The sequence below is a fragment of the Pristiophorus japonicus genome, unplaced genomic scaffold, assembly GCF_044704955.1.
Source record: "Pristiophorus japonicus isolate sPriJap1 unplaced genomic scaffold, sPriJap1.hap1 HAP1_SCAFFOLD_60, whole genome shotgun sequence".
In the NCBI taxonomy this organism is placed as follows: domain Eukaryota; kingdom Metazoa; phylum Chordata; class Chondrichthyes; family Pristiophoridae; genus Pristiophorus; species Pristiophorus japonicus.
In genome coordinates this window covers 816,474-888,562 of record NW_027254509.1, presented here as the reverse complement: position 1 = coordinate 888,562, position 72,089 = coordinate 816,474, and the positions used below count along the sequence as shown (strand labels likewise).

Genomic DNA, 72,089 nt, shown 5'->3' with positions numbered 1-72,089 from the left:
ACTTGTGTCGTGTTTATCACGTTTGCTTTACACGCAAAAGGTCCCTGGTTAAATCCCGGGCAGAAACTTTATGTTTAAACTTTCTGTGGATGAACAATCGGAGGCGAGTTTAGTCTCCCGGAAAATGCTGCCTGACCTGCTGAGATTTCCAGTATTTGCTGTTTTTATTTGCTATTTATTCTCCTGGCAAAAGGGGTCCCTTATTCATTAATTGCTCTTTATTTCACTTCAATAAATGGATAACGTTGACTGAGAGAAAACGGATCCACCGGGGACCTTTTGCGTGTGAGGCCAACGTGATATCCGCTACACTGCAGCCCATCAAAGGGCGAGAAACCACTGGATTTCAAGGATGAGCTGACAAATACCAGTGCAGTCTGGTCAACGTCACACCCTCCTTTCTTATTCAGCAGAGGCATGAACGGGAGTCAGACGCCACAAAGTTTCATTGAAGACACAAATACAAGTAACACTTGCAAATCTTTTCAGTGTAAAATTCTTTCACTTTATTTGAAATCCTATTGCGTTGAATCTGCAAATACGCACGGTGGGATATTATCTTCACTACTGATTGTATTTTGTGTGCACGATAGGAATAACCGGTGCTGTTAAATTTGATAATAAATTTGCCCCAGATCCCTGAAGACTTTGAACCAGAAAGCTAAAATACAGTGAGTAAAATGGGATATGGTTTTCGAGTTAAGATGCAAAGCACAGGACAAATGATTGAAGTATGGACTGTTCCTGCGTTAGCATTTGTTTGATTGTGCAACAGAAGGTGAGGGGTTAATTATTGATGGTTTCCCGTGAAAGCAAGAGAAAAGTTTAAGAAGAAATCATACGGTGCCTGTCAGCTGAGCGCTGCCTGTGATACCTGGTGGGAATGGGAGGGGATTTTAAAGCCCCTTGTATGTAGATCCTTCATATAGTAAAACATCTCCAGCTTACTGCGTAGGTCTCATGGTGCAACGGTAGTGTGTCTGAATACAAATCGGAAGGTTGTGTGTTCACATCACTTCGGGGTTACTGTTCTCTTGGATATTTTTCTTCCAGAATTATTATTTCCTTGGCTGTTTGGCAATAACCAGACCCTTGCTCCAAGGTCTGTCTAACTGTTTCCCCGGTGTCAGGCAGAGATACGATTTCTGCCCTCATTTATTTCATGTGATAGGACACAAAATTTCAAAATCAACCTGCAGGTGGCCATAGGCAGCACTGAATATTCAGGATGGCCGAGCGGTGTAAGGTGCTGTGTTCAGGTCACTGTTTCCTCTGGAAATGTCGGTTTATGTCCCACTTCTGACATTTCTTATATTTAATCATGAAGCGGAATCCATTTGTTTTGTCACCACCAACTTCTTAAAAGTACAATTCAGCAGTCCACCTGCTCGCTTAACATTTCCGTCTGACCTGGTACTGAAGTTTGTTCATTCTTTTGTAGACCGGTAATCATATGTTTTGCCCTGAGCATGTGAGGAACTTTTATCCCGATCTCATTGGGTTTAATTTTGGTAATCTGGTGCTAAAAGTGTAGATGTTGCTGCAGTGTAATGGTTAACACGTTCGCCTCACAAACGAAAGCACCTCGGGTGGAAATATTTTCTGAAGCTTTCTCATGCATGTTCAGAGGAGAGTTTGTTCTCCTGTGAAAGGTCAAGAGATCATACGAACGTAAGCGTTAGGAACAGGAGTCAGCCAATCGTCTCATTTTCAAGTTTTCAAGATCTTTCCGCCCGGTTTCGGACCGGGGACCTTTCGTGTGTGAGGCGAATGTGATATCTACTACACTACGGAAAAACTGTGATAGAATCTATCTGAGGATAAAACCACAGCTCTAACCTACACAGCTAGCCGAGAATTCAGGAACTTGTTTTAAGAGAATAGAATGACGGTGCTATATTTAGGAAGGCTTTAAGTGTGGCCTTCGACAGCGTGGACAATTTTCCACGCCGCGGGAACCTACTATCAGCAAGGGCAGACATCGATGACGATGTCCAACACCGCCTCCAGTGTGACAGCACAGCCTTCGATCATCTGAGGAGGAGAGTGTTTGAAGACCAGGACGTCAAATCTGGCACCAGGCTTATGGTGTGCAGGACGGTGGTGATACCTGCCCCGCAGTATGGCTCCGAGACATGGATTATATACAGCAAACATCTCAAATCACTGGAGAAATACCACCAGTGCTGTCTCCGCAAGATCCTGCAAATCCCCTGGGAGGACAGACGCACCAACATCAGTGTTCTCGCTCAGGCCAACATCCCCAGCACTGAAGCACTGACCACACACGACCAGCTCCGCTGGGCGGGCCACATTGTCCACATGCCCGACACGAGACTCCCTAAGCAAGCGCTCTACTCAAAATTCCGACACGGTAAGCGAGCCCCAGGTGAGCAGTATCATTTATTTCACACTACTGTATATAACTGTAGCTTACCATTCTATACATAACTGTAACTAGATATGACCTGTAACCACAAGCATACTTTACCACCAGGGATGCACTTGCAGGAGACACTGCATACCTGTTCCACACAGGTATATAAAGGCAGGTCTCAGGCAAGTTTGGCACTCAAGAGCTGTGAAATAAAGGTGCAGGTCAAGAGTGACCTTGAATTCAGCATGTGCCCCGTCTAAGTCTGTACTGCAGGGTCAGGACTTTAAAGTGGCGACGAGTTACGGGATCACAGAATCCACAGAATGGCTACCAACGGCTCAGATGAGAAATATAATGCTGGAGACAATTGGGAGGACTTTATAGAAAGGCTCCAGCAAAGCTTTTTAACCAAAGACTGGTTAGGCGACGATAAGGCAGACAAGAGAAGAGCCCATCTCTTGACCAGCTGTGGCTCGAAAACATACACCTTAATGAAGGACCTGCTGGCACCCGAGAAACCAGCAAGCAAGTCGTTTGAGGAGTTGCGCACACTGGTGAGAGACCACCTGAAGCAAGCGAGCAGCCTACATATGGCCAGGCACAGGTTCTACAACTACAGACGCTGTGTGGGCCAGAGCATTCCCGACTTTGTGGCGGAACCTCGGACGTTGGCTAGTTTATGTGTGTTCTCCAATGAACTAAGGAGAGAAGTACTGAGAGACTTTTTTTATTGAAGGAATAGGCCACGCAGGCATATTCCGAAAGCTTATAGAGACCAAGAACTTGACCCTAGAGGCAGCAGCACTGATTGCACAGACATTCTTGGCTGTAGAAGAAGAAACAAGGTTGATCTACACTGCGGGTACGACAACTAACGAAACATCGCAACAAGGGGTTCACAGCTTGAAACAAGCCGCTAGCCCCACGCACAGATAAAGGCAGGAGAGCAGGGTTTCACAGCAGGCAGTGGCGCCAGAAGCCGATAAAGGGCCAAATGAACGGCCATTCACACCTCATCAACCCACAATGCGAGCAATCAACTTCAGAATGAGAGAAGCTCAAGAGAGATCAGCCAGACGCAGCTCATCCTTCGGAAACAAAGGAAGCGGTCTGTGCTAGAGATGTGGGGGAAGGCACTCAACAAGGGGGTGTCGATTTCAGCATGCTGTTTGCAGAAACTGCAACTTTCCAGGACATCTGCCTCACGTGCAAAAAAACAGCAGCTCGGCTGGTATACGAATCAGAAGGGTCGGAAAGCGGAATAGAATAAGGTGGGGACAGTGCCCGGGACACCGAGGTACAGCGGGTCAACACGATCAATGTCCACTGTTCTTACAACAAGACGCCACCAATAATGATGAGGATCCTACTCAACGGGATACCCGTCAACATGGAACTGGACACGGGAGCTAGTCAATCTCTCATGAGCGTTCAACAATTTGAACATCTGTGGCCGCACAAAAGCAACAGACCAAAACTCACAAGGATCGACACCAAACTAAGGACCTATACCAAATAAATCATCCAGTCCTTGGCAGCGCCATGCTCTCTGTCACACACAAACGGACAGTGAACCGATTTTCATGTGGATTGTCCCCCGAGATCTCCCAACATTGTTGGGAAGAAGCTGTCAGGCAAAACTAAATTGGAAATGGGATGATGCTCACACCGTGTCGTCAGAGGAACGGACCTCCTGCTCAACAGTTCAAAGTCGTTTTGAACATCTCTTTCAGCCTTCAAAGGGGCGAAAGTAAAAATCTACGTCACACAGGATGCCAGACCGGTCCATCACAAGGCGAGAGCTGTGCCTTATGTGAATGGGAAAAGATTGAACACGAACTGGACAGGCTTCTGCGGGAAGGCATTATCTCACCCGTGGAATTAAGCGACTGGGCAAGTCCCATCGTCCCCGTCATAGAAACATAGAAACATAGAAACATAGAAAATAGGTGCACGAGCAGGCCATTCAGCCCTTCTAGCCTGCACCGCCATTCAATGAGTTCATGGCTGAACATGAAACTTCAGTACCCCCTTCCTGCTTTCTCGCCATAACCCTTGATCCCCCGAGTAGTAAGGACTTCATCTAACTCCCTTTTGAATATATTTAGTGAATTGGCCTCAATTACTTGCTGTGGTAGAGAATTCCACAGGTTCACCACTCTCTGGGTGAAGAAGTTTCTCCTCATCTCGGTCCTAAATGGCTTACCCCTTATCCTCAGACTGTGACCTCTGGTTCTGGACTTCCCCAACATTGGGAACATTCTTTCTGCATCTAACCTGTCTAAACCCGTCAGAATTTTAAACGTTTCTATGAGGTCCCCTCTCATTCTTCTGAACTCCAGTGAATACAAGCCCAGTTGATCCAATCTTTCTTGATAGGTCAGTCCCGCCATCCCGGGATTCAGTCTGGTGAACCTTCGCTGCACTCCCTCAATAGCAAGAATGTCCTTCCTCAAGTTAGGAGACCAAAACTGTACACAATACTCCAGGTGTGGCATCACCAAGGCCCTGTACAACTGTAGCAACACCTCCCTGCCCCTGTATTCAAATCCCCTCGCTATGAAGGCCAACATGCCATTTGCTTTCTTAACCGCCTGCTGTACCTGCATGCTAACCTTCAATGACTGATGTACCATGACACCCAGGTCTCGTTGCACCTTTCCTTTTCCTAATCTGTCACCATTCAGATAATAGTCTGTCTCTCTGTTTTTACCACCAAAGTGGATAACCTCACATTTATCCACATTCTACTTCATCTGCCATGCATTTGCCCACTCACCTAACCTATCCAAGTCACTCTGCAGCCTAATAGCATCCTCCTCGCAGCTCACCCTGCCACCCAACTTAGTATCATCCGCAAATTTGGAGATACTGCATTTAATCCCCTCGTCTAAATCATTAATGTACAATGTAAACAGCTGGGGCCCCAGCACAGAACCTTGCGGCACTCCACTAGTCACTGCCTGCCATTCTGAAAAGTACCCGTTTACTCCTACTCTTTGCTTCCTGTCTGATAACCAGTTCTCAATCCACATCAGCACACTACCCCCAATCCCATGTGCTTTAACTTTGCACATTAATCTCTTGTGTGGGACCTTGTCATGAAGCCTGATGGATCCGTAAAAATCTGTGGGGATTATAAGTCTACCATAAACAGAGTCTCCCTACAGGACCAGTACCCGCTGACCAGAGCGGAGGATCAATTTGCCACATTGGCTGGAGGAAAACTTTTCTCGAAACTAGATCTCACATCTGCGTATATGATGCAAGAACTGATCAAAGAGACTAAGCTACTCACCACCATCAACACACATCGAGGCCTTTTCATGTACAATCGATGCCCATTCGGCATCAAGTCGGCAGCTGCTATATTCCAGCCCAAAATGGAGAGTCTGCTCAAGTCCATCCCGGGGACGGTTGTATTTCAAGACAACATACTTATCACGGGCAGGGACACCGACTTCCATCTCTGCAATTTGGAGCAAGTACTAAGTCGATGGGATCGGGTAGGCCTAAGAGTTAAGAAATCCAAGTGTCTGTTTCTCGCGCCCGAGGTTGAATTTTTGGGCAGAAGGATTGCCGCTGATGGAATCTGCCCAACAGAATCCAAAACAGAAGCAATTCGCCTGGCACCCAGGCCCCGGAATGTCTCAGAACTGCGCGCCTTTCTCGGGCTACTCAATTACTTTGGGAACATTATGCAGACATAAAGCACGCTGCTAGAGCCTCTCCATGTGCTACTCAGGAAGGGGTGCGATTGGTTTTGGGGGGAGACCCAGTAACGCGCCTTCAATAAGGCATGCAACCTTCTATGTTCGAACAGTGTTTTGGTTTTCTTTGATCCAGGTAAAAAGCTAGTTCTCACATCTGATGGGTCAGCGTATGGGGTCGGGTGCATTTTACAACATGTCAATGATGCGGGTAAATTACAACCCATAGCTTCCGCCTCCAGGTCACTTTCGGGGGCGGAGCTCGGGTACTGTATGGTTGAGAAGGTGGCGCTCGTGTGCGTGTACGGTGTCAAAAAGATGCACCAATACCTTTTCGGGGCCAAGTTCGCGTGAGAAACTGACCACAAACCCCTCACGTCCCTGCTATCCGAGTGCAAGGCAATAAACGCCAACGCCTCGGTGCGCATTCAGCGGTTGGCACTCATGCTAGCGTCTTACGACTGTACAATAAGGCACAGACTTGGCACAGACACCTGTGCCGACGCGCTTAGTAGGCTATCCCTGGCGACCACGGAAGGGTCCGACGAACAGGACTGTGAGATGGTCATGGCAATCAATGCCTTTGAATCCACAGGTTCATCCATGACGGCTCGCCAAATCAGAGCTTGGACGACCAGCGACCCCACGTTATCCTTCGTCAAAAGATGTGTTTTAACTCGTGACTGGGCAGAGACTCGTGATGCCTGCTCCGAGGAGATCAAACCTTTCCATAGGCGCATGCATGAACTATCACTACAGGCAGACTGCCTGACGTGGGGCAGCCGAGTAGTTATGCCCTTGCGAGGTAGAGAGCGTTTGTCCCGGAGCTCCACTGCGAGCAGCCAGGGATCATCCTGATGAAGGCCATAGCCAGATCCCACGTCTGCTGGCCTGGCATTGACGCGGACTTGGAGCTCTGCGTCCGTCGATGCACCATTTGTGCCCAACGCAGTAATACCCCCTATGAGGCCCCTCTAAGCCCCTGGCCCTCGCACACCAAACCGTGGTCGCCGGTGCATGTAGACTATGCGGGCGCATTCATGGGCAAAATGTTCCTCGTAGTCGTTGATGCATTTTCAAAGTGGATCGAATGCACCATTTTAAACTCGAGCACCACCTCCACCATTGTGGAGAGCCTGAGAACCATGTTTGCTACGCCCGGAATCCCTGACATATTGCTCAGTGATAATGGTCCGTGCTTCAACAGCGCAGAATTTCAAGATTTCATAGTTGACCACGGCATAAATCACGTTCAGACGGCACCATTCAAGCCGGCATCCAATGGCCAGGTGGAGCGAGCAGTGCAAATCGTGAAACAAGAATGCTAAAAATCCAAGGTCCCACGCTGCAGAGCCGCGACTGCTGATGACAAACAGACCTCGTCCGCATTCGTTGACTGGGTTTCCCCCCGCGCAACTATTGATGAAACGAACCTTAAAGACGAGACTCCCTTTAATCCTCCCAGATATGCATGAAATTGTTGAGGCAAAGCGCCGGAAGCTAACTGAGTACGATGACCGAAATTCGAGGGGGAGGTGGAATGTGATAGAGGACAAAGTGTTTGTGCTCAACTATGGCCGGGGTCCCAAATGGTTTGCAGGGACAGTAACAGATAAGGAAGTAAACAGGCTACTGTGGTACAAATGTACAATGGCCAAACCTGCCGGAGGCATGTAGGCCAAGTAAAAAGTAGATTCACTGATAACACTGCAGAACCAGAGGCAGACTACAAATTGGAACTCACACCACACCTGGTGGACAGACAGAGGGAACAACCTGAGAAAGGGCAGTCTCAAACGACAGCCCAGGCGAGATACCAGCAATCACACCGAAAGAAAAACAGGCACCAAGGCAAACAACTGAACCACAACTAAGACGCTCCACGCGAGAGCGGAGACCACCTGAGAGACTGAACCTATAAAGACAATAATACCTTGGGGGAGGGTTATGTCATGTATCTCACACTACAATATATAACTGTACCTTACCATGCTATACATGACTGTAACTAGATATGACCTCTAACCAAAGCGTACTTTACCACCAGGGTGCACTTGCAGGAGACACTGCATATCTGTTCCACACAGGTATATAAAGGCAGGTCTCAGGCAAGACTGGCACTTGAGATCTGTGAAATAAAGGTGCAGGTCCAGAGTGACCTTGACTTCAGCATGTGCCTCGTGCATGTCTGTACTGCAAGGGTCAGGATTTTACAGGCAGAGGAAACGTTTCGGGCACACACTCAAAACCTCCCTGATAAAATGCAACATCCCCAGCGGCACCTGGGCGTCCTTGTTCCTCGGGTTGAGTTGCCTGTGCTGCGTGATCCATGCCGGATCGATCATCCTCTGCCACGTGGTTTGTCACAGCACGTTTGCACATTCACTGGAGGTGCCCCATCTTTGTGCAGCCTTTGCACACGTAGTGCTTGAATCGACATTAATGAGCACGATGATTACCCCCGCAGCACCAACACGGTGCTCATAGATTCACATTCACCCCCGATGGCGCACTCTGAGTCATCACAGGTCTTGCAGCCACAGACGTATAGGCCCTGCCATATGCAGTTCGGCCTGCTAGCGACATCATTTTATGCACAGTACTTGCCGGTGAGCTTCGATGTTGAGAAGGTATCTGTTTCGTGTTATCGTCCGTGGCCATGTAAGCCTGGGCGATCGCGATGGCCCTGCTCAGGTCTAGGGTTTCAGCAGCCAGCAGCTTTCGAAGAATGACCTCGTGACTGATGCCCAGCACGGAAAAGTCCCACAGCATTTGCCCCAACGCAGCTGCAAAATCGCAAGTTCCCGTGAGGTGTCTCAGGTCGGTGACATAATCCGCCAGGTCCTGGTCCCTGGAGCGATGGTGCGTGTTAAAACGATATCTGACCATGAGGATACTCTCCTTCGGCTTGAGGTAGTCGCAAACCAGTGTGCACAAATTTGAATATTCCTTCTCCGTTGGTTTTGTCGGTGTGAGCAAATTCTTGATGAGGCTGTATATTTTAGGCCCACAGACGGTGAGGAGAACCGCCCTGTGCTTCGCCATGTTAGTGTCTCCTTCCAGCTCGTTGACCACAAAGTACTGGTCGAGCTGCTCGACGAAGGCTTCCCAATCATCACCCTCTACGGATCTCTCTAATGTTCCAACAACCGCCATGGTTGCGTGAAGATTCGTATTCTGTTACTCGTCGCCAATTGTTGTGTATAGAAGAACTCCCCGAGGCTGAGTACTGTGACCTAAACTTAGTGTGACCTTAATCTTCTTTATTACAACTCCAGAGTGTCTGAACAACATGGCAGCCTACCTTTTATATTGGCCCTATGTGGGCAGGTGACCATTAGGACTCCAACAGTCGCGCCCTCTGGTGGCAAGTATTACAGAGTTACATACATCACATAATTGTTATCGTGAAGAAGTTATAACTCCAATGAATGCATATATCGTGCGAAAGGAGCCTGTTTGTAGGACAAGGCTACATATCAGGAAGGAGTGTAGTTAGATGACAAGGGAAGTGATACTCTGATTATAAGTTTGATGAATTAAAGAGTAAATGCTGGAATCAATGAGCATGCCAGGCAGCATCTGTGGAGAGAGAAACAGAGTTAACGTTTCAGGTTAATGACCTTCCATCAGAAGTTGGGCAGTTATGTTCGGTAATGCTATTAAAAGTTTCAATTGTCACGTAGCAGGGGTAAGGAAAAGATATAAAATGTGGCATTTGGAACAGATAGTTTAGAATCCGATTATTGTTTGATCAATTTGTACACCGACCTGGGAAAGGTAACATGTTTGAGTTCTTCGGCTAACATTCGCAAGGTTTGGGTGTAAGTACTGTTGTTAAGTGTATGTTTAATTATTGTCTGCTTAATAACTCTGACATTTAATGTTGCGGACCCTATTACTGCACTGCGTGTGTTCCAGCTCTGTTTGGAGCACCGACCACTTCAATCCGTTGCTTACAGGGACAGTTGGATTAACCGTTTCTTTGTTTGGTGAAATTTCAAAGATTGAAAGCGGCGCACCTCAATCTGGTCACCGACTCACGAACCACTACACGCTGCTCCCGTGAGATGGAAGCCAGATACTGTTTCCAGCTTGAACGCAGGTACAAGCAGAACTCATTCATAGAAACTCCAAGTCCCTGAGGCACCTGATTATTTGCACCGAACTCCTTCGCAAAGAGTTCCAGTTCGTGTGGGGTGATTTGGGCACATCTTTCCCCACACGACAACACTTCAAACATATCTCAACGTCTGTGAAGCGCTTTGGGGCGTCATGAGTTCCTGAAAGGTGTTGTAGAAATGCAAGTCCTTCTTTGCAAAAGTTCGATGCAATTTCAAAATTCTTGGCGAAACTGAGGGCTCGTCCAGGATTTGAACCCGGGACCTCTCGCAAAATTTAAGTAACAACCTCAAAGCAAGAATCATATCCCGAGACCAAAGAGCCAACTGTTTACCGAATGTGTAGATAAGATGTAACCATTATTGAAGCATTTTTGGTGTGTTGCTGTTCTTGATCGGAGGAGCACATGAGACGGAATCAGTGACTTTGCTTTTTCGACCTGTCTTCTGAAGCACCGCACGGTCCCACTCCAACAGTCAATGAGCTGTTGGGACATCAGTGTATCCAGGCTGCAAGTGGTCACCCCGAGCGCAGCAGAGGGGGTCCTGCATTAGTTCTGGGTGGGGACTGTATATTTCCCCTTCTCTCTTCCTCTTGTCAATATCCCTGTGCTTTGGTTTCTCTATTTATTCCACTGTCTCAGTTTCTAGTGTTTAAAAGGGAACAAAAGGTGAAATGGTTGTCATTGTGGAACAATTTATCTCTCTCAAAGTTAGACACACTACCGTTGCACCATGAGGTCTCGGTAGGTAGCCGTTGATAATCAGGTTCATATATAAATATATATAAATATATCAACATGTATCGTAACTGTTCCCTGGTGGTCGAGGGGTTAAGATCTGGCGCACTAACCTGCTTTCAATCCTCGATCAATTCATCGCATAAAAATAATTGAGGTCTGTGAGACGATTAATAATTGCTGTAATCACCATGAATACCAGTACTGTCATGTATCTCACACTACTGTACATAACTGTACCTTACCATGCCATACATGATTGTAACCAGAGATGACCTGTAACCACAAGCTTACCTTACCACCAGGGGTGCATTTGCAGGAGACACTGGAGACCGTTCCCAGACAGGTATATAAGGACAGGTCTTAGGCAAGTGTGGCATTCGAGAGCTGTGTAATAAAGGTGCAGGTCCTGAGTGACCTTGACTTCAGTATGTGCATCGTGTGAGTCTGTACTACAGGGTCAGGACTTTTCAGTGGCGACGAGTTACGGGATTACAGAATCCACAGAATGGCGTCCAACGGCTCAGATGTAAAATACAATGCTGGAGATAATTGGGAGGACTTTATAGAAAGGCTCCAGCAAAGCTTTGTAACCAAAGACTGGTTCGCAACAATAAGGCAGACAAGAGAAGAGCCCATCTCTTGACCAGCTGTGGCTCGAAAACATACGCTTCAATGAAGGATCTGCTGGCACCCGAGAAACCAGCAAGCAAGTCGTTTCAAGAATTGAGCACACTGGTAAGAGACCACCTGATGCCAGCAAGCAGCCCACACATGTAAGCTACCTCGGACCCGTGCCAATAGTCCCCGGACGCCGAGCACAGGCTCAGGAAAACCCCGGGGGTGAGGGTATCCCGTTCACTGGGCCTGCCAACAACACTGAACAAGTGCCCGGTCTGAAACTTTCCAGTGTCATAACTTGCAAATGGAACATCCAACAGTCAGGTTGACCGAGCGGTCGAAGGCGCTGCGTTCAGGTCGCAGTCTGCTCTGGAGGCGTGTGTTCAAATCCCACTCCTGACATCCAGTGTTTTTAATTACAAACTCATTTGTTTGGACACCACTCTCAAGTGCTTTGGGACATCCATCGAACTTAATAAAACGACCCCACTTCAATTGCAAACAGTGATATCAAAGTTACTTCCCAAACCGGGAATCGATTACGGGTGGCTGCAACGAAAGTAATGGTTTTGTGAAGCATTGAAAGGTGCCCGCGAAATGTCTCGCGCTGCTCATTTCAAAACACGGTTATAATTTGTTTCAGTGCAAAAGAAGGCAGGCTCAAATGGCCGACTCCTGCTCCTGGTTCTTGTGTTCTTATACAGAGCACAGAACAAATGATTAAATGATCAACTCTCCCTCAGTCGCATTTCTTTCATTGTGCAAAATAATTTATGGGTTAATTAATGATGTTTTCCTGTGAAAGCAACATAAAAATTTAAGGAAAATAAATCTGCCAACGTGGGGCTTGAAGTGACAACCCTGAGATTAAGAGTCTCATACACGACGAACTGAGCTAACCCGGACTGCTTAAGTTGCGTCGTCCTGTCGCTGATGGCTGCCAGGGGCCTGTTGGCTCCGCACCATGGGTTTATCTCGAACTTCAAACCTCGAAACTGGTTCTCCTGATTTCCAAGCCACTTGCATTGCGGAACCTTCATTTCGACGAACATCTCCAGCTTAATGCGTAGGCCTCGTGGCGGAACGGTAGTGTGTCTTACTTTAAATCCGAAATTTGTTTGTTCAAATCAGGTCGGGGTCACTGTTCTGTCAGACATTTTTTTTCCAGGATTAATATTTTTTTTTCTGTTTGGCAATAACCAGACCCTTGCTCCAAGGTCTCTCTCACTATTTCCCCGGTGTCAGGCAGAGATACGCCTGCTGTCCTCATTTATTTCATGTGACAGGAGACAAAAGTTCAAAATCAACCTGCAGGTGGCCACACACAGCACTGAGTAGTCAGGATGGCCTGACTATTATCCCTACCACAGTGGATAACCTCATATTTCATACATTATACGCCATCTGACAAATTACTGCCCAGCCACTGAGCCTATCGATATCGCTTTGCAGATTGTTTGTGTCCTCCTCACAACTTGCTTTCCCACCGATCTTTGTACACCTTGGCTACATTACCAACATGCAGAGCACAGAACCAATTATTGACCGACTGACTTTCAGTCAGTTAGCATTTCTTTCATTGTGCAAAAGCAGATTATCGATTCATTAACGATGTTATCCCATGAAAGCAAAATAAAAGTTAAACGAAAATAATTTGCACACTTGAAAGGAATATTTTTGGTTGGTGCAATTCCGGTCAGAGAAATGTTGTGAAAGGAACTTTTTGTAGAGAGAGGGATTGAGTATTCCAGCTTATTGCTGAACACTTCTCTCTGGGCATAGAACTAGGCACCAGTTTCTTCTCGTGTAGCAGTTATCACATTCGCCTCACACGCGAAAGTTCCCCGGTTCAAGCCTGGGCGGAAACATTATTTCTGAAACAAAAACTGGTTTTAAATGTTCATTGTTCATGTGACAATGGGCTCCTTCCGTGCTGCAAACTTCTCTGATTCCATGATGAGCAAGGAACATTTAAAACCAGTCTCCTAAAATACAGAGTGTGTAAAATCAGAAAGGGAATAAAACTTCTCAATGATTCAAGTTTAACAAATTATTAAAATTAAGTTGCTGAAGTTTCGACTGTCCCTCAGTGATCATGTTAGCATTTCTTACAATCTGCTAAACAATGCTATCGGTTAATATCAGCAGATACAAGCCGCATTTCAAACCCGGAATCAACTTATTCATTATTCACCCTTCCCAGTTCAACTGCACAGATGGTTATTTTTCTCCATCCCAGAAACTCAAATCCAACTTCTGACATTCCTTATTTCGAATTACCAACTCATTTGTTTTGACACCACTCTGAAGTGCTTTGGGTCATCTGTGTAATTGAATTAAATTACTTCACTTTAATTAAAAACGGTGGTAGCAAAATTACTTCTCCAACTGTGAATCGAACCCCGGTAGCTGTCGTGATCAGAATGTTTTTGTGAAGCATTTAAATATGCTCTCTAAAAATCTTGCATTCCTAATTTACAAATAGGGTTACCATTTGTTTCAGTGTGAAAGAAGGAGATTGAAAATGACAACAAAAACACCAGGCAGCGACTACATTAAGAAAAATTCAAACTTTTCACAAAGTTGGTTTTACGAAGTAACGGCTGAGCTAAAGTTGGCACTAACCAGTCCCATCAGAATTTTAAATGTTTCTATGAGATCCCCGCTCATCCTTCTAAATTCCAATGTATAAAGGCCCAGTTGATCCAGTCTCTCCTCATATGTCAGTCCGGCTTGCCCCTTATCCTTACACTGTGTCCCCTGGTTCTGGACTTCCCCAACATCGGGAACATTCTTCCTGCATCTAACCTGTCCCGTCCCGTCCAAATTTTAAATGTTTCTATGAAATCCCCTCTCATCCTTCTGAACTCCAGTGAATACAGGCCCAGTTGATCCAGTCTCTCCTCATATGTCTGTCCTGCCATCCCGGGAATCAGTCTGATGAACCTTCGTTGCACTCCCTCAATAGCAAGAAGGTCCTTCCTCAGATTAGGAGACCAAAACTGAACAGAATATTCCAGGTGGTGCCTCACCAAGGCCCTGTACAACTGCAGTAAAACCTCCCTGCTCATATACTCAAATCCCCTCGCTATGAAGGCCAACATACCATTTGCCTTCTTCATCGCCTGCTGTACCTGCATGCCAACTTTTAATGACTGATGAACCATGACACCCAGGTCTCGTTGCACCGCCCCTTTTCCAAATCTGCCGCCATTCAGATAATATTCTGCCCCAGTGTTTTTGCCCCCAAAGTGGATAACCTCACATTTATCCACAGTATACTGCATCTGCCATGCATTTGCCCACTCGCCTAACCTGTCCAAGTCACCCTGAAGCCTCCGAGCGTCCCCCTCAAAGCTCACACCGCCACACAGTTTAGTGTCATCTGCAAACTTGGAGATATTACACTGTTACATGTTCATTACATGTTACAATAAACATTCCTAATTAGACACATCAAGTAAAGTGCGTGCAAGGGGGAATGATTCAACAATTAACATAAGTACGCAAGTAGCAGGAGCCGGCCATTCGGCCCCTCGAGCCAGCTCCACCATCCAATAATATCGTGGTTGTTCTGATCCTGCACCCCTGCTCTTTTTATACTCCTCTCGAGTTTCTGCAGTGTCGAGTTCTCGCTATCTGTCCTAAGCTTCCCTTTTTCCATTATCTTACCCTGTGTGTCCCTTGAGGAATTTTTATCCCCCATCTGACTTTACTCACTCGGTGTTTTAGGAGACTGGTTTAAAATGTTAATTGCTCATCATGGATTCAGAGAAATGTACAGCACGGAAGGAGGCCATTCGGCCCATCGTGTCCGTGCCAGCCGACAAACAGCTCCCCAGCCCAGTCCCACTTTCCAGCTCTCGGTCCGTAGCCCTGTCGGGTACGGCACTTCAGGTGCACATCCAGGTACATTTTAAATGTGCTGAGTGTTTCTGCCTCTATCACCCTTTCAGGCAGTGAGTTCCAGTGATTTCCCCTCGTATCCCCTCTAAACCGTCGACCAATTACTTTAAATCTGTGCCCCCTGGTTGTTGACCCCTTTTCTAAGGGAAACAGGTCCTTCCTGTCCACTCTATCCAGGCCCTTCATAATGTTGTACACCTCAATCAGGTCTCCCCTCAGCATCCTCTGTTCCAAGGAAAACAAACCCAGCCGATCCAATCTCTGCTCAGAGCTAAAATTCTCCAGTCCGGCAACATCCTCATAAACTTCCTCTGTACCCTCTCCAGTGCAATCACGTCCTTGCTGTAATGTGGTGACCAGAACTGCATGCAGTACTCTAGCTGTGGCCGAACAGTTCAAGAATAACCTCCCTGCTCTTGTATTCCAAGCCTCTGTATAATCGATCTGGACAGCAGCCTGTACTGTCGAGAGGTGATCATGGGAGGCTGAGCCTCAGTGGAATCGGAGAGGAGGAAGCTCTCTGCTGATCAACATGCAGTCACCCACAATTCCTCATTCTTTAGGCGGGACTGTGTTACTGTAAGTTGGGGTGGATTCGTGAAAGAGTCCATGTCATTACTGGCTTGCAACAAAAGCTATTTACCCAACGTGGGGCTCAAACCCCCAATTCTGAGATTAAACGTTTTATGTTTGACCAATTGAGCTAGCTGGGCTTGGCAAAGCTTTTGATCCTTGTTGTATCTCAGATGTTGTGGGTGGATTAATGATTGAAATAATGATTGAGTATCTCACAGACTTGAATTATTTTTGCCAACTTGTCATCGGGAACATTCTTCCTGCATCCTCGTGAACCTTGTCTGAACTGCCTACAATGTAAGTATATCCCTCCTTAAAGAAGGAGACCAAAACAGTTAGCATTTCTTTCATTGTGCAAAAGAAGATTAATTCTCGTGAAAACAACATAAAAGTTTAAGGAATATAATTCAACCGACGTGGGGCTCGAACCCATGACCCTGAGAATAAGAACCTCATGTTCTACCGACTGTGCTAGCCGGGCTTCTCAACATCAATACAGTCAATCCCCTTCAGTTAGTGGTCAATGGTGATCCCAGGCTGTTGATGGCGGGGGATTCGGCGATGGTAATGCCGTTGATAGCCGGCCCTGCTGAAGTTGCATCTTCCTGTCGCTGATTGCTGCCAGGCGCCGTTGGCTCCGCCCCGTGGGTTTATCTCGAACTTCAAACCACGAAACAGGTTCTCCTGAATTCCAAGGTGTGTACGGAGATCAACCATCAAAAGCTCTGTCATTAAGCACAGGGGGTCCGCCAATTTTCTGATCGCAATGCGCTTTCAGTCCTTGTCCTTAAAATTGCGGACGTGTAAATTGGGGAGTTTAATGACTTTGAAAGGAACATTGTTGTTTGGTGCAGTTCCGGTCAGAGAAATGTTTGTGAAAGGAACGTTTTGCAGAGAGAGGGATTGGGCGCCTGTTGGCGGAAACATTTTTGAAATGAAAACTTGTGGACGATAAAATGGAACAAGAGCAGTCCGGGGTACATTGTCACATGATGCAAGCTATCTCGGACCCGGACCAAAGCTCCCCGTACACCGAGCACAGGCTCAGGAAAACCCCGGGTAGAGGATATCCCGGTCACTGTGCCTTCCAGCAACACTGAACAAGTGCCCGGTCTGAAACTTTCCAGAGCAATAACTTGTAACTAGAGCATCCAACAGTCTTTTGGGATCCCTTGGAACTTCAGATGATGCGCTCCCTGGTGGTGGAACATGGGAGTGCATGCTTTACAGAGACACAACATCACTCCCCCGCCAAAGTCAAAGCAAAAAGTTTTTACATGTTGAGGCGGTCGGGAGTTTTTCTTTCCCTGGTGGACAACCTCGGTACAAATGTCTGTTCTGGTGTGTTGGCTGTGCCCTCGCTGGGCTGGTGTGTTGTTGGCCCTGCCAGGCTGCTGGGTGTGTCTGGCCTTGCTGGGCTGTTGGGTGTGATGGGTTCGATTTCCTGGTACGTGGTGGTGTCGTTGATCCTTTGGGTATGTGTTGCGGTTTCGAAAAAGGTGGTGTCTGCCTTGGGTTGTTCAGGGCAGCCTGTGAACCACAGGCTCGTTTGGTCCAGGTGCTTTCTGCAAATTTATCCATTGTCTAGTTTGACGACAAACAACCTACTCTCTTCTTTAGCGATCACCGTGCCCGCGATCCACTTGAGACCATTTCCATAGTTTAGCACATACACAGGGTCATTCAGATCAATTTCCCGTGACACAGTGGCGCGACCAACATTTACATTTTGTTGCTGACGCCTGCACTCTATCTGATCATGCAAGTTGGGGTGGACCAGCGAGAGTCTGCTTTTTAGTGTCCTTCTCATGAGTTGCTCAGCCGGGGGCACCCCTGTGAGCGAGTGGGGTCTCGTGCTATAGCTGAGCAGTACTCGGGACAGGCGGGTTAGGAGTGAGCCTTCTGTGACTCGTTTGAGGCTCTGTTTGATTGTTTGTGCTGCCCGCTCGGCCTGCCCATTGGAGGCTGGTTTAAACGGGGTCGAGGTGATATGTTTGATCCCATTGCGGGTTATGAATTCTTTAAATTTGGCACTGGTGAAACATGGCCCGTTGGCACTGACCAGTATGGCACGCATGCCGTGGTGGCAAACATGGCCCTCAGACTTTCAATGGTGGCGGTGGCTGTGCTTCCCGACATTATTTCACGTTCAATCCATTTTGAAAAATCATCCACCACCACCAGGAACATTTTACCAAGAAATGGGCCTGCATCGTTGACATGGATCCTCGACCCTGGTCTGGAGGCCAGGACCACAAACTTGGTGGTGCCTCTGTGGACGCGTTGCTCAACTGAGCACATACACTGCATTGCCGTACACAGGAATCTAAGTCAGAATCGATACCGGGCCAGCAAATGTGGTATCTCGCTATCGCTTTCATCATTACTATACCCGGGTGTGTGCTGTGGAGATCCGAAATGAACGTCTCCCTGCCCTTTTTTGGCAGCACTACGCGGTTACCCCACAACAGGCAGTCTGCCTAACTGGACAGCTCGTCCTTTCGCCGCTGGAACGGCTTGATTGGCTCTTGTATTTCAACGGGGATGCTGGCCCAGCTCCCATGCAATACACAGTTTTTTACGAGAGAGAGCAGAGGATCTTGGCTGGTCCAAGTCCCAATCTTGCGGGCCGTAAAATGTGATTTATCATTTTCAAACGCTTCCATGACCATCTACAAGTCAGCGGGCTGCGCCCCCATCAACAAGTTTGCAGGCTGCGCCATGTCTACCCCTGTGGTGGGCAATGGTAGCCGACAGGGCATCCGCACCATTCTCAGTGCCTGGCCTGTGGTGGATTGCCTAGTTATACGCTGAGAACGTGAGTGCCCACCTTTGTATGCAGGCTGAGGCATTAGTATTTATCCCCTTGTTTTCAGCGAAAAGGGATGTGAGGTGCATGTGATCGGTTTCCAGCTCAAGTTTGAGGCCAAACAGAAACTGATGCATTTTCTTTACCCCGAACACACATGCTAATGCCTCTTTCTCAATCATGCTGTAGGCCCTCTCGGCCTTAGACAAGCTCCTGGAAGCATTGGCGAAAGGTTGCATCTTCCCCGCAATGTTAGCTTGTTGTAATACACACCCGACTCCGTACGACGACACGTCACATGTTAGCACAAGTCTTTTACACGGGTTATAAAATACAAGCAGCTTGATGGAGCATAAAAGGATGCTGGCTTTGTCAAAAGCAAACACTTGTTTTTTTTCCCCAGACTCAGTTCTCACCTTTGTGCAATAACACATGTAGAGGCTCTAAAAGGTGCTTAACCCCGATAGGAAGTTACCAATATAGTTGAGGAGTCCAAGGAACGACCGCAGCTCCGTGACGTTCTGTTGCCTGAACGTGTTCATGATAGCCTCTTTATTGGCGTCTGTGGGCCGAATGCCGTCCGCCGTGAACTTTCTCCGCAAAATCTCCACTTCTGTTGCCATGAAGATGCATTTCGACCTCTTCAGGCGCAGCCCTACGCGATCCAGTCGCTGGAGGACATCCTCCAGGTTTTGTATGTGTTCGGCGGTGTCCAGACCCATAACCAATATGTCGTCCTGAAAGACCACCGCGTGTGGTACCGACTTGAGTAGGCTCTCCATGTTTCTCTGGAAGATCGCTGCAGCCGACCGAATTCGAAACGGGCATCTGTTGTCGCTGAACAGTCCCTTTTGCGTGTTGATGCAGCTGAGGCCCTTAAAAGACTCCTCCAGCTCCTGCGTCAAGTAGGCCGAAGTCAGGTCAAGCTTGGTGAACGCCTTGCCTCCTGCCAGCGCGCAAAATAGGTCGTCTGTCTTAGGTAGCGGGTATTGGTCCTGTAGCGAGAAACGATTAATAGTTACTTTATAATCGCCGCAAACCCTGACAGTGCCATCACTATTGAGTACTGGAACAATCGGGCTGGCCCACTCGCTGAATTCCACTGAGGAGATGATGCCCTCGTGTTGCAGCCTGTCCAGCTCGATTTCCTCACTCTCCTCATCATGTGAGGTACCGCTCGCGCGTTGTGGTGAATGGATCGTGCCTCTGGGACCAAGTGGATCCGCACCTTCGCCCTGGAAAAGTTTCCAATGCCTGGCTCAGAAAGTGAATGAAATTTGTTCAGAACCTGGGTACATAAGGCCTCATCGACATGTGATAGCGTTCGGATGGTATCCCAGTTCCAGCGGATTTTCCCCGCCAGCTCCTTCCAAGCAGTGTGGGGCCAGCGCCCGGGACAATCCAGAGTGGCAGTTCGTGCACCGTGCCCTCGTAGGTGACCTTGACCATGGCGCTGCCCAGGACAGTTAAATGCTCTTTGGTGTACATTCTCAGTTTCATGTGGATGGGGCTTCGGGCTGCTCTGAATGCCTTGTTGCACCACAGTCTCTCAAACATCTTTTTACTCAGAATGGATTGGCTAGCGCCAGAGTCCAGTTCCATGGTTAGGGGTAAGACATTCAATTTTACATTTAGCATTATAGGTGGACATTTCGTCGAAAATGGTGCACCCCGTGTACTTCAGCATCTGCCTCCTCTCTCTGAGGCTCGAAATTGCTTGATCCACCATGGACCGATCTTCCTCTGCCACATGGTGGTTAGCAGCTTTTGCAGAGCTTGCAGCTCATTCGCAAGCTCGTTGGAGATGCCCCATTGTTCCACAGCTCTTGCAAACATACCCTTTGAAGCGGCATGAATAGGCTGAATGGAAGCCTGCACAACGCCAACAAGTTGTGAATTGCCTTGCACTCATTCTTTGTTAGGGACACTGAGTCATCTGGGTCACCTGAGGCCTGCTGGCAGTTGCAGACTCGTGGGTTCTGCCCTGTACATTTCTGCTCACAAACGCAGTTCCAGTTAATTTATGAACATTGCTATAACTTGTGTGCTGAGAGATTTGTTTGGTGTTATCACTGGTGGACATAAATACCTGTGTTATCGCAATGGCCTTACTGAGGGTCGGTGTCTGTACAGCTAAAGTTTTTCGTAGGATGGTCTCGTGGCCAATGCCCAGTACAGCCTCTGAGCATTTGCTCCAGGTAGCCATAAAACTCACATTATCCTGCAAGTCGCCTTAGCTCCGCGATGTAACTCGCCACTTCCTGATCTTCAGATCGCTGGCACGTGCAGAACCGATACCTCGCCATAGCACGCTCTCCCTCGGGTTAAGATGCTCCCGAACCAGTGTACACTGCTCCTCATACGATTTGTCTGTGGGTTTCACCGGAGCCAGAAGATTCTTCATGAGACTGTATGTCTGAGCCCCACAGACTGTGAGGAGGACAACTCTCCTTTTTGCAGCACTTCCTTCTCCGTCCAGCTCGTTGGCTACAAAGTACTGGTTTAGCCATTCGACATAGGCTTCCCAGTCCTCACCTTCCGAGAACTTCTCCAGGATGCCCACAGTTTGCTGCAAGTTTGTGCTGGTTTCATATACTCGTCGCCAGTTATTGTGTTCCTAACACAGATGATGCTGCACATGGGAGGTTAAAGTAACAGTGACCTCAGTCTTTCATAAGACACTCCAGAGTGAGGAACTGGCGTAGGGGCCGGCTTATATACAGTGGTCCCAAATGGTGATGGGATCCCTTGGGACTTCAGGGGATGAGCTCCCTGGTGGCGGAACATGGGAGTGCATGCTTTACAGATTCACAACACATACGTTGCCTCAACTTTGATTTCTGCCATCATCACTTGTGTTTAATCTTCGCCGCACCTCCGCCACGATCTCTCACCGTTCCTCCACCACGATCTCTCACCGTTCCTCCACCACGATCTCTCACCGTTCCTCCAGCACGAACTCTCACCGTTCCTGCACCACGATTTCTCACCGTTCCTCCGCCACGATCTCTCACAGTTCCTCCACCACGATCTCTCACAGTTCCTCCATCACGACCTATCACCGCTCCTCCACCACGATCTCTCACCATTCCGCCGCCATGATCTCGCACCGTTCCTCCACCACGACCTCTCACCGTTCCTCCACCACGATCTCTCACCGTTCCTCCACCACGATCTCTCTTCACTCCTCCACCACGAACTCTCACCGTTCCACCACCACGATCTCTCATCGTTCCTCCCCCACGACCTATCACCGCTCCTCCACCACGATCTCTCGTCACTCCTCCAACACGATCTCTCACCGTTCCTCCACCACGATCTCTCGCCGTTCCTCGACCAGGACCTCTCACCGTTCCTCCACCACGATCTCTCACCGCTCCTCCACCACGATCTCTCACTGTTCCTCCACACTGACCTTCCCGCTCCTCCGCTGTACTTCGGTCCCGCCGATGTTCCTGCCCACGCAGCAAACGGCGACATGGGTTTTGATGACGTGCAGCAGAGCAGGTCTCCAGCCGTCCTGTTTAACCCTTGCCACTGGACCAAGGCCTCGCTCTGTCAATCCCGTGTGGTGGCTGGTGTGCAATGGTCACACCACGTTAAAACAATCCACCCACAGGCATCTTCCACCCTTTGATTGGAGTTCAGGACTGGAACATCGGGTCCTTCATTGAAACACCTGTGAACCCGTGTGGAATTAAGCCTTCCTCGGTCGAGGACCCGCCTATGATGATGATGATGATGATGTGTGGGTCCTTACCAAATGCCTGCTGGAAACCATCAGATTAAATCTAGTAAGACCCGTCCCTTGATTCAGTTTTCACTGACCTTGCCTGAGGAAGGCTGTATTGGCTTTGGTGGGAGCACTGTGTCGATTTCCCAGAATGATACCTGGATTCCAAGGTTTAAATTAAGATATGAGATTACACCCACTGGAAATTAGAGGGTCGAGCAGTGATTTGATCAAAATTTTCAAGATAATAAGGGAACACATAGAGTAGATAGAGAGAAAGGATTCCCGCTGGTTGGGGAGTCCCAGACTAGTGGCCATAGTCTAAATAGTAGAGCCAGATGTTTCAGGAGTGAAATTCGGAAACATTCCAACACACACATGGTGGGAGAGCTTTGGAACTCCCTGCTGCAAAGGGCAGTTGGTGCTGGGTCAGTTGTTCATTTTACATCGCATTTTGACCAAAGGTATTAAGGAACATGGGACAAAGGCGGGTATATGGAGTTTGCTCACAGACCAGCCATGATCTCATTGAATGGCGGAACCGGCTCAAGGGGCTGAATGGGCCTCCTGCTGTTCCTGTGTAACAGGCTTGAGGGGCTGAATGGCCTCCTCCTGTTCCTGTGCAACAGGTTCTATGTCTGAATGGGCCTCCTCCTGTTCCTGTGTATCAGGCTCGAGGGGCTGAATGGGCCTCCTCCTGTTCCTGTGTAACAGGCTTGAGGGGCTGAATGGCCCCCTCCTGTTCCTGTGCAACAGGTTCGTGGGGCTGAATGGGCCTCCTCCTGTTCCTGTGTATCAGGCTCGAGGTGCTGAATGGGCCTCCTCCTGTTCCTGTGCAACATGCTCGAGGGGCTGAATGGGCCTAATCCTGTTCCTGTGTAACAGGATCAAGGGGTTGAATGGGCCTCCTCGTGTTCCTGTGCAACAGGCTCGAGGGACTGAATGGGCCTACTCCTGTTCCTGTGTAACAGGCTCAAGGGGCTGAATGGGCCTACTCCTGTTCCTGTGTAACAGGCTCAAGGGGCTGAATGGGCCTACTCCTCTTCCTGTGCAACAGGCTCGTGGGGCTGAGTGGGCCTACTCCTGTTCCTGTGTAACAGGCTCGTGAGGCTGAATGGGCCTACACCTCTTCCTGTGTAACAGGCTCGAGAGGCTGAATGGGCCTCCTCCTGTTCCTGTGTAACAGGCTCAAGGGGCTGAATGGGCCGCATCCTGTACCTGTGTGCAAGGTCTGGGAAACAAAGGGAGGTGATATGAGAAAACTTAAACGAAATGGTATTGTGTTAAAAGGGAAGCAGAAGGATTGAGTGATTTACACACAGAAATCTTTGAAGCTGGATAGATAAGTTGCTAAGTTGTTTAAAAAGAATACAGGGCCCTTGGCTTGAAATGTAGTGAAATAGAGGACACCAGCGAGGAAGTTATACCATACGTTTTCAATCCCGGTTTAGGCCTCAGTTGGAGAACTCTTTACAGTTCTGAGCACCACAATTTAGGAAGGATATCAAGGCATTGGAGAGAACGTAAGAAATATATAAGAAACATTTTCTATTGGTGTTGAAGACACAAACACAGGCATTCATCGAGAATCAACCTGCAGGTGACCACACACAGATTAAAGAGCCAGAGAGACTGACAGAATCGGGAAACACCGGCAAATAGACAAGAGATATTGACAAGGACTGAAAGCACTTTGCGATCAGAAAATTGACGGCCCAGCTGTGGTTAATGACACGGCTTTTGATGATTGATCTCCGTACAAGCCTTGAAATTCAGGAGAACCGGTTTCGTGGTTTGAAGCTCGAGATAAACCCACGGGGCGATGCCAACAGGCGCCTGGCAGCAATCAGCGACAGGAAGATGCAATTTATGCAAGCCCGGCTAGCTCAGTATGGAGAGTATAAGACTCTTAATCTCCGGATCGTGGGATAGAGCCCTATGTTGGGTGAATTATTTTCCGTAAACTTTTATGGTGCTTTCCCAGGAAAACATCATAAATGAGCCCATAATCTTCTTTTGCACAATGAAAGAAATGCGAACTGAGGGAGAGTTGATCATTTAATCATTTATTCTGTGCTCTGTATAAGAACACAAGAACCAGGAGCAGGAGTCGGCCATTTGGCCCTTCGAGCCTGTCTTCTTTTGCACTGAAACAAATTATAACCGTGTTTTTAAATGAGCAGTGCGAGATATTTAGAGGGCATATTTCAATGCTTCACAAAACCATTCCTTTCGCTACAGCCAACCAGGATCGGTTCTCAGTTTGAGAAGTAACTTTGATATCATTGTTTGCACTTGAAGTGGGGTCATTTTATTAAGTTCGATGGATGGCCCAAAGCACTTCAGAGTGGTGTCAAACAAATGAGTTTGCAATTAAAAACACTGAATGTCAGGAGTGGGATTTGAGCCCAAATTTCCAGAGGAGACTGTGAACTGAAGACATCACCTGAGACCGCTTGGCCATCCTGACTGGTAGAAGTTTCAGTTACAAGTTATTGCTCTGGAACGTTTCAGACCGGGCACTTGTTCAGTGTGACTGGAAGGCCCAGTGACCGGGATATCCACTCCCCCGGCGTTTTCCTGAGCCTGTGCTCGGTGTGTGGGGAGCTTTGGTCCGGATCCGAGATCGCTTGCATCATGTGACAATGCACCTCGGACTGCTCTTGTTCCATTTTATCGCACATTAGTTTTTGGTTCAAAAATAATATCAGAAGTGGGACATGAACCCACATCTCCAGAGGAGACAATGACGTGAACACAGAACGGCCATCTTGCCTATTAAGTGCTGTGTGTGGCTCCCTGCAGGTTGATTTTGAACCTTTGTGTCCTGTCACATGAAATAAATGAGGGCAGCAGGCGTATCTCTGCCTGACACCGGGGAAACAGTGAGACAGACATTGCATTGTGTTCAGGTTTAATCACAGCAATATCTGCTGTCAGGAGCTGAAAAGGAGGAAGAGCTGAAAAAACACAAGAAAAAAGCTAAGAAATGTCAGCAATTGTGGTAAACTCTTTAATGTGTTTCCTGCTCGTTTCGTGGTGCGGTGCTCACAGAGGGAGCACAGATTCAGAAAGTAACTCTTTCATTCAAAATCTTTAAAATAATGACATGCAACTAATTAAACTGTGTGTCGGGGGATAGGGATGGATGAAGATTATTTGTTTTATTCCCCACTCATTAACCGACAGCGTTGTTTTGTAGAATTGCTGCTGAGGGACAGTGGAAACTTCAATATCTGAACTTTAATTATTTAAGGATTTTGAATAATTGATGAAGTTTTCTCACCTATCTTATTTTACTCACTCTGTATGTTGGAGACTGGTTTAAAATGTTCAGTGCTCATGCGACAAGGAACCTGGGGCGACTTTTGTTCAATTTATTTCACAGCAAAAACAGTCTCCAAAATAATGTTTCCACCCGTGCTCGAACCAGAGACCTTTCGCGTGTAAGGCTAACGTGATAACCACTACACTGCAGTTAAAGTAATCTAAAGTATAAAACGAGAGCTTTAACCTACAGAGCTGGCCGATACTTCAGGAGCTGGTTTAACGAGAATAGAATGATGGTGCTATATTTCGGAAGGCTGTGAGTTTGGCAGGAATTGATCTCGTGTTTCACAGACTTTACATATCGGAACAGGAGATGACCATTTAGCAGCGAGTGGTGAGGATCTGGAATGCACGGCTTGAAAGGGCGGTGGAGGCAGACTCAATTTTATCTTTCAGACGGGAGTTGGATATGGGTCTGAAGGAAAAACAATTGCAGAGCTACAGAGAAAGAGCGGGTGAGTGGGACTCGCTGAGAGTCGGCACGGGCTCGATTGGCCGAATGGCCTTCCGTGCTGTAACCATTCCATGATTCGATAAGTTAGTGGCACATTTCATAGTGTGGGTGGGAGCACAGCATTGCAAAGGGACATGGATTGAGTCGGCAAAACTACAGGCATCTGATTCAGGAGATTCATGGCGCGGTGAAATTTCGGAGTTCAATGACTTTGAAAGGAACATTTTTGTTTTGTGCCGTTTCGGTCAGAGGTTTTCCATGAAAGCAACATTAAATGAAAAAAAATACAATCGCCCAACGTGGGGCTCGAACCCACGACCATGAGATTAAGAGTCTCATGCTCTACCGACTGAGCTAGCCAGGCTTCTGTCCAACGCAGGTTTTTATCACTCATTGCAGCCAGGCGCCTGTTGGCTGCGCCCCAGATGTTGAATCTTGCTGTTGAAGAACTGCCAGGGTCTTCTTGAATGGTGGACCAGGCTCGAGGGGACGAATAGCCAACTCCGGCCCCGAATCCTTACGTGTTTATGATTAGCTCCTTCAGGGTAAACGAGCCAAAGAAGTACAGCGGAAACGTTACAAGGACACCCCCAAAGTCTCCCTGGTAAAGTGCGACATCACCACTGACACCTGGGAGACCCTGGCCGCAGACCGCGCGAGGTGGAGAAAGTCCATCCGGTAGGGCGTTGAGCTCTTTAAGTCTCGACGCAAGGAGCATGAAGAGACCAAGCGCAGGCAGCGGAAGGAGCACGCGGCAAACCAGTCCCACCGACCCCTTCCCTCGACGTATGTCTGTCCCACCTGTAACAGGATCTGTGGCTCTCGTATCGGACTGTTCAGCCATCAAAGGACTCACTTTTGGATGGAAGCAAGTCCTCCTCGATCCCGAGAGACTTCCTCTGATGGTGTCTGTGATTTGCGGTACACTGCGGAAACATCTCCACTTTCAGCAGCAGATTACCAGAATTAAAGCCAATGGCATCGGCACAAAAGCTCTTCATCTGCTCAGAGCAAAATATATCATATGACAATAGAATTTTATGAATTAATTAATGATGTTTAAATCAATGGTTCTTTTTTTTTGCATAGGAGATGCATAAAGATGTGTAAAATAGATGAACTATTTTTTTATAAGGTTTTGAATTAAAAGTACAATTTCCCTGACCGCGAATCGAACCGGGGCAGCGGCGGTGAGAGCGCTAAATCCTAACCACTAGACCATCAGGAAACCCAGTTTGGACACAGAAGCAGTGGTTTTGTCGAGGTTCACATCGCGCAGCTCCGTAACACACGACTCTGTGCTCGACGGGCTGTTACGAGGGACAAACACATCACCTGTTGCTGGAGGGCTATCAACTCAATCAAAGTGACCACGACGTGATTTGAACAAGTAACCTTCGGATTTGAAGTCAGACACACTACCGTTGCTCCATCAGACCTACACAGTGAGCTGGAGATGTTTGTCTATATGAAGGTTCTGTAATACAAGGGGCTTTAAAATCTCCGCCCATTCCCACCAGGTATCACAAGCAGCGCTGACCTGACAGGCACCGTATAGTTTCTTCTTAAACTTTTCTTTTGCTTTCACGGGAAACCATCATAAATTAACCCCTCGCCTTCTTTTGCACAATCAAACAAATGCTAACTCAGGAACAGTCCATACTTCAATCATTTGTCTTGTGCTTTGCATCTTAACTCGAAAACCATATCCCATTTTACTCACTGTATTGCAGCTTTCTGGTTCAAAATCTTTATTGCTGATGACACCACGAATCTGGGGCAACTTTTATCAAATTTAACAGCACCGGTTATTCCCACCGTGCACACAAAATATAATCAGTAGTGAAGATAAAATCCCACCGTGCGTATTTTCAGATTCAACGCAGCAGCATTTCAAATAAATTTTACACTGAAAAGATTTGCAAGTGTTGCTTGTATTTGTGTCTTTAATTAAACTTTGTGGCGTCTGACTCCCATTCATGCCACTGCTGAATAAGAAAGGAGTGTTTACATTGACTAGACTGCACTGCCCCTGATATTTGTGAGCTCATCCTTTATATTCAGTGCTTTCTCACCCTTTGATGGGCTGCAGTGTAGCAGATATCACGTTGGCCTCACATCGAGTACTGTTGAGGGGGATGACTCATCAGGGGAGGGCAGCACCAGCCAAGTTCATGGCACCATGGCTGGCTCTGCTGCACAGAAGGGCAGGAAAAAGAGTGGGACAGCGATAGCGATAGGGGATTCGATTGTAAGGGGAATAGATAGGCGTTTCTGCGGCCGCAACCGAGACTCCAGGATGGTGTGTTGCCTCCCTGGTGCAAGGGTCAATGATGTCTTGGAGCGGGTGCAGGACATTCTGAAAAGGGAGGGTGAACAGCCAGTTGTAGTGGTGCACATTGGTACCAAAGATTTAGGTAAAAAAAAGGGATGAGGTCCTACGAGTTGAATTTAAAGAGCTAGAAGCTAAATTAAAAAGTAGGACCTCAAAAGTAGTAATCTCGTGATTGCTACCAATGCCACGTGCTAGTCAGAGGAGAAATCGCAGGTTAGCTCAGATGAATACTTGGCTTGAGCAGTGGTGCAGCAGGGAGGGATTCAAATTCCTGGGGCATTGGAACCGGTTCTGGGGGAGGTGGGACCAGTACAAACCAAACGGTCTGCACCTGGGAAGGTCCGGAACCAAAGTCCTAGGGGGGAGTGTTTGCCAGTGCTGTTGGGGAGGAGTTAAACTAATATGCAGGGGGATGAGAACCAATGCAGGGAGACAGAGGGAAACAAAATGAAGACAGATTCAAAAGACAGAAAGGAGATGAGTAAAAGTGGATGACAGAGAAACCCAAGGCAAAAACCAAAAATAGCCACAGTACATCCAAATTCTAAAGGGTCAAAGTGCAATAAAAAGGCAAGCCTGAAAGCTCGGTGCCTCAATGCGAGGAGTATTCGAAACGCAGGAGAGGGCTCTGAGCTAGAGTGGTTGAGAGCGCAGATAAACAGGACCCCAAGAAAGAATGCAAAAGGCAGGAGGCAACAGAGCAGAGTAGCACTGGGGTCAGTGTTAACCACAAGGTGATAGGAAGGGACAATATGTATGAATATAAAGGGGCTGCAGGAGGGGTCAAAACTAAAAATCATGGATTAAAAACTAGTATTAAATACTTTACCTAAATGCACGCAGCATTCAAAATAAAGTAAATGCGTTGACGGCACAAATCATGACAAATAGGTATGATTTGGTGGCCATTACAGAAACGTGGTTGCAGGGTGGCGAAGACTGGGAATTAAACATACAGGGGTAGCTGACAATTCGGAAAGATAGACAAGAAAGGAAAGGAGGTAGGGTAGCTCTGTTAATAAAGGATGATATCAGGGCAGTTGTGAGAGATGATATTGGCTCTAATGAACAAAATGTTGAATCATTGTGGGTGGAGATTAGAGACAGTAAGGGGAAAAAGTCACTGGTGGGCGTAGTTTATCGGCGCCGAAATAATAACTTGACGGTGGGGCGGGCAATAATCAAGTGAATAATGGAGGCATGTGAAAAAGGAACGGCAGTAATCATGGGGGATTTTAACCTACATTGGTCAATTCAAATCGCACGGGGTAGCCTGGAGGAGGAATTCATAGAATGCATACTGGATTGTTTCTGAGAACAATATGTTACAGAACCGACAAGGGAGCAAGCTATCTTAGATTTGGTCCTGTGCAATGAGACAGGAATAATAAACGATCTACTAGTAAAAGATCCTCTCGGAATGAGTGATCACAGTTTGGTTGAATTTGTAATATAGATTGAGGGTGAGGAAGTAATGTCTCAAACGAGCATACAATGCGAAAACAAAGGGGACTACAGTGGGATGAGGGCAGAGTTGGCTAAAGTAGACTGGGAACACAGACTAAACGGTGGCACAATTGAGGTACAGCAGAGGACTTTGAAGGAGCTCTTTCATAGTGCACAACAAAAATATATTCCAGTGAAAAAGAAGGGCAGTAAGAGAAGGGATAACCTGCCGTGGATAACCAAGGAAATAAAGGAGGGTATCAAATTAAAAACCAATGCGTATAAGGTGGCCAAGGTTAGTGGAAAACTAGAAGATTGGGAAAATGTTAAACGACAGCAAACAATGACTAAGAAAGCAATAAAGAAAGGAAAGATAGATTACGAAATTATACTTGCGCAAAACATAAAAACAGATATTAAAAGGTTTTACCGATATATAAAATGGCAAAGAGTGACTAAAGTAAATGTTGGTCCCTCAGAAGATGAGAAGGTGGATTTAATAATGGGAAATGTGGAAATGGCTGAGATCTTAAACAATTATTTTGCTTCTGTCTTCACAGTGGAAATTACAAAAACCATGCCAGAAATTGCTGGTCACAGGAATGTGGGAAGGGAGGACCTTGAGACAATCACTATCACTAGGCGGGTAGTGCTGGACAGGTTAATGGGACTCCAGGTAGACAAGTTCCCTGGTCCTGATGAAATGCATCCCAGGGTATTAAAAGAGATGGCGGAAGTTATAGCAGATGCATTCGTAATAATCTTCCAAAATTATCTGGACTCTGGAGAGGTTCCAGCGGATTGTAAAGCAGCTAATGTTACGCCTCTGTTTAAAAAAGGGGGCAGCCAAAAGGCAGGATACAATAGGCCGGGTAGTTTAACATCTGTCGTGGGGAAAATGTTTGAAACTATCATTAAGGAAGAAATAGCGGGACATCGAGATAGGCTTAGTGCACTCAAGCAGACACAGCATGGATTCATGAAGGGGAAATCATGTTTAACTAATTTACTGGAATTCTTTGAGGATATAACGAGCATGGTGGATAGAGGTGTACCGATGGATGTGGTGTATTTATATTTCCAAAAGGCTTTCGATAAGGTACCACACAAAAGGTTACGTCCGAATATAGAGGTACGCGGAGTCAGAGGATATGTATTAGCATGGATCGAGATTTGGCTGGCGAACAGAAAGCAGAGAGTGGGGATAAATGGGTGCTTTTCAGGTTGGAAATCGGTGGTTAGTGGTGTGCCACAGGGATCGGTGCTGGGACCACAACTGTATGCAATATACATAGATGACCTGGATAAGGGGACAGAGTGTAGTGTAAAAGAATTTGCAGATGACACAAAGATTAGTGGGAAAGCGAGTTGTGTTGAGGACACAGAAAGGCTGCAAAGAGATTTGGATAGGTTAAGCGAATGGGCTAAGGTTTGGCAGATGGAATACAATGTCGGAAAGTGTGAGGTCATCCACCTTGGGAAAGAAAACAGTAAAAGGGAATATTATTTGAATAGGGAGAAATTACAACATGCTGCGGTGCAGAGGGACCTGGGGGTTCTTGTGCATGAATCCCCAAAAGTTAGTTTGCAGGTGCAGCAGGTAATCAGGAAAGTGAATGGTATGTTCGCCTTCATTGCGAGAGGGATGGAGTACAAAAGCAGGGAGGTCCTGCTGCAACTGTATAGGGTATTGGTGAGGCCGCACCTGGAGTACTGCGTGCAGTTTTGGTTACCTTACTTCAGGAAGGATATACTGGCATTGGAGGGGTTACAGAGACGATTCACTCGTTGGTTCCGCAGATGAGGGGGTTATCTTATGATGATAGATTGAGGAGACTGGGTATTTACTTGGTGGAGTTCAGAAGGATGAGGAGTGATCTCATAGAAACATTTAAAATAATGAAAGGGATAGACAAAATAGAGGCAGAGAGGTTGTTTCCACTGGTAGGGGAGACTAGAACTAGGAGGCACAGCCTCAAAATACGGGGGAGCCAATTTAATACCGAGTTGAGAAGGAATTTCTTCTCCCAGTGGTTTTTCAATCTGTGGAATTATCTGCCCAAGGAAGCAGTTGAGGCTAGCTCATTGAATGTATTCAAGTCACAGATAGATAGATGTTTAACCACTAAGGGAATTAAGGGTTACGGGAACGGGCGGGTAAGTGGAGCTGAGTCCACTGCCAGATCAGCCATGATCTTGTTGAATGGCGGAGCATGCTCGAGGGGGAAGATGGCCTACTCCTCTTCCTAATTCTTGTGTTTCTTATGTTTCTTATGGAGTAGGCGTCGACTACAACCAAAAACATTTTTGAAAGGATCTGCGTAGTCCTCATGTATGCGTGCCCAAGGCTTGGTGGGCCAGGACCAGGGGCTAAGGTGGGCTTCCCTTGGCGCATTAGTCAGCTGGGCAAACGTGTTGCACCTGCGAACACAAAGTTCCAGATCTGCATCTATCCCTGGACACCAAATGTGTGACTTGGCAATTGCCTTCCTCATGACAATGCCCGGGTGCTCATTGTGGAGTTCTCTGATGAACACCTCTCTGCACATCTGGTTTCTACGCAGTTTCCCCACAGTAGGCAATCGGCCTGAATCGAGAGTTCATCCCTGCGCCGGTGAAATAGTTTAACTTCCTCAGGACATGCCCTGTACGTGGCAGCCCAGTCCCCATTCAGGACACATTTCTTGACGAGAGACAATAGCGGGTCTCTATTTGTCCAGACTTTAATCTGCCGGGCTGTCACGGGTGAGCCTTCACTTCCGAATGCTTCAACAGCCATGACCATCTCAGCACCATGCTCGGTAGCCCCCTCAGTGGTGGCGAGTGGGAGCCTGCTGAGTGCATCGGCGCAATTTTTGGTGCACGGTCTGTGCCGAATTGTGCAGTCATAGGCGGCTAACGTTAGTGCCCACCTCTGTATGCGGGCCGATGCGTTTACATTTATGGCCTTGTTGTCGGCCAAAAGGGATGTCAGGGGTTTGTGCTCTGTCTCCAGCTCAAATTTCCAGCCAAACAGGTATTGGTGCATTTTCTTTACTGCATATACACATGCGAGCGCTTCCTTTTCAACCATCCCGTATCCCCTTTCTGCCTGGGACAGACTTCCGGAGGCCTAAGCTACCGGCTGTAACTGACCCTTGGCATTCACATGCTGCAACACATCCGACACCATCGGACGACGCATCGTTACACAAGCTCCTTACATGGGTCATATAGCGTTAACAGAGTGTTGGAACATAACAAAATGCGTGCTCTATTAAAAGTCCTTTCCTGGCTGTCCCCCCAGACACATTCGCGACCTTTGCGTAGGAGCACGTGTAGCAGCTCTAGCAGTTTGCTCAATTTGGGAAGAAAGTTACCAAAATAGTTCAGGAGCCCCAGGAACGAAAGCAGCTCCGTCGTGTTACGGGGTCTGGGTGCTCTCTGGATCGCTTCCGTTTTGGAGGCAGTAGGGCTGATCCTGTCTGCTGCTACCCTCCTCCCCAGGAATTATCCCTCTGGAGCTGTGAAGATGCACTTCGCCTTTTTCAGTCGCAGACCTATCCGGTCCAGTATGCGTAGCACCTCCTCCAGGTTGTGGAGGTGTTCTTCAGTATCGTAACCCGTGATGAGGATGTCGTCCTAAAAAACCACCGTCCCTGGAATCGACTTGAGGAGGCTTTCCATATTTCATTGTAAGATCGCAGCAACCTAGCGAATCCCAAACCGACATCTGTTGTACTCAAACAATCCCTTGTGTGTCGTGATGGTGGTCAGCTTCTTCGGCTCACTCGCCAGCTCCTGGGTCATGTCAGCTGAGGTCAGGTCTAATTTTGAAAAATGTTTGCCACCGGATAGCGTCGCAAAGAGATCCTCCGCTTTCAGTAGCGGATACTGGTCTTGGGGTGACACCCGATTGATGCTGGCCTTGTAATCACCACATATCCTGACCGACCCATCCGCCTTGAGCACCGGCACAATCTGGCTCGCCCAGTCACTGAATTCGACTGGGGAGATGATGCCTTCCCTTAGCAAACGGTCCAATTCGCCTTCTGTCGTTTCCCGCATCACATACGGTTCTGCCCTGGCCTTGTGGTGTACTGGCCTGGCGTCCGGGTTTATGTGAATCACTACCTTGGCCCCAATGAAAGTGCCGGGTTGAAATAATGAGTCAAATTTGTCCAGGATCTGTGAGCATGATACTCGCTCCACAGAGGAAATTGCATTGACATCGCCAAATTTCCAGTTCATGACAGCAAGCGAACTTTGTGGGTCACGACTACTGTGGCGCTGCCTAGCACCAGAATGATCTCCTTTGTGTATGTTCTTAGCTGTGCGTCAATCGGCGATAATTTTGGCCTCCTGGACTTGGACGCCCACCACTTTTCGAACTATTTGATACCCATCAGGGACTGGCTGGCCCACGTGTCTAGCTCCACTGATACTGGGATGCCATTGAGGAGCACGTTCATCATTATCGGTGGCGTCCTGGTGTATGAACTGTATCCGTGCTCCACATGAACTCGCTGAACTTCAGCTTCCAGCGATTTCCCCCAGTGTTCATTTCTGCAATTTCTGCAGGTATTTTGCTCAGCTCTGCAAAGTCCGGCTGAGTGCATGCCTCCACGCCTCCAACATGAGCTGCTGTTGGAAACAAAAGGTCTCTTGCCAGTCGATCGTCACTGACTGCCCCGTGATTGTCTATGAGTGCACCATATACAGGTGTTGATGGACCCATTACTGGCCGCATTGTCCCTTGCAATGACGTGAATCGCCGTTCAGCTTGCCATTGTCTCTGTCGAACTTCCCCTCTGGGTATGGCTACATATTGGGGCATGCCTGACTGCCCTTGGCTGCCTGGAGAAGTGTGTGATGCTTTAACAATGTTGAATCTCTGTCCCAACCATTGCTTAATACAGTACCTCTTGTCGGTTCAGCTAGTGGCCATGCTCGTGTGGTTTAAATCCCAGTTTCTCATCGCCATTGATACGTCCTCACTATACAGTGTAAATGCACACGAGGCTCATGCTTCAGAGAAGGTCAGTCTTTGACCTGTCCTTTATTTCTTAGCACTCAAGTGATGGAAGTGAGTGGAGATTCCCCTTTTATACCTGAAGGTCCAGGTTAGGAGTGTCTCCCACAAGTTCACCACATAGTGGTCATTGTTCTCACAGTGTACAACTTAGGACAGATTATACATGGGTTACAATGCTGATTGAATACATGACAGTCCCGGCCTCACTCACGCTGGAGCTGGGGACGAGCGATCAGTCGATGGATTGTTTGCGGCTTCGATCTGCTGTTGTGAAGCGAGGCGGAGATGCAGGATCCTTTAATAATCTCTCACAACTCAACTGAAAGCAGCCGGAACGTGCAGCTTTGAGAGGGACTTTCTGCACCGTCAGGGCTGGAAATGGGAGGGAGTGAGCGACACTGTGTAGAGTTTGAGTGTGTACAGAACTGTACAGAGAAACCAGCCAATGTATCAGGGCTGTGAGACACTGTTGATAGTATAGTATTAGGCAGTCCCTCGTATCGAGGGTGATTTGTTTCCACTCTAAAAAGGGATGAGTTCACAGGTGTTTCGATGAGCAACCTGACAATCTAGGTCCCGAACTACATCCTGAAGGGTGGAAGATGCCTGTGGGTGGATTTTTTTAACGTGGAGTGACCGTTGCACACCAGCCACCACACGGGCTTGACAGAGCTTGGTCTTGGTCCAGAGGCAAGGATTACCCAAGACGACCATTGACCAAGCTCTTCTGCATGGACCAATTGTGTACACATGCGCCGACTATCCATCGAACGCAGAATGGGCTGGCCCGTGCTGTCCCTGGGCCCTCGTCTCTATTGAGCCCCGATCACGACGCTCCTGGGCCCCGATCTCTCACCACTTCTCCGCCCAGATCAAAAATGGAGCAGTCAGAAACAGGACATCAATTAGTCTCTCTTATCTTGGAGACATCAAATATCAACAATGTTATTTGAAATATCAAAATATGAAACTCCAGCCTAGTTGAAGGGTTATTAACATCAGCAGAAACAAAGATCAACTTTGTTAATATTGAACCATTAATGTCAATTATACCATTTTTTCTAATATTTAATTGAACAATGTTGAAAATGATTCCACCCGGTTTCGATCTGGGGATTTTTCGCGTGTTCGGCGAACATGATAACCACTACACTACAGAAACACTGCGATCGACCCACTGCTAGGAACATAACCAGAGCTTTAACCTACACAGCTGGCCGATAGTTCAGGAGCTGGTTTTACGAGAATAGAATGACGGTGCTATATTTAGGAAGGCTGTGTGTGTGGCAGGAACTGATCTCGTGTTTCCCAGACTTTACACATAGGAACAGGATCGATTGGTTAGGATCTGGGATGCACGGCTTGAAAGGGCGGTGGAGACAGATGCAATCTTATCTTTCTGATGGGAGTTGGATAAGTGTCTGAAGGAAAAACAATTGCAGGGCTCCGGGGAAAGGGCGGGGGCGTATGACTCGCTTAGAGTCGGTACGGTCTCGACGGGCCTAATGGCCTTCCGTGCTGTAACCATTCCATGATTCGATAAGTTAGTAGCGCATTTCATAGTGTGGGTGGAAGCAGAACATTGCAAAGGGACATGGATTGAGTCGGCAAAACTAGAGGCATCTAATTCAGGAGATTCAGGGGGCACGGAAATTCGGGAGTTTAATGACTTTGAAAGGAACATTTTTGTTTTGTGCCGTTTCGGTCACAGAAATGTTTGTGAAAGGAATTTTTTGCAGAAAGGGATGCAGCATTTAACCTTCTGCCTCAACACTTCTTTCTGGGTGTCAGGTCACATTTCGTTTTAATGTTAATCAATTGCTATAAGAACATAAGAATTAGGAACAGGAGTGGGCCATCTAGCCCCTCGAGCCTGCTCCAACTTCCCCAGCATAGGGAACAATCTACCCACATCTTACCAGTCCTGTCCCATCAGAATCTGATATGTTTCGATGAGATCCCCTCTCATCCTTCTAAACTCCAATGTATAAAGGCCCAGTTGATCCAGCCTCTCCTCATATGTCAGTCCAGGCATCCCGGGAATCAGTCTGGTGAACCTTCGCTCCACTCCCTCAATAGCAAGAACGTCCTTCCTCAGATTAGGAGACCAAAATTGAAAACGATATTCCAGTTGAGGCCTCACCAAGGCCCTGTACAACTGCAATAAGAAATCCTTGCTCCTATACTCAAATCACCTAGCTATAAAGGCCAACATACGATTTACCTTTTTCCTGCCTGCTGTACCTGAATGCCAACTTTCAGTGACTGATGAACCATGACACCCAGGTCTCATTGCACCTCCCCTTTTCCTAATCTGCCACCATTCAGATAATATTCTGTCTTCACGTTTTTGCCCTCAAAGTGGATAACCTCACATTTATCCATATTATACTGCATCTACCATGAATTTGCCCACTCACCTAACCTGTCTAAGTCACCCTGCAGTCTCTTAGCGTCCCCCTCACAGCTCACACCGCCACCGAGTTTTGTTTCATCTGCAAATCTACACTCAATTCCTTCATCCAAATCATTGATGTATATTGTAAAGAGCTGGGGACCCAGCACTTAGCCCTGCGGCACTCCACTAGTCACTGCCTGCAATTCTGAAAAGGACCCTTTTATCCCGACTCTCTGCTTTCTGTCTGCCAACCAGTTCTCTATCCACGTCAGTATATTACCCCCAATACCATGTGCTTTGATTTTGCACAGCAATCTCTTGTGTGGACCCTTGTCAACAACCTTTTGAAAGTCAAAATATACCACATCCACTGGTTCTCCCTTGTCCACTCTACTCGTTACAGCCTCAAAAATTCCAGAAGATTTGTCAAGCATGATTTCCCTTTCATAAATCCATGCTGACTTGGACCGATCCTGTCACTGCTTTCCAAATGCGTTGCTATTTCATCCTGAATAATTGATTCCAACATTTTCCCCACGACTGATTCAGGCTAACCGGTGTATAATTACCCGCTTTCTCTCTCCCTCCCTTCTTAAAAAGTATTTTTACATTAGCTACCCTCTTGTCCATAGGAACTGATCCCGAGTCAATAGACTGTTGGAAAACGATCACCAATGCATCCACTATTTCTAGGGCGACTTCCTTAAGTACTCTTGGATGCAGACTATCAGACCCCGGGGATTTATCATCCTTCAATCCCATCAATGTCCCACCTCATAAGGATATCCTTCAGTTACTCCTTCTCACTCGACCCTCGGTCCCCGAGTACATTTGGAAGGTTATTCGTGTCTTCCTTCGTGAAGACGGAACTGAAGTATTTGGTCAATTGGTCTGCCATTTCTTTGTTCCCCAATATAAATTCACCTGAATCCGACTGCAAGGGACCTACAGTTGTCTTCACTAATCTTTTTCTCTTCACGTGTATACAGAAGCTTTTGCAGTCAGTTGTTATGTTCCAAGCAAGTTTCCTCTCAAAATCCATTTCCCCCTCCTCATGAAACCCTTAGTCCTCCTCTGTTGAATTCAACATTTCTCCCAGTTCACAGGTTTGTTCCTTTTTCTGGCCAATTTATTTTCCGCTTCCTTGGTTTTAACACTATCCTTAATTTCCCTTGTTAGCCACGGTTGAGCAACGTTCTCCGTTCTATTTTTACTCCAGACAGGGATGTGCAATTGCTGAAGTCACCCGTGTGATCTTTAAATGTTTGCCATTGCCTATCCACCATCAACCCTTTAAGTATCTTTGGCCAGTCTACTCTAGCCAATTTACACCTCATACCGTCAAAGTTACCTTTCCTTAAATTCAGGACCCAAGTTTCTGAAATAACTGTGACACTCTCCATCTTAATGAAGAATTCTACCATATTATATTACTCGTCCCCAAGGGGCCTCGCACAACAAGATTGATAATTAGTCCCTTCTCATTACACATCACCCAGTCAAGGATGGCCAGATCTCTTCTGGGTTGAGAAAACCATCCATAATACACTCCATGAAATCCTCCTCCAACACATCACTACCATGTGTTTAGCTCAATCACGATGTAGGTAAAATTACCCATGATAACTGCTGTACCACCACTGCACACATCCCTTCTTTCTTCTTTGATGCTGTCCACAACCCGACCACTACAAACCAGTGAGACAGACATTGCAGCAAGTGACTGGTTATTGGGAAGCAGCAATTGCTAAAAGAACAATGACCACGACATGATTTAAACACTCAACTCGTTGATCTAGAGTCAGGCGCACTACCGTTGCACCACAAGGTCTACACAATCGTTAAGGGATGTTCGTCTATATGAGGGTTCTGCAATACAAGGGACTTTAAAATCCCAGCCCATTCCCACCAGGTACCACAAGCAGCGCTCACCTGACAGTCACCGGATGGCTTGTTCGAAAACTTTTATCCTGCTTTCACAGGAAAGCATCATTAATTAACCCTTCACCTTCTTTTGCACAATCAAACAAATGCTAACTCAGGGACACTCCATACTTCAATCATTTGGCCTATGCTTTGGGGAGCGGCCCGGGAAGTGGAACTGAGTCCATGATCACATCAGCCATGATCGTATCAAATGGCGGAGCAGGATCGAGGGGCCGTATGGCCCACTCCTGCTCCTATTTCATATGTTCTTATATATGTTAACCCATTTTACTCACTGTATTTTAGCTTTCTGGTTCAAAGTGTTCATTGCCGATGACACCAGGAATCCGGCGCAAATTTTATTAAATTTATCAGCACCGATTATTCCTACCGTGCACACAAAATACAATCAGTAGTGAAGATAAAATCCCACCGTGTGTATTTTCAGATTTAAAGCAGTAGCATTTCAAATAAAGTGAAAGAATTTTATACTAAAAAATTTGCAAGTGTTACTTGTATTTGTGTCTTTAATTAAACTTTGTGGCGTCTGACTCCCGTTCATGCCACTGCTGAATAAGAGAGGAGGGTTTGACATTGACAAGACTGCCCTGCCCCTGATATTTGTCAGCTCATCCTTTATATTCAGTGGTTTCTCGCACTTTGATGGGCTGCAGTGTAGATGATATCACTTTGGCCTCACACGCAAAAGGTCCCCGTGGATCCGTTTTCTCTCACTCAAAGTTATCTATTTAATGGTGAAATACAGAGCAATTAATGAATAAGGGAGCCCTTTTGCCAGGAGAATAAATAGCAAATAAAAACAGCAAATGCTGGAAATCTCAGCAGGTCAGGCAGCATTTGCAGGGAGACTCAACTCGCCTCCGATTGTTCATCCACAGCAATTTAAAAAAAAATGTTTCTGCCTGGGATTGAACTTGGGACCTATTGCGTGTAAAGCAAACGTGATAACCACTACACTACAGAAACCTCTGGCACAACAGCCCCCTCAGCGAGGAGCTGACCAGTGAGCTCCCTCTGTGCTGATCGGCAATGTGTTGGCTCTCCTGAAACAAATTCTGTCCCACACTGAGAATTCTCAATCCTTCTCCTCCGCTGCCCTTCACAGAAATGTCACGGATCACCCAGCAACCGTGTTCATTTCCACATCCTCACAGTCGGGCCACAGAGGCTCCTTCTGTCTCCCCGCGATCAGCGAACTCACCCAGGTTACAAATTTAAACCCCAAACACGTGCCCGGCAAAGTGCAGGAGAAGCCAGATAGTCTGTAATCTCGGTCTATCACAGGGAGTATTGGTATTCATGGTGATTACAGCAATTATTAAGCGTCACACAAACCGCAATTATTTTTCTGCGATGAATTGATCGAGGATTGAAACCAGGTTAGTGCGCCGGGTCTTAACATCTCGCCCACCAGGGAACAGTCACGATGCATGTCGATATATTTATATATATTTATATATGAACCTGAATGTCAATGGCTACCTACCTAGACCTCGTGGCGCCCACGGTAGTGCGTCTAACTTTGAGTGAGAGAAACGCTTCCACAGTGACACCTGTCATGTGTTCGACATGGTTACTGCTTGTACTATTACAAGGTGTGCCACCAGAGGGCACTGCAGTGGGAGACTTGTAGCTTACCTGCACAGGTGTGCCTGGCCTTGTATAAAAGGCAGGCCACCAGGTGTGATCCTCACTCTGTGGTTATCAATAAAGGACTCAGGTCACTACAGTTAAAGAACGACACATTGTCTCGTGGAGTCATTATCAGAGCATTTGAAGGTATAACAAGGGAGCCAAAAGCCTCAGAAACTGGAAATTCTACCAAAGCGTCGAAGTCATGCTGTAGGTGCCTGGGACAACACATTGCTCAAAGTTCTCCACACGTGAAGGCAGAGTGTTTCTTCGACAGAAAGACTGGGCATCTTGCGAAGTCATGCCGACTGAAGGGTAAACCTATTTTTAAAGCTATGACTCCAGCGTTCAAAGCTATGAGTAGAAATCCCAAGAGACTACATAGTATGGAAGACCAACAACAGGACGATGCGATGTTAGAGTTACACATCATCAGGAGCACTAGTTTAACGGACAGTGATTCGGAAAGCATCAAAATCCACATAGATGCGTGATTTCCAACTGGAGAAACCCAAGATGGAGCAGCGAGGCTACTCGGGAGAGTAAATTCCTGTGGTTGGTCATATCACTGTACCGATCGGTGAAATATAAAGATTAATTTTAGAACTTGCCTCGAATAGTAGTGAAAAGAGACAAGTCTGCCTTACAAGGAAGAAATTGATTAAGCTCACTGAAGCTGGATTGTAGTCAGATTTTCTGTGTGGAAGCGATATTTTCATCAACGGATGAGGTTATCAAGAAGTATCCAAAGGTGTTCTGCGAAACGGACAGTCCGATCCAGGGCTTCAAGGAGAGTGTCAGGGTAGAGAAGGACGCTAGATTGGTTTACTCCAAGTCCCTTTCCGTACCATATGCACTCAAGGAGAAAGTAGAGCATGAACTCAAAAAACTAGAAGGTGTTAACCGTTGCACTGCGGAAACATCTCCACTTTCAGCACAAGATTAACAAAATTAAACCCAATGAGATCGGGAGAAAAGTTCCTCACATGCTCAGGGCAAAATAAATAATTGTCGTTCTACAAAAGAATGAACAAATTTCAGCACCAGGTCAGACGGAAATGTTAAGCGAGCAGGTGGACTGCTGAATCGCACTTTTAAGGAGTTGGTGGTGACAAAGCAAATGGGTTCTGCCTCATGATTCAATATAAGAAATGTCTGCAATAGGATTCGAACACTATCTTTCGTGACCAGAACACATCACCTTAGACCCCTCGGCCATCATTACTATTCAGGGCTGTGTGTGGCCACCTGCAGGTTGATTTTGAACTTTTGTGTCCTGTCACATGAAATAAATCAGGGCAGCAGGCAGATCTCTGCCTGACACCGGGGAAAGAGTGAGACAGACCTTGGAGCAAGGGTCTGGTTGTTGTTAAACAGCAAATGAAATATTAATTCTGGAAGAATAACATTGAAACGAAATATGATCCTGACACCCAGAAACAAGTGCTAAGGCAAAAGGATAAAAGCTGCATCCCTTCCTACAAAAAATTACTTTCACAAATATTTCTCTGAACAAAAGGTCACAAAACAAAAATGTTCCTTTCAAAGTCATTAAACTCCCGAATTTCCACGCCCCGCGACTCTCCTGAATCAGATGCCTCAAGTTTTGCCGACTCCATCCATATCCCTTTGCTCCAAGGTCTGTCTCCCTGTTTCCCCGGTGTCAGGCAGAGATCCGCCTGCGGCCCTCATATATTTCACACTCTATGAATCTCTCTAATATTCCAACAGCAGCCATGGTTGTGTGAAGGTTTGTATTCTGTTAATCGTCGCCAATTGTTGTGAAAAGTAGAACACCAGGAAGCTGAGTACTGTGAGTTAATCTATGTGTGATCTTAGTCTTCTTTATTACAACTCCAGAGTGCCTGAGCAACATGGCTGCCAACCTTTTATACTGGCCCTGCAAGTGTGGGCAGGTGACCATTAGGACTCCAACATTCACGCCCTCTGGTGGCAAGCATGACATAGTTACATACTTCACATAATTGTTTTCGTTAAGAAGTTAGGATTCCAATGAATGCCTGAGTCATCAGAAAGGACCCTGGTTTGTAGGACAAGGCTACATATCAGGAAGGAGCGTAGTTAGATGACAAGGGAAGTGATACTCTGATGATAAGTTTGGAGAATAAAAAGAGTAAATACTGGAAACACTGAGCAGGCCAGGCAGCATCTGTGGAGAGAGAAACAGAGTTAACGTTTCAGGTTAATGACCTTCCATCAGAAGTTGGGCAGTTGTATTAGGTAATACTATTAAAAGTTCCAATTGTCTCGAAGCAGGGGTAAGGAAAAGATATAAAATGTGGCATTTGGAACAGATAGTTTAAATCCGATTAATGTTTGATCAATTTGTACACCGAGATGAAAACTGCAACGTGTTTGAGTTCTTCGGCTAACATTCGCAAAGTTTGGGTGTAAGTACTATTAAGTGTATGTTTCATTATTGTCTGCTTAATAACTCTGACATTTAATGTTGCGGACCCTATTCCTGCACTGCGTGTGTTCCAGCTCTGTTTGGAGCACCGATCCCTTCAATCCGTCGCTTACAGGGACAGTTGGATTCACCGTTTCTTTGTTTGGTGAAATTTAAAAGATTGAATGCGGCGCACATCTATCTGGTCACCTACTCACTAACCGCTACACGCTGCTCCCGTGAGATGGAAGCACAGTTACTGTTACAAGCTTGAACGCAGGTACAAGCAGAACTCATTCATAGAAAGTCCAAGTCCCTGAGGCACCTGATTTTTTGCACCAAACTCCTTCGCAACGAGTTGCGGTTCGTGTTAGGTGATTTGGGCACATCTTTCCCCACACGACAACACTTCAAACACAACTCAACGGATGCAAAGCGCTTTGGTGCGTCATGAGTTCCTGAAAGGTGTTGTAGAAATGCAAGTCCTGCTTTGCAAAAGTTTGATGCAATTTCAAAATATTTGGGTAAACTGAGGGCTCGTCGGGGATTTGAACCCGGGACCTCTCGCAAATTTCAAGCAATAACCCCGAAGCGAGAATCATACCCGTAGACCAACGAGCCAACTGCTCGATAAACGTGGAGATAAGGTGTAACCATTATTGAAACATTTTTAGTGTGTTGCTATTCTTGATCGGAGGAGCACATGAGATGGAATCAGTGACTTTGCTTTTTCGACCTGTCTTCTGAAGCACCGCACGGTCCAACTCCGACAGTCAATGAGCTGTTGGGACGTTAGTGTATCCAGGCTGTGTGTGATCACAGCAAGGGGTTTCTGCATTAGTACTGGGTGGGGACAGTATCTTTCCCCTTCTCTCTTCCTCTTGTCTATAACCCTGTGCTTTGGTTTCTGTATTTATTCCCCTGTCTCAGTTTCTAGTGTTTAAAAGGGAACAAAAGATGAAATGGGTCTCACTGTGGAACAATTTCTCTCACTCAAAGGTAGACACACTACCGTGGGCAGCACGAGGTCTAGGTAGGTAGCTGTTGATATTCAGGGTCATATATAAATATATATAAATATATGGACATGCATCGCAACAGTTCCCTGGTGGTCGAGAGATTAAGACCCGGCGGACTAACCTGGTTTCAATCCTCGATCAATTCATCGCATAAAAATAATTGAGGTCTGTGAGACGATTAATAATTGCTGTAACCACCATGAATACCAATACTTTCTGTGATAGACCGAGCTTACAGACTATCTGACTTTTCCGGGCATGTATTCCGGGTTGAATTTTGTAAACTGTGTGAGTTCGCTGATCACGGAGAGAAAGGTAGGAGCCTCTGTGGCCCCACTGCGAGGATGTGGAAGTGAACACGGTGGCTGGGTGATCCCTGACATTTCTGTAAAGGGCAGCGGAGGAGAAGGATTGAGAACATTCAGTGCAGGACAGAAGTTGTTTTAGGTGAGCCAACACACAATGCCGATCAGCACAGACGGAGCTTACTGGTCACCTCCCCTCTGTTGGGGTTATTGTACCAGAGGTTTCTGTAGTTTAGTGGTTATCACGTTTGCTTTACACGGGGAAAGTCCCTGGTTTAATCCCGAGTTTAGTCTCCTGGCAAATGCTGCCTGACCTGCTGAGATTTCCAGCATTTGCAATGTTTTCTCCTGGTAAAAGGGCTCCCTTATTCCTTAATTGCTCTTTATTTCACTTCAACAAATAGATAACTTTGACTGAGAGAAAACGGATCCACCGGGGACCTTTTGCGTGTGAGGCCAACGTGATATCCGCTGCACTGCAGCCCATCAAAGGGTGAGAAACCACTGAATATAAAGGATGAGCTGGTCAACGTCAAACCCTCCTTTCTTATTTACCAGTGGCATGAACGGGAGTCAGACGCCACAAAGTTTAATTAAAGACACAAATACAAGTAACACTTGCAAATCTTTTCACTATAAAATTCTTTGACTTTATTTGAAATCCGACAGCATTGAATCTGAAAATACGCACGGTGGGATTTTATCTTCACGAGTTATTTTATTTTTTGTGCACGATAGGAAAAACCGGTGCTGCTAAATTTGATAAAAGTTGCCCCAGATCCCTGAAGACTTTGAACCAGAAAGCTAAAATACAGTGAGTAAAATGGGATATGGCTTTCGAGTTAAGATGTAAAGCACAGGCCAAATGATTTGAATTATGGAATGTCCCTGAGTTAGCATTTGTTTGATTGTGCAAAGGAAGGTGAGGGGTTAATTAATGATGGTTTCCCGTGAAAGCAAGAGAAAAGTTTTCGAGCAAACCATTCGGTGACTGTCCGGTGAGCGCTGTTTGTGATACCTGGTGGGAATGGGCGGGGATTTTAAAGCCCCTTGTCTTGCAGAACCTTCATATAGACGAACATCTCCAGCTCACTGTGTCGGTCTCATGCTGTAACGGTAGTGTGTTTGATTCCAAATGAGAAGGTTGCGTGTTCAAATCACGTTAGGGTCAGTGTTTTTTTGGATATTTTTCTTCCAGAATTAATATTTCATTTGCTGTTTGACAACAACCAGACCCTTGCTGCAATGTCTGTCTCACTGTTTCCCCGGTGTCAGGCAGAGATACGCCTGCTGCCCTTATTTATTTCATGTGACAGGACACAAAAGTTCAAAATCAACCTGCAGGTGGCCACATAAAGCACTGCATAGTCAGGATGGCCGAGCGGTCTAAGGTGGTGTGTTCAAATTGCAGTTTTCTCTGAAGGAGAGGGTTCGAATCCCACTTGTGACTTTTCTGATCTTCAAGCGGAACCCATTTGTTTTGTCATCACCAACTCCTCAAAAGTGCAATTCAGCAGTCCACGTGCTCGCTTAACATTTCCGTCTGACCTCGTGCTGAAGTTTGTTCATTCTTTTGTGGACCATCAATCAGATATTTTGCCCTGAGCATGTGAGGAACTTTTATCCCGATCTCATTGGGTTTAATTTTGGTAATCTGGTGCTGAAAGTGGAGATGTTTCCGCAGTGTAACGGTTAACACGTTCGCCTCACACGCGAAAGCACCTCGGACGGAAATTATTTCTGAAGCTTTCTCATGCATGTTTAGAGGAGAGTTTGTTCTCCTGTGAAAGGTCAAGAGATCAAAAGAACGTAAGAGTTAGGAACAGGAGTCAGCCATTAGGCCCATTTTCAAGTTTTCAAGATCTTTCCGCCCGGTTTCGGACCGGGGACCTTTCGTGTGTGAGGCGAATGTGATAACTACTACACTTCAGAAACACTATGATAGAATCTATCACAGGATAAAACCACAGCTCTAACCTACACAGCTAGCCTATAATTCAGGAACTTGTTTCAAGAGAATAGAATGAGGGTGCTATATTTAAGAAGGCTGTAAGTGTGGCCTTCGACAGCGTGGACCATTTACCACGCCTCGGGAACCTACTATCAGCAAGGGCAGACATCGAAGACGAGGTCCAACACCGCCTCCAGTGTGCCAGCACAGCCTTCGATCACCTGAGGAGGAGAGTGTTTGAAGACCAGGACCTCAAATCTGGCACCAAGCTTATGGTGTGCAGGGCGGTGGTGATAACTGCCCCGCGGTATGGATCCGAGACATGGACTATATACAGCAGACATCTCAAATCACTGGAGAAATACGTCCAGGGCTGTCTCCGCAAGATCCTGCAAATGTCCTGGGAGGACAGACGCACCAACATCAGTTTTCTCGATCAGGCCAACATCCCCAGCATTGAAGCACTGACCACACTAGGCCAGCTCCGTTGGGCTTGCCACATTGTCCACATGCCCAACACGAGACTCTCTGAGCAAACGCTCCACTCAGAACTCCGACACGGTAAGCGAGCCCCAGTTCGGCAGAAGAAACGTTTCGGCCACACCCTCAAAGCCTCCCTGATAAAATGCAACATCCCCACCGGCACCTGGGAGTCCTGGTTCCTCAGGTAGAGTTGCCTGTGCTGCATAATCCGTGCCGGATCGTTCATCCTCTGCCACGTGTTATGTCACAGCACGTTTGCACATTCACTGAAGGTACCCCATCGTTGTGCAGCCTTTGAATCGATATTGATGGCCCCGAGGATTATCCCCTCAGCACCAACACGGTGCTAATAGATTCACATCGATCCCCGATGGCGGACACTGAATCATTACAGGTCTTGCAGCCCCTGACGTTTAGACCCTGCCATATGCATTTCGGCCTGCTAGCGACATTATTTTATGCACAGTACTTGCCGATGAGCTTCGATGTTGAAAAGATATCTGTTTGGTGTTATCGTCCGTGGCCATGCATGCCTGGGCGATCGCGATGGCCCTGCTCTGGTCTCGGGTTTCAGCAGGCAGCAGCTTTCGAAGAATGACCTCGTGGCTGATGCCCAGCACGTAAAAGTCCCACAGCATTTGCCCCAACGCAGCTCCAAAATAGCAAAGTCCCGCGAGGTGTCTCAGGTCAGTGACATAATCCGCCAGGTCCTGGTCCCCGGAGCGATGGTGCGTGTTAAAACGATATCTGGCCATGAGGATACTCTCCTTCGGCTTCAGGTAGTCCTAAACCAGTGTGCACAACGCTGAATATTCCTTCTCCTTTGGTTTTGTCGGTGTGAGCAGATTCTTGATGAGGCTGTATATTTTAGGCCCACATATGGTGAGGAGAACCGCCCTGTGCTCGGCCACGTTAGTGTCTCCTTCCAGCTCGTTGGCCACAAAGTACAGGTCAAGCTGCTCGACGAAGGCTTCCCAATCATCATCCTCTTTGGATCTCTCTAATATTCCAACAGCAGCCATGGTTGCGTGAAAATTCGAATTCTATTACTCGTCGCCAATTGTTGTGCATAGAAGGACTCACCGAGGCTGAGTTCTGTGAGCTAAATTTAGTGTGATCTTAGTCTTCTTTATTACAACTGCAGTGTGCCTGAACAACATGGCAGCCAACCTTTTATACTGGCTCTGTTCGTGTGGGCAGGTGACCATTAGGACTCCAACAGTCGCGCGCTCTGGTGGCAAGTATTACATCGTTACATACTTCACATAATTGTTATCATTAAGAAGTTATAATTCCAATGAATGCCTGAATCATCCGAAAGGAGCCCGGTTTGTAGGACAAGGCTACATATCAGGAAGGAGTGTAGTTAGATGACAAGGGAAGTGATATTCTGATTATAAGTTTGGAGAATAAAAAGAGTAAATGCTGGAAACTCTGAGCAGGTCAGGCAGCATCTGTGGAGAGAGAAACAGAGTTAACGTTTCAGGTTAATGACCTTCCATCAGAAGTTGGGCACTTGTGTTCTGTAATACTATTAAAAGTTTAAATTGTCACGTAGCAGTGCTAAGGAAAAGATATAAAATGTGCCATTTGGAACAGATAGTTTAGAATCCGATTAATGTTTGATCAATTTGTACACCGAGCTGGGAACTGTAACGTGTTTGAGTTCTTCGGCTAAAATTCGCATGGTTTGGCTGTAAGTACTGTTAAGTGTATGTTTAATTATTGTCTGCTTAATATCTTTGACATTTAATGTTGCGGACCCTATTCCTGCACTGTGCGTATTCCAGCTCTGTTTGGAGCAGCGATCCCTTCAATCCGTCGCTTACAGTGACAGTTGGATTCACCGTTTCTTTGTTTGGTGAAATTTCAAAGATTGAAAGCGGCGCACATCAACCTGGTCACCTACTCACTAACCGCTAATCACTGCTCCCGTGAGATGGAAGCCCAGTTACTGTTTCAAGCTTGAACGCAGGTACAAGCAAAACTCATTCACAGAAAATCCAAGTCCCTGAGGCACCTGATTATTTGCACCGAACTCCTTCGCAAAGAGTTGCGGTTCGTGTGGGGTGATTTGGGCACATCTTTCCCCACAATACAACACTTTAACACTTCAAACATAACTCAATGGCTATAAAGCGCTTTGGGGCGTCATGAGTTTCTGAAAAGTGTTGAAGAAAAGCAAAACCTCTTTGCAAAAGTTCGATGCAATTTCAAAATTCTTGGGTAAATTGAGGGCTCGTCCAGGATTTGGACCCGGGACTTCTCGCAAATTTCAAGTATCAACCCCGAAAAAATGAATCATACCCCTAGACCAACGAGCCAACTGTTTAACAATTCTGAAGATAAGTTGTAACCATTATTGGAGCATTTTTACTGTGTTGCTCTTCTTGTTTGGAGGAGCACATGATACTGAATCAGTGACTTTGCTTTTTCGAACTGTCCTCTGAAGCACCGCACAGTCCCACTCCGACAGTCAATGAGCTGTTGGGACGTTAGTGTATCCAGGCTGTGGGTGGTCACCCCGAGCGCAGCAGAGGGGTTTCTGCATTCGTTCTGGGTGGGGACAGTATTTTTCCCCTTCTCTCTTCCTCTTGTCTATAACCCTGTGCTTTGGTTTCTCTATTTATTCCCCTGTCTCAGTTTCTCGTGTTTAAAAGTGAACAAAAGATGAGATGGGTGCCACTGTGGAACAATTTCTCTCACTCAAAGTTAGACACACTACCGTTGCAACACGAGGTCTAGGTAGGTCGCCGTTGATATTCAGGAACATATATAAATATATATAAGTATATCGACATGTATCGTAACTGTTCCCTGGTGGTCGAGGGGTTAAGATCTGGCGCGCTAACCTGGTTTCAATCCTCGATCAAGTCATCGCATAAAAATAATTGAGGTCTGTGAGACGATTAATAATTGGTGTAATCACCATAAATACCAATACTGTCATGTATCTCACACTACTGTACATAACTGTACCTTACCATGCCATACGTGACTGTAACCAGAGATGACCTGTAACCACAAACTTACCTTACCACCAGGGGTGCATTTGCAGCAGACACTGGATACGTTTCCCAGACAGGTATATAAGGATAGGTCTCAGGCAAGTGTGGCATTCGAGAGCTGTGTAATAAAGCTGCAGGTCCAGAGTGAACTTGACTTCAGTATGTGCCTCGTGTGAGTCTGTATTACAGGGTCAGGACTTTTCAGTGGCGACGAGTTACGGGATTGCAGAATCCACAGAATGGCGACCAACGGCTCAGATGAAAAATACAATGCTGGAGATAATTGGGAGGACTTTATAGAAAGGCTCCAGCAAAGCTTTGTAACCAAAGACTGGTTAGGCGACAATAAGGCAGACAAGAGAAGAGCCCATCTCTTGACCAGCTGCGGCGCGAAAACATACGCTTCAATGAAGGACCTGCTGGCACACGAGAGACCAGCAAGCAAGCCGTTTGAAGAATTGATCACACTGGAAAGAGACCACCTGAAGCCAGCAAGCAGCCTACACATGTAAGCTACCTCGGACCCGTGCCAAAGCTCCCCGTACATCGAGCACAGGCTCAGGAAAACCCCGGGGGAGAGGATATCCCGGTAACTGGGCCTTCCAGCTACACTGAACAAGTGCCCGTTTTGAAACTTTCCAGTGTAATAACTTGCAACTGGCGCATCCAACAGTCAGGATGGCCGAGCGGTCTAAGGCGTTGTTTCAGGTCACTGTCTCCTCTGGAGGCGTGGGTTCAAATCCCAATCCTGACATTCAGTGATTTTAATTACAAACTCATTTGTTTGGACACCACTCTGAAGTGCTTTGCGACATCCATCGAACTTAATAAAATGACGCCATTTCAATTACAAACAGTGATATCAAAGTTGTTTCTCAAACCGGGAATCGATCCTGGGTGGTTGTAGCGAAAGGAATGGTTTTGTGAAGCATTGAAATGTGCCCTCTAAATATCTCGCACGGCTCATTTAAAAACACAGTTAAAATTTGTTTCAGTGCATTAGAACGCAGGCTCGAAGGGCCAAATGGCCGACTCCTGCTCCTGGTTTTTGTGTTCTTATACAGAGCACAGAATAAATGATTAAATGATCAACTCTCCCTCAGTTCGCATTTCTTTCATTGTGCAAAAGAAGATTATGGGTTCATTAATGATGTTTTCCTGTGAAAGCACCAAAAAAATATAAGGAAAATAATTAGTCCAACGTGGGGTTTGAACTCACAACCCTGAGATTAACAGTCTCATACTCTACCGACTGAGCTCGTCAGGATTGCTTAAGTTGCATCTTCCTGTCACTGATCGCTGCCAGGGATCTCGAAATTCAAACCTCGAAACTGGTTCTGCTGATTTCCAAGCCCATTGTATTGCAGAACCTTCATTTCGATGAACATCTTCACCGCACTGTGTAGGGCTCGTGGCGCAACGGTAGTGTGTCTGACGGTAGATCCGAAGGTTTTGTGTTCCAATCAGGTTGGGGTCACTGTTCTTTCAGACATTTGTTTTCCAGAATTAATACTTACATTGCTTTTTGGCAATAACCAGACGCTTGTTCCAAGGTCTGTCTCACTATTTTCCCGGTGTCAGTCAGAGATACGCCTGCTGCCCTCATTTATTTCACATAACAGGACACAAAAGTTCAAAATCAACCTGCAGGTGGACACACACAGCACTGAATAGTCAGGATGGCCTGACTATTATCCGTACCACAGTGGATAACCTCAGTTTTCCAACATTATACTCACTCTGACAAACTACTGCCCAGTCACTGAGCCTATCGATATCGCTTTGCAGATTGTTTGTGTCTTCCTCATATCTCGCTTTCCCACCGATCTTTGGATCATCTTGGCTAAATTACCAACATGCAGAGCACAGAACCAATTATTGACCGATTGACTTTCCGTCAGTTAGCATTTCTTTCATTGTGCAAAAGAAGATTATCGATTCCTTAACGATGTTATACAATGAAAGCAAAATAAAAGTTAAACGAAAATAATTTGCACACTTGAAAGGAATATTTTTGTTTGGTGCAGTTCCGGTCAGAGAGAAGTTGTGAAAGGAACTTTTTGCAGAGAGTGATTGAGTATTTCAGCTTGTTGCTGAACATTTCTCTCTGGGCAAAGAGTTAGGCACAGTTTCTGTAGTGTGGCGGTTAGCACATTCGCCTCACACACGAAAAGTTCCCGGTTCAAGCCCGAGTGGAAACATTATTTCTGAAACAAAAACTGGTTTAAAATGTTCATTGTTCATGTGACAATGGCCTCCTTCCGTGCTGTAAACGTCTCTGATTCCATGATGAGCATTGAACATTTAAAACCAGTCTCCTAAAATACAGAGTGTGTAAAATCAGAAAAGGAATAAAAAAATTCCTCAATGATTCAAGTTTCACAAATTATTAAAATTGAGTTGTTGAAGTTTCGACTGTCCCTCAGTGATCATGTTAGCATTTCTTTCATTCTGCTAAACAATGCTATCGGTTAATACCAGCAGATAAAAGCCGGATTTCAAACCCGGAAACAACTCATTCATTATTCACCCTTCCCAGTTCCAGTGCACAGAGTGTTTTTCATCCTCCATCCCAGAAACTCAAATCCGACTTCTGACATTCCTTATTTCTAATTACCAACTCATTTGTTTTGACACCACTCTGAAGTGCTTTGGGTCATCTGTGTAATTTAATTAAGTTACTTCACTTTAATTAAAAACGGTGGTAGCAAAATTACTTCTCTAACTGGGAATCGAACCCCGGTAGCTGTCGTGATCAGAATGTTTTTGTGAAGCATTTAAATATGCTCTCTAAAAATCTCGCATTCCTAATTTACAAATAGGGTTACCATTTGTTTCAGTATGAAAGAAGGAGATTGAAAATGACAACAAAAACACCAGGCAGCGACTACATTAAGACAAATTCAAACTTTTCACAAAGTTGGTTTTCCGAAGTAACGGCTGAGCTAATGTTGGCACTAACCAGTCCCATCAGAATTTTAAATGCTTCTCTGAGATCGCCGCTCATCCTTCTAAATTTCAATGTATAAAGACCCAGTTGATCCAGTCTCTCCTCATATGTCAGTCCGGCTTAACCCTTATCCTTAGACTGTGTCCCCAGGTTCTGGACTTCCCCAACATCGGGAACATTCTTCCTGCATCGAACCTGTCCCGTCCCATCCAAATTTTAAATGTTTCTATGAGTTCCCCTTTAATCCTTCTAAACTCCAGTGAATACAGGCCCAGTTGATCCAGTCTCTCCTCATATGTCAGTCCTTCCATCCCGGCAATCAGTCTGGTGAACCTTTGTTGCACTCCCTCAATAGCAAGAACGTCCTTCCTCAGATTAGGAGACCAAACTGAACACAATATTCCAGGTGGGGCCTCACCAAGGCCCTTCACAACTGCAGTAAGACCTCCCTGCTCCTATACTCAAATCCCCTCGCTATGAATGCCAACATACCATTTGCCTTCTTCATCGCCTGCTGTACCTGCATGCCAACTTTCAATGACTGATGAACCATGACAACCAGGTCTCGTTGCACTGCCCGTTTTCCTAATCTGCCTCCATTCAGATAATATTCTGCCCTAGTGTTTTTGCCCCCAAACTGTATACCTCACATTTATCCACATTTTACTGCATCTGCCATGCATTTGCCCACTCGCCTAACCTGTCCAAGTCCCCCTTCAGCCTCTTAGCGTCCCCCTCACAGCTCACACCGCCACCCAGATTAGTGACATCTGCCAACTTGGAGATATTACACTGTTACATGTTACAATGAACATTCTGAATCAGACACCTCAAGTCAAGTGCGTGCAATGGGCAATGGTTCAACAATTTACATAAGTACGTAAGGAGCAGGAGTCGGCCATTCGGCCCCTCGAGACTGCTCCACCATCCAATAATAACGTGGCTGTTCTGATCCTGCACCCCTGCTCTTTTTATACTCCTCTCGAGTTTCTGCAGTGTCGAGTTCTCGCTATCTGTCCTCAGCTTACCTTTTTCCTTTATCTTACCCTGTGTGTCCCTTGAGGGATTTTTATCCCCTATCTGACTTTACTCACTCTGTGTTTTAGGAGACTGGTTTAAAATGTTAATTGCTCGTCATGGAATCAGAGAAATTTACAGCACGGAAGGAGGCCATTCGGTCCATCGTGTCCGTGCCAGCCGACAAACAGCTCCCCAGCCCAGTCCCACTTTCCAGCTCTCGGTCCGTAGCCCTGTAGGTTACGGCACTTCAGGTGCACATCCAAGTACTTTTTAAATGTGCTGAGTGTTTCTGCCTCGATCACCCTTTCAGGCAGTGAGTTCCAGTGATTTCCCCTCAAATTCCCTCTAAACCTTCGACCAATTACTTTAAATCTGTGCCCCCTGGTTGTTGACCCCTCTTCTAAGGGAAACAGGTCCTTCCTGTCCACTCTATCCAGGCCCTTCATAATTTTATAAAACTCAATCCTCTCCCCTCAGCATCTCCTGTTCCAAGGAAAACAAACCCAGCCTATCCAATCTCTGCTCAGAGCTAAAATTCTCCAGTCCAGGCAACATCCTCATAAACCTACTCTGTAACCTCTCCAGTGCAATCACGTCCTTGCTGTAATGTGGTGATCAGAACTGCATGCAGTACTCTAGCTGTGGCCTAACAGTTCAAGAATAACCTCCCTGCTCTTGTATTCCAAGCCTCTGTATAATCGATCTGGACAGCAGCCTGTCCTGTCGAGAGGTGATCGTGGGAGGGTGAGCCTTAGTGGAATCGGAGAGGAGGAAGTTCTCTGCTGATCAACATGCAGTCACCCACAATTCCTCATTCTTTGGGCGGGACTGTGTTACTGTAAGTTGGGGTGGATTACTGAAAGAGTCCATGTCATTACTGGCTTGCAACAAAAGCTATTTACCCAATGTGGGGCTCAAACGCCCAACCCTGAGATTCAGAGTTTTATGTTTGACCAAGTGAGCTGGCTGGTCTTGGCAAAGCTATGGATGCTTGTTGTATCTCAAATCTTGTGGGTAGATTAATTATTGAAATAATGGTTGAGTATCTCACAGACTTTAATTATTTTTGCCAACTTGTCATCGGGAACATTCTTCCTGCATCCTCGTGAACCTTGTCTGAACTGACTACAATGTAAGTATAGCGCTCCTTAAATAAGGAGACCAAAACAGTTAGCATTTCTTTCATTGTGCAAAAGAAGATTAATTCCCGTGAAAGCAACATAAAAGTTTAAGGAAAATAATTCACCCGATGTGGGGCTCGAACACAGGACCCTGAGATTAATAGCCTCATGTTCTACGGACTGAGCTAGCCGGGCTTCTCAACATTGCTCCTGTCAATCACCTTCAGTTACTGGTCAATGGTGATCCCAGGCTGTTGATGGCGGGGGATTCGGCGATGGTCATGCCGGTGAGAGCCGGGCCTGCTTCAGTTGCATCTTCCTGTCGCTGATTGCTGCCAGGCGCCTGATGGATACGCCCCGTGGGTTTATCTCGAACTTCATAACACGAAACAGGTTCTCCTGAATTCCAAGCTGTGTACGGAGATCAACCATCAAAAGCTCTGTTATTAACCACAGGGGGTCCGGCAATTTTCTGATCGCAATGCGCTTTCAGTCCTTGTCCTTAAAATTGCGGACGTGTAAATTGGGGAGTTGAATGACTTTGAAAGGAACATTGTTGTTTGGTGCAGTTCCAGTCAGAGAAATGTATGTGAAAGGAACGTGTTGCAGAGAAGGGATTGAGCGCCTGTTGGCGGAAACATTTTTGAAATGAAAACTTGTGGACGATAAAATGGAACAAGAGCAGTCCGGGGTACATTGTCACATGATACAAGCTATCTCGGATCCGGACCAAAGCTCCCCGTACACCGAGCACAGGCTCAGGAAAACCCCGGGTAGAGGATATCCCGGTCACTGGGCCTTCCAGCAACACTGAACAAGTGCCCGGTCTGAAACTTTCCAGAGTAATAACTTGTAACGAGAGCATCCAACAATCTCTTGGGATCCCTTGGAACTTCAGGTGATGCGCTCCCTGGTGGTGAAACATGGGAGTGCATGCTTTACAGAGACACAACATCACTCCCCCGCCAAAGTCAAAGTGAAAACTATTTACAAGGTGAGGCGGTCGGTAGCCTTTCTTTCCCTGGTGGACCGCCTCGGTACAAATGTCTGTTCTGGTGTGTTGGCTGTGCCCTCGCTGAGCTGGCGTGTTGTTGGCCCGACAGGGCTGCTGGTTGAGTCTGGCCTTGCTGGTCTGTTGGGTGTGATGGGTTCGATTTCCGATCCGTGGTGGTGTCGTTGATCCTTTGGGTGTGTGTTGCGGGTTCGAAAAAGGTGGTGTCTGCTGTAGGTTGTTCAGCGCAGTCTCTGAACCGCAGCCTCGTTTGGTCCAGGTGCTTTCTGCAACTTTGTCCATTGTCTAGTTTGACGACAAACACCCGACTCACTTCTTTAGCTATCACCATGCCCGCGATCCACTTGGGACCTTTTCCATAGTTTAGCACATACACAGGGTTATTCAGATCAATTTCCCGTGACACAGTGGCGCAACCATCATTTACATTTTGTTGCTGACGCCTTCTCTCTACCTGATCATGCAGGTTGGGGTGGACCAGCGAGAGTCTGCTTTTAAGTGTCCTTTTCATGAGTAGCTCAGCCGGGGGCACCCCTGTGAGAGAGTGGGGTCTCGTGCTATAGCTGAGCAGTACTCGAGACAGGCGGGTTAGGAGTGAGCCTTCTGTGACTCGTTTGAGGCTCTGTTTGATTGTTTGTACTGCCCGCTCTGCCTGCCCATTGGAGGCTGGTTTAAACGGGGTCGAGGTGATATGTTTGATCCCATTGCGGGTCATGAATTCTTTAAATTTGGCACTGGTGAAACAAGGCCCGTTGTCACTGACCAGTATGTCAGGCAGGCCGTGGGTGGCAAACATGGCCCTCAGGCTTTCAATGGTGGCGGTGGCGGTGCTTACCGACATTATTTCTCATTCAATCAATTTTGAAAAAGCATCCGCCACCACCAGGAACATTTTACCAAGAAATGGGCCTGCAAAGTTGACATGGATCCTCGACCCTGGTCTGGAGGGCCAGGACCACAAACTTAGTGGTGCCTCTTTGGACGCGTTGCTCAACTGAGCACATACACTGCATTGCCGTACACAGGACTCGAAGTCAGAGTCGATACTGGGCCAGCACATGTGGTATCTCGCTAACGCTTTCATCATTACTATACCCGGGTGTGTGCTGTGGAGATCCGAGATGAACGTCTCCCTGCCTTTTTTTCGCAGAACTACGCGGTTACCCCACAACAGGCAGTCTGCCTGACTGGACAGCTCCTCCTTTCGCCGCTGGAACGGCTTGATTGTCTCTTGTATTTCAACGGGGATGCTGGCCCAGCTTCCATGCAATACACAGTTTGTTATTAGGGACAGCAGAGGATCTTGGCTGGTCCATGTCCTAATCTGGCGGGCCGTGACAGGTGATTTATCATTTTCAAATGCTTCCATGAACATCAACAAGTCAGAGGGCTGCGCCACCATCAACAAGTTTGCAGGTTGCGCCATTTCCACCCCCGTTGTGGGCAATGGTAGCCGACAGAGCATCCGCACAGTTCTCAGTGCCTGGCCTGTGGCGGATGGTCTAGTTATACGCTGAGAACGTGAGTGCCCACCTTTGTATGCAGACTGAGGCATTAGTATTTATCCCCTTGTTTTCAGCGATCAGGCATGTGAGGGGCATGTGATCGGTTTCCAGCTCAAATTTGAGGCCAAACAAGAACTGATGCATTTTCTTTACCCCGAACACACACGCTAATGCCTCTTTCTCAATCATGCTGTAGGCCCTCTCGGCCTTAGACAAGCTCCTGGAAGCATAGGCTACAGGTTGCAACTTCCCTACAATGTTAGCTTGTTGTAATACACACCCGACTCCGTACGACGACGCGTCACATGCTAGCACAAGTCTTTTACACGGGTTATACAATACAAGCAGCTTGTTGGAGCACAAAAGGTTGCTGGCTTTGTCAAAAGCAATTACTTGTTTTTTTTCCCCATACCCAGTTCTCACCTTTGTGCAATTACACATGTAGGGGCTCTAAAATGTGCTTAACTCCGGTAGGAAGTTACCAAAATAGTTGAGGAGTCCCAGGAATGACCGCAGCTCCGTGACGTTCTGTGGCCTGGGCGCGTACATCATAGCCTCTGTAGTGGCGTCTGTGGCCGAATGCCGTCCGCCGTGATCTTTCTCCCGAAAATCTCCACTTCTGTTTCCTTGAAGACGCATTTCGACCTCTTCAGCCGCAGCCCTACGCGATCCAGTCGCTGGAGGACCTCCTCCAGGTTTTGTATGTGTTCGACGGTGTCCAGACCCATAACCAATATGTCATCCTGAAAGACCATCGTGTGTGGTATCGACTTGAGTAGGCTCTCCATGTTTCTCTGGAAGATCGCTGCAGACGACCGAATTCCAAACGGGCATCTGTTGTCGCTGAACAGTCACTTTTGCACGTTGATGCAGGTTAGGCCCTTCAAAGACTCCTCCAGCTCCCGCGTCATGTAGGCCGAAGTCAGCTCAAGCTTGGTGAACGCCTTGCCTCCTGCCAGCGCGCCAAATAGGTCGTCTGTCTTAGGTAGCGGGTATTGGTCCTGTAGCGAGAAACGATTAATAGTTACTTTATAATCGCCGCAAACCCTGACCGTGCCATCACTTTTGAGTACTGGAACAATCGGGCTGGCCCACTCACTGAATTCCACTGGGGAGATGATGTCCTCGCGTTTCAGCCTGTCCAGCTCGATTTCCACTCTCTCCTCATCATATGACGTACCGCTCGCGCCTTGTGGTGAAAGGGTCGTGCCTCTGGGACCAAGTGGATCCGCACCTTCGCACCGGAAAGGTTTCCAATGCCTGGCTCAGAAAGTGAATGAAATTTGTTCAGAACCTGGGTACATAATGCCTCATCGACATGTGATAGCGTTCGGATGGTATCCCAGTTCCAGCGGATTTTTCCCAGCCAGCTCCTTCCAAGCAGTGTTGGGCCATCTCCCGGGACAATCCAGAGTGGCAGTTCGTGCACCGTGCCCTCGTAGGTGACCTTGACCATGGCGCTGCCCAGGACAGTGATAAGCTCTTTGGTGTACACTCTTAGTTTCGTGTGGATGGGGCTTCGGGCTGGTCTGAATGCGTTGTTGCACCACAGTCTCTCAAACATCTTTTTACTCAAGATGGACTGGCTAGCGCCAGTGTCCAGTTCCATGGTTACGTGTAAGCCATTCAATTTTACAGTTAGCATTATAGGTGGACATTTCGTCGAAAATGTGTGCACCCCGTGTACTTCAGCATCTGCCTCCTCTCTCTGAGGCTCGAAATTGCTTTGATCCACCATGGACCGATCTTCCTCTGCCACATGGTGGTTAGCAGGCTTTGCAGAGCTTTCAGCTCATTCGCAAGCTCGTTGGAGATGCCCCATTGTTCCACAGCTCTTGCAAACATACCCTTTGAAGCGGCATGAATAGGCTGAATGGAAGTCTGCACAACACCAACAACGTGTGAATTGCCTTGCACTCATCCTTTGTTGGAGACTCTGAGTCATCTGGGTCACCTGAGGCCTGCTCGCAGTTGCAGATTCGTGGGTTCTGCCCTGTACATTTCTTCTCACAAACACAGTTCCAGTTAATTTATGAACATTGCTAGCACTTGTGTGCTGAGAGATTTGTTTGGTGTTTTCACTTGTGGACATAAATACCTTTGTTATCGCAATGGCCTTACTGACGATCGGTGTCTCTACAGCCAAAAGTTTTCGTAGGATGGTCTCGTGGCCAATGCCCAGTACAAAAAATTCTCTGAGCATTTGCTCCAGGTAGCCATCAAACTCACATTATCCTGCAAGTCGCCTTAGCTCGGCGAGGTAGCTCGCCACTTCCAGATCTTCAGTTCGCTGGCACGTACAGAACCGATACCTCGCCATAGCACACTCTCTCTCGGGTAAAGATGGTCCCGAACCAGTGTACTCACCTCCTCATACGACTTACCTGTGGGTTTCACCAGAGCCAGAACATTCTTCATGAGGCTGTAGGTCTGAGCCCCAAAGACTGTGAGGAGGACCACTCTCCTTTTTTGCAGCACTTCCTTCTCCGTCCAGCTCGTTCGACATAGACTTCCCAGTCCTCACCGTCCGAGAACTTCTCCAGGTTGCCCAAAGTTTGCTGCATCTTTGTGTTGGATTCGTATTCTCGACGCCAGTTATTGTGTTCCTAACACAGATGAGGCTGCACACAGGGACGTTAAAGTAACAGTGACCTGAGTCTTTAATAAGACACTCTAGAGTGAGAAACTGGCCTTAGGGGCCGGCTTAAATACAGTGCTCCCAAGGGGTGTTGGGATCCCTTGGGACTTCAGGGGATGAGCTCCCTGATGGTGGAACATGGGAGTGCATGCTTTACAGATACACAACACATTCTTTGCCTCAACTTTGCTTTCTGCCAACATCCCTTGTATTTAACCTTCGCCGCACCTCCGCCACAATCTCTCCCCGCTCCTCCACCACGATCTCTCACAGTTCGTCCACCACGATCTCTTGTCACTCCTCCGCCACGATCTCTCACCGTTCCTCCACCACGATCTCTCGCCGTTCCTCCACCACGACCTCTCACCGTTCCTCCACCACGATCTCTCACCGCTCCTCCACCACGACCTCTCACCGTTCCTCCACACTGACCTTCCCGCTCCTCCGCTGTACCTGGGTCCCGCCGATGTTCCTGCCTACCCACGCACAAAACAGCGACCTATGTTTTGATGACGTGCAGCAGAGCAGGACTCCAGCTGTCCTGGTTAACCCTTGCCACTGGACCAAGACCTCGCTCTGTCAAGCCCGTGTGGTGGCTGGTGTCCAACGGTCACACCACGTTAATACAATCCACCCACAGGCATCTTCCACCCTTTGATTAGAGTTCAGAACTGGAACATCGGGTCCTTCATTGAAACACCTGCGAACCCATGTGGAAGTCAGCCTTCCTCGTTCGAGGACCCGCCTATGATGATGATGATGATGATGTGTGGGACCTTAGCAAATGCCTGCTGGAAACCATCAGATTAAATCTAGTAAGACCCATCCCTTGATTCAGTTTTCACTGGCCTTGCCTTAGGAAGGATATATTGGCGTTGGAGGCAGCATTGTTTCGGTTTCCCAGAATGATACCTGGATTCCAAGGTTTAAATTAAGATATGAGATTACACCCACTGGAAATTAGAGGGTCGAGCATTGATTTGATCAAAATTTTCAAAGATAATAAGGGAAGAGATATAGTAGATAGAGAGAAATGATTCCCGCTGGTTGGGGAGTCCCAGACTAGGGGCCATAGTCTAAATATTAGAGACAGACGTTTCAGGAGTGAAATTCGGAAACATTCCAACACACAGATGGTGGGAGAGGTTTGGAATTCCCTTCTGCAAAGGGCAGTTCGTGCTAGGTCAGTTGTTCATTTTACATCGCATTTTGATCAAAGGTATTAAGGAAGATTGTCCAAAGGCGGGCATATGGAGTTTGCTCACAGATCAGCAATGATCTCATTGAATGGCGGAACCGGCTCGAGGGGCTGAATGGCCTCCTCCTGTTCCTGTGTAACAGGCTTGAGCGGTTGAATGGCCTCCTCCTGTTCCTGTGTAACAGGCTCGAGGGCCTGATTGGACCTCCTCCTGTTCCTCTGTAACAGGCTCGAGAGGCTGTATGGGCCTCCTCCTGTTCCTCTGTAATAGGCACGAGCGGCTGAATAGCATCCTCCTGTTCCTGTGTTACAGGCTCGAGGGGCTAAATGGGCCTCCTCCTTTTCCTGTGTATCAGGCTCGAGGGGCTGAATGGGCCTCCTCCTGTTCCTGTGCAACAGGCTCGAGGGGCTGAATGGGCCTCCTCCTGTTCCTGTGTGTAAGGTCTCTGAAACAAAGGGAGGTGATATGAGAAAACATAAACTAAATGGTATTGTGTTAAAAGAGAAGCAGCAGGATTGAGTGATTTATACACAGAAATCTTTGAAGCTGGGTAGATAAGTTACTAAGTTCTTTAAAAAGAATACAGGGCCCTTGGCTTTATATGAAGTGAAATAGAGGACACCAGCGAAGAAGTTGTACCATACCTTTTCAATCCCGGTTTCGGCCTCAGTTGGAGAACTGTTTACAGTTCTGAGCACCACAATTTAGGAAGGATATCAAGGCATTGGAGAGAACGTAAGAAATATATAAGAAACATTTTCTATCGTTGTAGAAGACACAAACACAGGCATTCATCGAGAATCAACATGCAGGTGACCACACACAGATTAAAGAGCCAGAGAGACCGACAGAATCGGGTAACACCGGCAAATAGACAATAGATATTGACAAGGACTGAAAGCACTTTGCGATCAGAAATTTGACGGCCCAGCTGTGGTTAATGACACGGCTTTTGATGATTGATCTCCGTACAAGCCTTGAAATTCAGGAGAACCGGTATCGTGGTTTGAAGCTCGAGATAAAGCTCGAGATAAAGCCACGGGGCGATACCAACAGGCGCCTGGCAGCAATCAGCGACAGGAAGATGCACCTTCAGCAGACCCGGCTAGTTCAGTCGGTGGAGTATTAGGCTTTTAATCTCCGGGTCGTGGGTTTGAGCCCCATGTTGGGTGAATTATTGTCCTTAAACTTTTATGGTGCTTTCACTGGAAAACATCATTAATGAACCCATAATCTTCTTTTGCACAATGAACAAAATGCGAACTGAGGGAGAGTTGATCATTTGATCATATTTTCTGTGCTCTGTATGAGAACTCAAGAACCAGGAGCAAGAGTCCGCCATTTCGCCCTTCGAGCCTGCCTTCTTTTGCAATGAAACAAATTATAACCGTGTTTTTAAATGAGCAGTGCGAGATATTTAGAGGGCACATTTCAATGCTTCACAAAACCATTCCTTTCGTTATAGCCAACCAGGATCGATTCCCGGTTTGAGAAGGAACTTTGATATCATTGTTTGCAACTGAAGTGGGGTCATTTTATGAAGTTCCATGGATGTCCCAAAGCACTTGCGAGTGGTGTCCAAACAAATGAGTTTGCAATTAAAAACACTGAATGTCAGGAGTGGGATTTGACCCCACACTTCCAGAGGACACGGTGACCTGAACACAGCACCTTAGACCGCTTGGCCATCCGGACTGTTAGAAGCTCCAGTTACAAGTTATTACTCTGGAAAGTTTCAGACCGGGCACTTGTTCAGTGTTGCTGGAAGGCCCAGCGGCCGGGATATCCTCTCCCCCGTTGTTTTCCTGAGCTTGTGCACGGTGTCCGGGGAGCTTTGTTCCGGGTCCGAGGTAGCTTGCATCATGTGACAATGCACACCGGAATGCTCTTGTTCCCTTTTATCGCACATTAGTTTTTGGTGCAAAAATAATATCTCCAGTGGAGACAGTGATCTAAACACAGCACCGCATACTGCTCGGCCATCCTGACTATTCACTGCTGTGTGTGGCCACCTGCAGGTTGATTTTGAACTTTTGTGTCCTGTCACATGCAATAAATGAGGGCAGCAGGCGTATCTCTGCCTGACACCGGGGAAACAGTGAGACAGACATTGCATTTTGTTCAGGTTTCATCACAGCAATATCCGCAGTCAGGAGCTGAAAAGGACGAAGAGCTGAAAAAACACAAGAAAAAAGCAAAGAAATGTCAGCAATTGTGGTAAACTTATTAATGTGTTTCCTGCTCGTTTCGTGATGCGGCGCTCACAGAGGGAGTACGAATTCAGAAAATAATTCTTCCATTCAAAATCTTTAAAATAATGACATGCAACTAATTAAACTGTGTGCCGGGGGATGGGGATGGGTGAAGATTATTTGTTTTATGCCCCATTCATTAACCGACAGCGTTGTTTTGTAGAATTGTTACTGAGGGACAGTGGAAACTTCAATAACTGAACTTTAATTATTTAAGGATTTTTAATCATTGATGAAGTTTTTTCCCCTATCTGACTTTACTCACTCTGTATGTTGGAGACTGGTTTAAAATGTTCAGTGCTCATGCGACAAGGAACCTGGGGCGACTTTTGTTCAATTTATTTCACAGCAAAAGTATTCTCCAAAATACAATTTCCACCGGGGCTCGAACCGGGGACCTTTCACGTGTGAGGTGAGTATGATAACCACTACACTACAGAAACACTGTATCTCAAGCAGCCTTAGGTATATAACCAGAGCTTTAACCTACACAGCTGGCCGATTCTTCAGGAGCTGGATTTCCGAGAAGAGAATGACGGTGCTATATTTCGGAAGGCAGTGAGCGTGGCAGGAATTGATCTCGTGTTTCCCAGACTTCATACATAGGAACAGGAGATGGCCAGTTAGCAGCGAGTGGTTAGGATCTGGAATGCACGGCTTGAAAAGGCGGTGGTGGCAGACTCAATCTTATCTTTCAGACGGGAGTTGGATAAGTGTCTGAAGGAAAAACAATTGCAGGGCTACGGGGAAAGGGCGGGGAGTGGGATTCGCTGAGGGTCGGCACGGGCTCGATGGGGCGAATGGTCTTCCGTGCTGTAACCATTCCATGATTCGATCAGTTAGTGGCACACTTTATAGTGTGGCTGGGAGCACAACATTGCAAAGGGACATGGATTGAGTCGCCAAAAGTAGAGGCATCTGATTTAGGAGATTCGCGGGGCGTGGGAATTTCGGAGTTCAATGACTTTGAAAGCAACAGTTTTGTTTTGTGCCGTTTCGGTCAGAGGTTTTCCATCAAAGCAACATTAAATGAAAATAAATCGCCCAACGTTGGTATTGAACCCACGACCCTGCGATTAAGAGTCTCATGCTTTACCGACTGAGCTAGCCAGGCTTCCATTCAAAGCAGGTGTTTATCACTCATTGCAGCCAGGCGCCTGTTGGCTCCGCCCCAGATGTTCAAACTTGCTGTTGAAGAACTGCCAGGATCTTCTTGAATGGTGGACCAGGTTGGAGGGGCCGATTGGCCAACTCCGGCCCCTCATCCTGACGTGTTTATGTTTACGTCTTTATGCGGAGCTCCTTTCAGGGTAAACGAGCCAAAGGAGGACAGGCTAAACGTTATAAGGACACCCTCAAAGCCTCCCTGGTAAAGTGCGACATCACCACTGACACCTGGGAGGCCCTGGCCGCAGACCGCCCGATGTGGAGAAAGTCCTTCTGGGAGGGCGTTGAGCTCTTTTACTCTAGACGCAAGGAGCATGAAGAGACCAAGTGCAGGCAGCGGAAGGAGCACACGGCAAACCAGTCCCACCGACCCCTTCCCTCGACGAATGTCTGTCCCACCTGTAACAGGGTCTGTGGCTCTCGTATCGGAATGTTCAGCCATCAAAGGACTCACTTTGGGATGGAAGCAAGTCCTCCTCGATCCCGAGAGACTGCCTCTGAAGGTGTCTATGATTTGCGGTACACTGCGGAAACATCTCCACTTTCAGCACCAGATTACCAGAATTAAACCCAATGGGATCGGGAGAAAAGTTCCTCATATGCTCAGAGCAAAATATATCATATGACAATAGAATTTTATGCATTAATTAATGATGTTTAAATCAATGCTTCATTTTTTTTTACACAGGAGATGCATAAAGATGTGTAAAATAGATGAACTATTTTTTTTATAAGGTTTTGAATTAAAAGTACAATTTCCCTGACCGGGAATCGAACCCGAGCCGTGGCGTTGAAAGCACTAAATCCTAACCACTAGACCATTAGGGAACCTGGTTTGGATAAAGTATTTTTTTAAATACAAATAATTATCTGCCTGACACCTTGGAAACAATGAGACAGCCCTTGGAGCAAGGGTCTGGTTATTGCCAAACAGCAAAGGAAATATTAATTCTGGAAGAACATTATCCGAAAGAACAGTGACCAAGACGTGATTTGAACACGCAACTTTCGGATCTGGAGTCAGACACGCTACCATTGCACCATGAGACCTACACAGTGAGTTGGAGATGTTCGTCTCTATGAAGGTTCTGTAATACAATGGGCTTTAAAATCTCGGCCCATTCCCACCAGGCATCACAAGTAGCGCTCACCTGACAGGCACCGCATGGTTTCTTCTTGAACTTTTCTCTTGCTTTCACGGGAAACCATCATTAATTAACCCCTCACCTTCTTTTGCACAATCAAACACATGCTAACTCAGGAACAGTCCATACTTCAATCATTTGTCCTGTGCTTTGCATCTTAACTCGAAAACCATATCCCATTTTACTCACTGTATTATAGCTTTCTGGTTCAAAATCCTCATTGCCGATGACACCACGAATCTGGGGCAACTTTTATCAAATTTAACAGCACCGGTTATTCCTACCGTGCACACAACATACAATCAGTAGTAAAGATAAAATCCCAACATGCGTATTTTCAGATTCAACGCTGTAGCATTTCAAATAAAGTGAAAGAATTTTGCACTGAAAAGATTTGCAAGTGTTGCTTGTATTTGTGTCTTTAATCAAATTTTGTGGCGTCTGACTCCCATTCATGCCACTGCTGAATAAGAAAGGAGGGTTTGACATTGACCAGTCTGCACTGCCCCTGATATTTGTGAGCTCATCCTTTGCATTCAGTGGTTTCTCGCCCTTTGATGGGCTGCAGTGTAGCGGATATCACGTTGGCCTCACATTGAGTGCTGTTGAGGGGGATGACTCATCAGGGGAGTGCAGCGGCAGCCAAGTTCATGGCACCGTGGCTGGCTCTGCTGCACAGAAGGGCAGGAAAAACAGTGGGACAGCGATAGTGATAGGGGATTCGATTTAAAGGGGAATAGATAGGCGTTTCTTCGGCCGCAACCGAGACTCCAGTTTGGTATGTTGCCTCCCTGGGGCAAGGGTCAAGGATGTCTCGGAGCGGGTGCAGGACATTCTGAAAAGGGAGGGAGAACAGCCAGTTGTCGTGATGCACATTGGTACCAAAGATTTCGGTAAAAAAATGGATGACGTCCTACGAGATGAATTTAAGGAGCTAGAAGCTGAATTAAAAAGTAGGACCTCAAAAGCAGCAATCTCGGGATTGCTACGAATGCCACGTGCTAGTCAGTGTCGGAATCGCAGGATAGCTCAGATGAATCCGTGGCTTGAGCTGTGGTGCAGCAGGGAGGGATTCAAATTCCTGGGGCATTGGAACCGGTTCTGTGGGAGGTCGGACCAGTACAAACCAGACGGTCTGTACCTAGGCAGGTCCTGAACCAAAGTCCTCAGTGGGGAGTGTTTGCTAGTGCTGTTGGGGAGGAGTTAAACTAATATGGCAGTGGGATGGGAACCAATGCAGGGAGACAGAGGGAAACAAAATGGAGACAGATACAAAAGACAGAAAGGAGATGAGTATAAATGGAGGGCAGAGAAACTCAAGGCAAAAACCAAAAATGGCCACTGTACAGCAATATTCTAAAGGGTCAAAGTGGAATAAAAAGGCAAGCCTGAAAGCTCGGTGCCTCAATGCGAGGAGTATTCAGAACGCCGGAGAGTGCTCTGAGCTAGTTAGAGTGGGTGAGAGCGCAGATAAAAAGGAGCCCAAGAAAGAATGCAAAAGGCAGGAGGCAACAGAGCAGAGTAGTACTGGGGTAACTGTAAACCACAAGGTAATAGGAAGGGACAATATGTATGAATATAAAGGGGCTGCAGGCGGGGTCAAAACTAATAATCATAGATTAAAAACTAGTATTAAATACTTTACCTAAACGCACGCAGCATTCAAAATAAAGTAAATGAGTTGACGGCACAAATCATGACAAATGAGTATGATTTGGTGGCCATTACAGAAACGTGGTTGCAGGGTGGCGAAGATTGGGAATTAAACATACAGGGGAAGCTGACAATTTGGAAAGACAGACAAGAAGGGAAAGGAGGTGGCATAGCTCTGTTAATAAAGGATGACATCAGGGCAGTTGTGAGAGATGATATTGGCTCTAATGAACAAAATGTTGAATCATTGTGGGTGGAGATTAGAGAATGTAAGGGGAAAAAGTCACTGGTGGGCGTAGTTTATAGGCGCCCAAATAATAACTTGACGGTGGGGTGGGCAATAATCAAGGGAATAATGGAGGCATGTGAAAAAGGAACGGCAGTAATCATGGTGGATTTTAACCTACATATTGATTGGTCAATTCAAATCGCACGGGGTAGCCTGGAGGAGGAATTCATCGATGCATACAGGATTGTTTCTGAGAACAATATGTTACAGAACCTACAAGGGAGCAAGCTATCTTAGATCTGGTCCTGTGCAATGAGACAGGAATAATGAACGATCTCCTAGTAAAAGATCCTCTCAGAAGGAGTGATCACAGTATGGTTGAATTTGTAATATAGATTGAGGGTGAGGAAGTAGTGTCTCAAACGAGCATACAATGCTTAAACAAAGGGGACTACAGTGGGATGAGGGCAGAGTTGGTTAAAGTAGACTGGGAACATAGAATAAACGGTGGCACAATTGAGGTACTGCAGAGGACTTTTAAGGAGCTCTTTCATAGTGCACAACAAAAATATATTCCAATGAAAAAGAAGGGCAGTAAGAGAAGGGATAACTTGCTGTGGATAACCAAGGAAATAAAGGAGAGTATCAAATTAAAAACCAATGCGTATAAGGTGGCCAAGGTTAGTGGGAAACTAGAAGATTGGGAAAATTTTAAACGACAGCAAACAATGAATAAGAAAGCAATAAGGAAAGGAAAGATAGATTACGAAATTAAAATTGCGCAAAACATAAAAACAGATAGTAAAAGCTTTTACCGATATAGAAAACGGCAAAGAGTGACTAAAGTAAATGTTGGTCCCTCAGAAGATGAGAAGGGGGATTTAATAATGGGAAATGTGGAAATGGCTGAGAACTTAAACAATTATTTTGCTTCGGTCTTCACAGTGGAAGACACAAAAACTATGCCAGAAATTGCTGGTCACAGGAATGTGGGAAGGGAGGAACTTGAGACAATCACTATCACTAGGCGGGTAGTGCTGGACAGGCTAATGCGACTCAAGGTAGACAAGTTCCCTGGTCCTGAGGAAATGCATCCCAGGGTATTAAAAGAGGTGGCGGAAGTTATAGCAGATTCATTCGTTATAATCTTCCAAAATTCTCTGGACTCTGGGGAGGTACCAGCGGATTGGAAAGCAGCTAATGTAACGCCTCTGTTTACAAAAGCGGGCAGACAAAATGCAGGTAACAATAGGCCGGTTAGTTTAACATCTGTAGGTGGGAAAATGTTTGAAACTATCATTAAGGAAGAAATAGCGGGACATCTAGATAGGCTTAGTGCAATCAAGCAGACACAGCATGGATTCATGAAGGGGAAATCATGTTTAACTAATATACTGGAATTCTTTGAGGATATAACGAGCATGGTGGATAGAGTTGTACCGATGGATGTGGTGTATTTAGATTTCCAAAAGGCATTCGATAAGGTACCACACAAAAGGTTACTTCTGAAGATAGAGCTACGCGGAGTCAGAGGATATGTATTAGCATGGATCGAGATTTGGCTGGAGACCAGAAAGCAGAGAGTCGGGATAAATGGGTGCTTTTCAGTTTGGAAATCCGTGGTTAGTGGTGTGCCACAGGGATCGGTGCTGGGACCACAACTGTTTGCAATATACATAGATGACCTGGAAGAGGGGACAGAGTGTAGTGTAAAATAATTTGCAGATGACACAATGATTAGTGGGAAAGCGGGTTGTGTAGAGGACACAGAGAGGCTGCAAAGAGATTTGTATAGGTTAAGCGAATGGGCTAAGGTTTGGTAGATGAAATACGATGTCGGAAAGTGTGAGGTCATCCACCTTGGGAAAAAAAACAGTAAAAGGGAATATTATTTGAATAGAGAGAAATTACAACATGCTGCGGTGCAGAGGGACCTGGGGGCCCTTGTGCATGAATCCCCAAAAGTTAGTTTGCAGGTGCAGCAGGTAATCAGGAAGGTGAATGGAATGTTCGCCTTCATTGCGAGAGGGATGGAGTACAAAAGCAGGGAGGTCCTGCTGCAACTGTATAGGGTATTGGTGAGGTCGCACCTGGAGTACTGCGTGCAGTTTTTGTCACCTTACTTAAGGAAGGATATACTGGCTTTGGAGGGGATACAGAGACGATTCACTCGGCTGATTCCGCAGAGGAGGGGGTTACCTTATGATGATATATTGAGGAGACTGTGTCTTTACTCGGTGGAGTTCAGAAGGATGAGGGGTGATCTCATAGAAACATTTAAAATAATGAAAGGGATAGACAAGATAGAGGCAGGGATGTTGTTTCCACTGGTAGGGGAGACTAGAACTAGGGGGGCACAGACTCAAAATACGGGGGAGCCAATTTAAAACCGAGTTGAGAAGCAATTTCTTCTCCCAGAGGTTTGTGAATCTGTGGGACTATCTGCCCAAGGAAGAAGTTGAGGCGGGATCATTGAATGTATTCAAGTCACAGATAGATAGATGCTAAACCACTAAGCGAAATAAGGGTTACGGGGTGCGGGTGTGTAAGTGGAGCTGAGTCCACGGCCAGATCAGCCATGATCTTGTTGAATGGCGGAGCAGGCTCGAGGGGGTAGATGGTCTACTCCGGTTCCTAATTCTTATGTTTCTTATGTTTCTTATGTAGCAGGCGTCTACTACAACCAAAAAAACATTTTTTAAAGGACCTGCGTAGTCCTCATGGATGCGTGCCCAAGGCTTGGTGGGCCAGGACCATGGGCTAGTGGGGGCTTCCCTGGGCGCATTACCCAGCTGGGCAAAGGTGTTGCACCTGCGAACGCAAAGTTCCAGATCTGCGTCTTTCCCTGTACACCAAATGTGTGACTTGGCAATTGCCTTCCACATGACAATGCCCGTGTGCTCATTGTGGAGTTCTCTGATGAACACCTCTCTGCCCATCTCGTTTCTACGCGGTTTCCCCACAGTAGGCAATCGGCCTGAATCGAGAGTTCATCCCTGCGCCGGTGAAATAGTTTAACTTCCTCACGACATGCCCTGTACGTGGCTGCCCAGTCCCCATTCAGGACACATTTCTTGACTGGAGACAATAGCGGGTCTCTATTTGTCCAGACTTTAATCTGACGGGCTGTCACGGGTGAGCCTTCACTTCCGAAAGCTTCAACAGCCATGACCATCTCAGCACCATGCTCGGTAGCCCCCTCAGTGGTGGCTAGTGGGAGCCTGCTGAATGCATCGCCGCAGTTTTCGGTGCCCGGTCTGTGCCGAATTGTGTAGTCATAGGCGGCTAAAGTGAGTCCCCACCTCTGTATGCGGGCCGATGCATTTGCATTTATGGCCTTGTTGTCTGCCAAAAGGGACGTTAGGGGTTTGTGATCTGTCTCCAGCTCAAATTTCCTTTCAAACAGGTATTGGTGCATTTTCTTTACTGCATATACACATGCGAACGTCTCCTTTTCTACCATCCCGTAGCCCCTTTCTGCCTGGGACAGACTTCTGGAGGCCAAAGCTACCGGCTGTAACTGACACTTGGCATTGACATGCTGCAACACACACCCGACACAATCGGACGACGCATCGCACGTTAACACAAGTTTCTTACATGGGTCATATAGCGTTAACAGAGTGTTGGAACATAACAAATTGCGAGCTCTATTAAAAGTCCTTTTCTGGCTGTCCCCCCAGACACATTCGTGACCTTTGCGTAGGAGCACGTGTGGCGGCTCTAGCAGCTTGCTCAATTTGGGAAGAAAGTTACCAAAATAGTTCAGGAGCCCCAGGAACGAATCAGCTCCGTCGTGTTACGTGGTCTGGGTGCTCTCTGGATCTCTTCCGTTTTGGAGGCAGCAGAGCTGATCCCGTCTGCTGCTACCCT

General features: G+C 46.8%; 3 non-coding genes across 3 annotated transcripts; all 3 read right to left on the bottom strand.

Annotated features, from left to right (window-relative positions):
• Window positions 1-26,668: 26,668 nt before the first annotated feature.
• trnak-cuu (transfer RNA lysine (anticodon CUU)) lies at window positions 26,669-26,741 on the bottom strand. The gene has a single exon. It is a non-coding gene; the product is annotated as a tRNA-Lys (tRNA).
• A 13,669-nt stretch (window positions 26,742-40,410) lies between these two features.
• On the bottom strand, window positions 40,411-40,483 carry trnav-uac (transfer RNA valine (anticodon UAC)). Its single transcript has one exon. It is a non-coding gene; the product is annotated as a tRNA-Val (tRNA).
• A 24,580-nt stretch (window positions 40,484-65,063) lies between these two features.
• On the bottom strand, window positions 65,064-65,136 carry trnak-cuu (transfer RNA lysine (anticodon CUU)). Its single transcript has one exon. It is a non-coding gene; the product is annotated as a tRNA-Lys (tRNA).
• Between the last annotated feature and the right edge of the window lie 6,953 nt (window positions 65,137-72,089).